General features: G+C 37.8%; 2 long non-coding RNA genes across 2 annotated transcripts; one reads left to right on the top strand and one right to left on the bottom strand.

The window, feature by feature from the left end:
- Positions 1-33,312: 33,312 nt before the first annotated feature.
- LOC131382777 (uncharacterized) lies at positions 33,313-38,238 on the bottom strand. The gene is made up of 3 exons (XR_009212367.1): positions 38,105-38,238; positions 34,456-34,557; positions 33,313-33,862 (listed from the first exon to the last, which is right to left on the bottom strand). It is a non-coding gene; the product is annotated as an uncharacterized LOC131382777 (long non-coding RNA).
- Positions 34,569-52,876, top strand: LOC131382779 (uncharacterized). Its single transcript, XR_009212369.1, has 3 exons — positions 34,569-34,636; positions 51,844-51,904; positions 52,829-52,876. It is a non-coding gene; the product is annotated as an uncharacterized LOC131382779 (long non-coding RNA).
- Positions 52,877-72,089: the final 19,213 nt, after the last annotated feature.

Genomic DNA, 72,089 nt, shown 5'->3' with positions numbered 1-72,089 from the left:
TGCAACCTCCGCCTCCCAGGTTCAAGTGATTCCCCTGCCTCATCCTCCCCAATAGCTGGGACTACAGGCACCTGCCACCACACCTGGCTAATTTTTTGTATTTTAGTAGAGACGGAGTTTCACCATGTTGGCCAGGATGGTCTCTGTCTCCTGACCTCGTGATCCACCCGTCTTGGCCTCCCAAAGTGCTGGGATTACAGGCGTGAGCCACCGTGCCCAGTCAACAATTCTTTATATTAAATTTTACCAGCTCACTAATGGTCTGGTTTCACATTTCATGTGCTGGAAAATGCCTTTTAGGCCAGAAACAATGATTATTTTATTTAATTTTTATTAAAATATACAAATAAAAATTACCAATGAAAAAAAAAAAAAACTCTTAGGTTCTGTGCTTGAAATTCTGCAAAATAGAAAGAGGTAATGAGGCACCCTAGTATTATGTCCTTCTAAAACTTACACTTTTATAATAAAATATGATTTTTATACATCATAATAATTATTTCATTCATCCTACAAATATTTGCCAGAAGTAAAGAAGTATGCTAGTACACACAGATAAAACCAAGGAACTAAATAATTGAGTTGTTGGATGAGTTGACCACAAACAATGTTCAGATTTGGACTGTTTTTTTTTTTTAAATTTTACCAGCTCAAATTACTGGTGTTTTCTGTCTGCAGACCGTACCTTATGCTGATGCAATGTTTGTACCTCAGACTACAGAAGACAAACCCACATTTACATAGATAGTGGTGAGCTGTTGAAGGTTTCTGAAGAAAAAAATGATGCTCTTTCAATTTTTATTTTTAAAATTAGAAATTGACAAATTACAGTTGAATATATTTAAAAAATGATGTTCTTAAAATATTGTATCAGAAAGTTAAATGTGGCTGACTTGTTTAGAAGAGGGAAAGCCAGGAGGGTTCAGACATGCCAGCGAGAGGTAATAAGCGTGACTGAGGGTTGGCAGAGGAGACGGAAAGGAGAGGGTGATCTGAGGAATTCTAAGCGGGAATTAACGGGATTTAGGACTGCTCAGAGACAGAAGCAAAGGAGATGTTGGTCATTTCAAGCCATATAATTTCAACATATCAGGAATGTTGATCATTTTAAGCCAAGGATACTGATAAGGAGAAGGAGCTGGTACTGGGAGCAAGGTGGTGATTCAAGTCTTAGACATTTTGAGTTTTAAATGACAATGACGTATCTGGGTGAAAATTTTCTGGGAGGCAGTTAGTATAAAGGTCTAAAGCTCTAGGAGAGGCCATTCTCCTGGCTATAAATTAAGAATAATTATTCGTTTACTCTTTGAGGCACATTCAGTGAATGTCTCCTATGTTCTGGGTGTCGGGATTTAGAGTTGACTCTAAACATACGTGGTCTCTGCCTTAGGGAGCACATATTTCAGTTGGGAGACTAGGCAAGCACCTCTGGAAGATGCCCTATAAATCACTCTAGTATCCTCCAATACCTGACATTGAGGTCCTGAGGGCCTAATTGGATGTTCAAAGCTTTTCAAATATAGTAACAAAGTGAGAAATTGAATTCAGATATTCTGATACACAGCTAATACCTAATACTTTCTTTTTACCAGACGAAGTTGCCTGTCTAGACACAGAAGGCACGTAATGCATTCCTTCCTACTCCCACTCATTGAAATATGATCTCAGCTCTTTATTGAAGTGACTGCTGCAAGTTGAGTTGCTTCTCTTTCTGTGAGAATTTTACTTTTAACAAACATCGAAACCTTACTCTAAAGGATGAAGTTATGGTGGTGGAAATTCAGACACCGGCCAATCAAGTTTAAGTCTGATGGTAGTGTTCCCTTCCTGATATGCCTGAAGTAGTACCATGTAAGAGTGATTTGCTTCTTCTAAGGGTCAAGCATCCACTTTTGCCTGGTCGTTGAGCATTCTCTTGGGTTCAAACCAAATAAACGCAAATTAATCAAATGGAGACATGCCTAAGTCATGGGGATGAATTTGAATTCCAGCTCTCCTTTACTCATGGAGGGCTAAAATTTTGCTGACAAGTATACGACAGGCACCTAGTGTGTTTGTGGTTATCTGGGCAACTGTTTTCTTATTTTTTTTCAGATATTGAAACTGTAATGAAAGGGAATAGAAAATGTATTTCTTTTTTTTTTTTTTTTTAAAGACGGAGTCTCGCTGTCGCCCAGGCTGGAGTGCAGTGGCGCAATCTCGGCTCACTGCAAGCTCCGCCTCCTGGGTTCACGCCATTCTCCTGCCTCAGCCCCCCGAGTAGCTGGGACTACAGGCGCCCACCACCACGCCCAGCTAATTTTTTGTATTTTTAGTAGAGACAGGGTTTCCCTGTGGTCTCGATCTCCTGACCTCGTGATCCACCCGCCTCGGCCTCCCAAAGTGCTGGGATTACAGGCGTGAGCCACCGTGCCCGGCCTGTATTTCTGTTTTCTATAGAAAATAGAAAATTTGAGGGAGAAAAGATGTTTGAGGGAGAAAAGATGTTTGAGGGAGACAGCCCCAATACTCTTTTTTTGGTTGTTCAAGAAGAATAAATGTTGAAATCAGATAGCCTGGTTCAAGTCTTCACCCCACTATCTACCAGCTTTGTGTCTTTGGGAAAGTCACCTAGCTTTCTGTGACTTTGTTTTCTCATTAGTGAAACACACATATGTAACACTAACTACATTTAACAGTTGTTGTTGATATATCTGAAGTGCTTAGAACAGTGTCTGACCCCCTAGTAAACACTATATATCGTTAATATGATTGATATTGCTTAGTTTATTATATTCCACATACATGACTTATTTAGCTATTCCTGATTTTCTTTTTCTGGGCCCCTAGGCTAGTGGCTGCAGAAGAGACGGTCCTACCCTCAAGGAATCGCCCTTTATTTGGAAAGACAAGATTTAAGGATTTGAGGAGATAGCCAGCAGTAAGCATAAGTAAAGATGCCAACTGCATAACCAAGTCAATCCTTGCTGTGGGAGGGGGTGGGCTTTATTGCTGGACTAGATTACCCAGGACCAGGTTAATTAGAAAACAGGTGTGTAGGTGTGTGAATGTGGAAGGGGCAGGTACAGAAAGTAGAGAGAATGTGGGCAGTGAGGAGGGAGATTTAAGCTAGGCATTTCTGCACCAGCAGCATTTTGATAAAGAAAAGAGGAGGTCAGTGAGGAAGGAAGTGATGAGGTGAACAAGTGAAAGGAATTGAAAAAGCATATGTGGCAGACATTGCGCAAAAGGGTGTCTCTGAATCTCTTTTGATAAGAATAACCACACTCCTAGGGCTACATAGCAGGTATAGTGATGGAACCATGGTACTGAAATAGCAAAACCAGGTGGCAGGGCTGGCTTTGAGAGGACAACGCGTTTGACGCCTTCCAAGATTTGGTTGTTGGGAAGATTGGATGAGACATTACATATAAATCATTTAGCACAGTGCCTGGCACAGAGTCAGTGCTCAATATACACTAGCTACTATTATTTGTGCACTCTAGAAGTTGCATTGCAGTAATTTAAGTGCAATGCTAAGAGATGCCAGCCATGAATGAATATGGAAATGTGCATATTATATTTTCTGACTTTCGTTTGTACACTTGGGTCCTTTTTCCTGAAGCAAACAAAAAATATTTTTATAGCGGTAAGATTTAACTTGAATCGTCACCATGATTTTAGCTGTGATAAGAAAAACTGGGATAATAAAACAGTCAGACCCCAGGCAAGGACTTCCAAGAGGCCTTAGGGAAGCAAATTAGCCAATATTCTGTCACTTTTCTCTCTGATTACAAGTCTCCCTTAGAGTTGGGGTTTTTTTTTTTCCCACCTAGAATAAAGGAAATGGAAATCTTGACAGCCTTTGGTTCAGAAACAGTTGATGGTATTGTTAGAACAAGCACATTCATTATGCGCTATAAAGCTTGCCGAGAGTGCTAATGGCATTTATAGAGCCATGTGGGTGAACCGCCCGAGGGGGCTTGGTTGTATTAGAATCCTGTTTACACAATGCAATGCATTTAATTTGTAAAAAATAGATTTAATAATTTATTGACTTTTGTCTTCTTTCTAGACCCTCTATTCTCGTTTCCATTTTACTTAAAAATGCATTTATTTAAATGCTTCATGAGCATTGAAAGCAAACATTGAAACTGAAATTTTATACCACTGACTCCATAAAATTACAAAGTATAGTGGAGGAGATGAGGTGTAAAGGAGCAGGCAATTAATGCTATTTGTTTTAAGATTTTTCATTGAGAGCTGGTATCTTTTTAAAAAAAGTTGTGTGTTTGTCTTTTTTCACTGTCAAAGTGAGCTAAGAATCTAGGCTCAAAGAAGACTAGAGCTGAGAGATGGCTTGACGATGGACTAGTGCAACCCCACACTTCATAGATGAGGACATTGAGGGATTATGTAATTTGTTCAAGACCCCAGCAGGGACCATGATCAGGACCAGAACCTGAATCCTGCTGCCGGCTTGCCTGTTGCCTCCCTTGTTCCTCATCTCATGCTGATGCCTCTGAATAGTCGTCACTGATAACTGGGTGATATGGTTAGGCTTTAGGTGCCCACCCAAATCTTATCTTGAATTATAATCCCCATATTCCCCATAATCCCCACGTGTCAAGGAAGAGACCAGGTGGAGATGATTGAACCACAGGGGTGGTTTCTCCCATGCTGTTCTCATGATAGTGAGTTCTCACGCCATCTGATGGTTTCACAAGGAGTTTGTCCCCCTTTGCTAGGCACTTCTCCTTCCTGCCGCCTTGTGAAGAAGGTGCCTTGCTTCCCCTTCATCTTCCACCATGATTGTAAGTTTCCTGAGGCCTCCCCAGCCATGCTGAACTGTGAGCCAATTAAATCTCTTTCCTTTATAAATTACCCAGTCTTGGGCAGTTGTTTATAGCAGTATGAAAATAGACTAATACACTAGGCTAAGATCATTTAAAGCACTAAAGGATTTCAGAGTTGGAAGGGGCTTTTGGGAACATCAGCCTCCAGGCTTTGGGTGAAGTTCAGGAGTTTGCCCAAGGTCATGGATGAGGGTAAAAGAGGAGGGCCTAGATCCAGCTCCCATGACCATTGCATTTCTTTAAGCCACTCCCACTCCAAATCCATGGACTAATAATTTGCAGAGTGTTCATCAAATAAAAGGCAATAGGGCCTATCTTCACTAAGATCTGTGTTTCATGCTTCCATTCACCCCCATTTTCTGAGCCTAGAGTTCTCCTCTGCAGGCAGGAGGGACTGGGCAGGTGGTCTGCCCGCTCATTGAGCTCCAACATGCGCCATTTTGGTGATTCTGGATACAGTGCATGGATGAATTCCCTAGATTCCTTCCATAAACTTTTTGCTGCAACCAGACTAGTTATTTCTCTTTCAAACAACCCATGACATTTACTGCCTCTGTGAGTTTGCAAAAACCTTTTTTTAAAACATTTTTTTGCCTCATCTTAATTTATTTAATTATGCTCCCTCTGGAATATAAGTGCCAAGGGAACAGAGAACTGTCTGTCTTTCTCACTACCATAGTCCTTCGCTTATAGGAGTGCCTGGTACATAGTAGATACTCAATAAATGTTTGCTAAAAGAAAATAGAAGTTATTATAGGTGCTGCTTAGTTCCCATCTTCTGAAGGCTTATTAAACCACAACTAGGGATCTTTGATTCTTACGTATAGGTTCAATCAATCTCATCTTGGGCCTTTTGCTCAATTCTGGCCCAGAGAAAAGAGATGTCAAGGCTCTTGCCAGGAAAGATATGACTTGGAATCCAGTCAATTTTGCTGCTACTTGGTCTCTGTCTTTGGACCTTACCACTGGACTTTGGTTTTCCTCTTTCCAGAGTACATCTGACTCTAATGACAAATTCAGCACCCTTTCCTACCAGGTGGCAGGTTGGTGTACCTTGTTTAACTTAATGTTAAAAAGGTCATGCCATAACTTCTGGATGTTAGTTCTTTTTGTGACTAACCTTCCTTCTGGCAGCTGCCACTGACCCACCCCACAGTGCCTGCTGTACTGTGGGGGTAGGTTACCCCAGTGTATATTATACCCCAGTGTATATTAAAATATTTGTCTGCCAGGCCTGTTATCTAGAGTTCTCTCCATAAACTGTGGTGTCCTGGAGGATGTTGTCTGCTCAACTTGTCGGTGTTCCTTTTCTGGTGCTGTGTTTCTTTAGTCATCCTTGCCAACTGGAGTTGAAGTGGCAAAGCCAGCCACCATCCTGGATGGCTTCTGCAGCGTTTCATCATAAATTCCAGTTAGCAGAGTCCATTGGCTACACTGATTTTTCTCTCTGAGCTTTTGCATGGCTCCCTTTCCCAATCATCTTCATGTTCAGGGAAGGGAGGTGGTTTCCTCATCTACAACGTGGTTAAGAGCTAGTATTCCAGTGTCAGACTGCCTGAACACCAGGTGTGTGAACTAGGCAAGTTACTTACCTCCAAGCCTCAATTTTTTCACTTGCAAAATAGAAGAGGAATACAGGCCATAACAGTATGTTGTCTCATATGATAATGTTGAGGACTGAATGAGGAGTAAATGTAGCCAGTAAATTCTGTGTGAGATCCAGATTTAGTGGATTCCCCTGCCTGCTTCAACTCTCCAAACTGTTCCAGCCTATGAGCTCCCATAAGCTGTCACTCCTCATCACTCATCCTGGATTCAAAAGTACAGTTATGCACCACATAATGAGGTTTCCATCAATGATGGACCTCTCATGTGATGGTGTTCCAATAAAATTATAATACTGTATTTTTACATATTTTTTCTATGTTTAGATACACAAATACTTACTATTATGTTACAATTGCCTACAGTATTCAGTACACACAGTCACATGCTGTGCAGGTTTGTAGCCTGCAAGCAATAGACTACCCCACAAAGCCTAGGTGTGGAGCAGGCTATACCATCTAGGTTTGTGTAAGTATGCCATGATGTTCTCACAAGAATGAAATTGCCTAATGAAGCGTTTCTCAATACGTATTCCTATCATTCAGTGACACGTGAATGTACTACATTGCAAAGGCACTTTCAATTTTTAGATCCAAGTCTTGTATCCCCAGCTATCTTGTCAGTTCCTTCAGGTAAAAATATGTGTCTGGTGCCATCTTGTATCATTCAGTCCAAGCCCAGAGCCCTGCATATACTATACAAACAACACACACTTGTTTTTATTGTTGGTATAAATAATGATATCATTTATTCTAAAAATCAGACAGCATGACTCCACAAACCTTGATGAGCCTGCTCATCCTTAAGTACATTTGCTTTGTTGATAGTGTATTGGCAAGGACAAACGCTAAGGCAGACGGGGACACTTATTAACCATCCCGGGGATTATGCGGTGGCAGCTGTCCTGGGACAATGCTCCTTGTTTTTTTTTTTTTTTTTTTTTTTTTTGAGACGGAGTCTCGCTCTGTCCCCCAGGCTGGAGTGCAGTGGCGCAATCTCGGCTCACTGCAAGCTCCGCCTCCCGGGTTCACGCCATTCTCCTGCCTCAGCCTCTCCGAGTAGCTGGGACTACAGGCGCCCGCCACCACGCCCGGCTAATTTTTTTTGTATTTTTAGTAGAGACGGGGTTTCACCGTGGTCTCGATCTCCTGACCTCGTGATCCGCCCGCCTCGGCCTCCCAAAGTGCTGGGATTACAAGCGTGAGCCACCGCGCCCGGCCTGCTCCTTGTTAATGATATTCTTAGACTCACACACAGCAGTGGTGAGAAATAGCAGTGATCATACTGAAAACCTGCTTTTTGATTAGTTTCGGAAAAAAGACGATATCTGGGACTTAGCCAGTTGGAGAGTAAGAGATTTGCTCCGTGGTATTTTACAATACTGCTTTACTTGTAATGTAGCCTGCTCCACACCTAGGCTTTGTGGGGTAGTCTATTGCTTGCAGGCTACAAACCTGCACAGCATGTGACTGTGTGTACTGAATGCTGTAGGCAATTGTAACATAATAGTAAGTATTTGTGTATCTAAACACAGAAAAAACCATCCTCACTGGATGGTTTCGTATTTACCCATTTGATTGATGATTTTCCTGAAACTATATACTTTTGACTTTGCCTACTATCAACCATGATAGAATGAAAGCCGCCACAAGGATCATCACTAAGTTCAACATTCTTGGATAAAGGAATTTAGTACAATTAACTTGACACATGAGAATCGTTTTTTTAAAAAAGGAGCATATTTGGGTTCTGAGTTTAAAAGCAACTGGCATTTGTGCTCTGGTGATATATCTGCAATGAAAGAATTATAGGAGAGGAGAGAATCAAACAAGTGGAGTTATTATGGTATGGTGTTAGTCTGTTTTGAGTTGCTATAAAGGAATACTTGACACGGGGTAATTTATAAAGAAAGAAGACTCTTTTGGCTCATGATTTTGATGGCTGGAGAGATCCTGATTGGGCATCTGTATCTGGTGAGGGCCTCAGGCTGCTTCCACTCATGACAGAAGGCAAAGGAGAACAGGTGCGTGCAGAGATGACATGATGAGAGAGGAAGCAAGAGAGTGGGGAAGGAGGTGCCTGGCTTTTTTTTTTAACCAATGTTTTTCCCAGGAACTAAACGAGTGAGAACTCACTCACTCATGAGAGGGGGCATTGATCTTTTCATGAAGGATCTGCCCCTATGACCCAAATACCTCCCATTAGGTCCCACCTCCAACATTGGGGATTAATTTCATCAGGAAATTTGGTGAGGGGTAAGCAAACCATATCCAGATGATACCAAGGATATGTCAGGATTAAGGCTGGAGGCTGCAGGTAGAGGTTGTGAAGACTTGGAGAAAGGGAAACTGGATTCCAGTTCTTCAGTTTCCTGAAATGCAAAGGTGGTATTATAATAGTCCCATAGTCTCTTTCTATGAACTGGGGGAGAAAATCTATTTCCCCATCAGGTCACCCTCAGATAGTTGTTGTAAAAATCATGTGTAATAAGGTTTGCTAAAGATCCTTATAAGCATAAAAGCACTGAATAAGTGCAAGGTGAACAAGATGGTTTTGTTGACTACAGTCCCCTGGACCTGTTGGTGTTCCCAGTGCTTGACACAGTGACCTGGACAGAACAGGCAATAGGATGCAGAGTGCATGGGTCTGGTGGCTGCCATTATTTAACTAGAGATCAGCTGATCTGAAGGAGGGCAGGACATCCTTACGTGGTAAGCCGCACTTTCCCTTTAGACTGGATTTGCAGATTCTGATATAGGGACATAGAGGCTTTTGTTTCTGATCTTAGGAAAAGGGTCTGGAGGAAACATGATCTCATATCTCAGGGTCTCTCCCTTTCTCTCTAAGAGAAGACATCTTTAGACACATCGAGAAACAGATGATTTTTTTTTATGGGTCAGTCTTATTTTGAAAGGAGAGGATTGAGAAGAATGGACTTAAAATTACAAAAGGGATATTGTTTGGCAAAGAGCATTTGGCAAAGAAAGTGATTTTTCCAGAGGAAAGAAAAATGTGACAGTGAGAGAGCTGAAGGGTTTTATGTCTGCTTGAGAGTTGGCGGTAACCCAGTCCATTACCAGCAGAGGCCTGGGTGGACTTCTGGATATTTTTAAGAAAAAGAGAGGTAATTACCTTTCTGAGGTGACTGAAGGGCATTTCTTTTCAAGGCCTCTTCAATTTCTTTGTTGAGTCTATAAACTTTGTGAGGGAAAATAGAAATGTATACCCACTTCAAGAGTAATGTGGCAAGCTATCTTTTACAGTGAATTCTTGCCATTTAAGACTTTGTATTTTTTAGTACAGAGACTAAGAAAGGAGGAAAAATAATGAAATTTGAAAGCAAGGTGTCATGAAAGCACACATTAGTGACTAATTTGTTAAGCATGTAATACAGTTTCCCATTAGGTTGATTGTCTTAAGGGTTGACTCCCAGAAAAGCAGCGCCCACATGCTGTCTCTAAAGGGAAGAGGAAAGATGAAAAACTGGAAGCCGAAGATAGATGATTTTGACAAGTGATCCATTGTCCAAACTCCCAGAGCCTCAGAAAAAAGTGACCAACATCAGATTGTCCACTTTTCTTCAAGAGAATAACAAACTAGTAAAAGAACAGAAATAATATATAATAGCAACGGACCCAAACATGAAAATTGCCTCAAAGGACTATAGGTAATAAAATTGTACTGTATTTGAGATTCCTGCTAAATGAGTGGATTTTAGCTACTCTTGCCACAAAAACAAAGAAAAAGAAATGAGTAACTCCGTGAGGTAATGGATATATTAATTTGCTTCACTATAATAACTTTTTAACTATATACATGTATCCCATAACATCATGATGTGTATATTAAATATATAATTTATTTTTTAAAAAACAAAACAATAACAATCCCTCCCCCTCCCCAAAAAAGCCTGAGGGAGTCTCCAAAGAAGCTACCTTAGGGAGAGATTCTTATAAAAACATTCTCAGAAAAATTCATCTTTTTAACTGTGTTAATAGCATTAAGGCTTTAAGAAGTACTTTCTGTCTATTTAATTCTGGGGGAAAACACTTATCCAGAGGCAAGAAACAGCTCATGCTAGATGATCCATTAATCCCTGAACTAGGCCTATAAATGAAGTGGTTTATAGAGAAAAGAATTAAAGAATTTATGATCTTTGCCAAAACTCAAAATAACCCCTGTTATTTCTCTGTTTCAAATAAAGATTCATAGGCAGATCCAAAGAGTAATGATTTTTAAATTAAAAAGCTTTATGAGCTTTTCAAGAGAGGAATAAAGCTAGAGGGTCAGGCTCTTTCTATGAGGGGGAAAAATGGATAGTGTGGGAAGGACTGTAAAAGCAAAGCAGTGGAGAAGAAAAGCCTTTTGAGGCATGCCCATGAAAATGCCTTTACAGAGCACAGTAAAACTACTTAATCCCCAATTTTTATTACTGAGAGAATGGTTCCCTAAGCAAATTAATAGTAGAAAGAAGATTTCAGGGAGGATCTAGAACTCAATTATGAGAATAAGTCATACTTGTCATTAGTACAATTTACAAACCAAAAATGTCTCATTTGATGCTTATGTGTTTACAATAGAAGGGCTGCGAACAACTCGACTTGACAATGCTTTGGTAAATCACTGGTTTCGGTGAAATGTTTATAACAATTATCACAGATGTTTCGAGTGTGAGGGATATTAGAGAAAATCTAAATCGATTCAGCCCCTCAATGTATACATGAGAAAAGTGGTCCCTCAAGGACTGGGCGTTTGGTGAAAGGTCACAGCTAGTTGGTGAAAAACTGGGTCTAGAATCATGCTTTAAAATTTCCTGTCCAGATTTCTTTTTTCTACTATAATCCTTTACTTAAAACAGTAATAGAATCATAAATTAATTCAAGTTGGAAAGAGGCCTTACAACTCATCTAAATTTGGAAGTAACCTTTTTGTTGAAGTACAACATACATACTGAAAAGTGCACAAGTCATAAGTGTATCACTTGATGAATTCTCTCAAATTGAACACATCCACATATCAAGAAAGAGAGTGTTACCAAAATTCCAGAAGATCCCTTGTGCCCCCTTCCAGTCACTGCCCGTTCCATGCCCCAGGATCAGATATTTTTATGCCCAGTTCAGGAATGAATAAACAGAGATCCATGCTGGATAAATGATTTTTAAAAGTAAATTATTAGTGAGAACACAAAACACAGTCTTGCGAAGCGTACTTTACTATTTTTCCACTACTTAAATTAATCTATTAAATTAACTAATTAACTATTTGGAATTACTTAAATTCCATCTAATTCAACAACATGAAGCCCAGCGCAATCTAAAACAGCAGTGAGTTCCCAAAATGTTTTGTAGAATGAATTAATGAAATTTTTCCTGCCAAGCGGTTGTCTCACTTGTTGTATATTTATGCTTCAAATATTTATGCATTGACTGGATGCAGTATCTTTCTTGTTCTTTATTAGATATTAATAATAAGTCATGAGGTTTCCTGCTGTTCCATACATGATCTCTGTGTTCTTTGTATGTTTTTCTTGTTCTCATTACATCATGTTGTCGATTCCAGGCTGTCTATGAGTGGTTGTGAGTGAGGCACGATGAAGCTGTATGCACGGGTGGTGTTTCCCTTTGCAGGAATTTTTTTTCAAAGGGAATTAGATGTGAGCCACCTACTCACTGGGTGACCTCCACTGTTCGTATTTGAAGGACTCTTCTCTGGGGTTAATTTATTTTGCTAGAAAATAACCCTTCAAATTCCTGGGGGAACACGGAGACTACAAGTATTTTGGAAGCAGTGTGGGAGGAGTTGTGGGGCCGTCATCATGCAGACTAAATCTTGTTTTAATTTCCATACCTCATTCCCATTCTTCTTTAAGGATGACTAAAAGTCAAAGTCGTTTTTCTGTCATCACCACCCAATGTTATACAATGGTATACACCACGCAATTCTATACAATGCTAATGATAAAATATTGTTCTCCCATCAAACCTTGTTAGTCTGGTTTTCAACAATTGTTGTGGTTACTGCTAATTTTTTGGCTTTATTATAACATAAAAGTCACCTAGTTAAAGTGTATATTTGATGAATGTTGGTAATTGTACACAATTTGATGAATTCTGGTAATTGGATTCAAGATATAAAACGGTTCCTTCACCCTAAAAAGTTTTCTTGTGCCTCTTTGCAGTCGATCTTCTGCCCCAACTTCTAGACCCAGGCAACCACCAATCTGCTTTCCCTCACTATGCTTTTACCTTTTCTAGAATTTCATGTGACGAAATCAAATGGTATGTAGTTTTTTTGTGTTTGTTTTCTTTCACTTAACATAATGCTTTTGAGATCCACCCAGGTTGTTGTGTATATTGAGTTCCTTTTTATAACTGAGTAATATTCCATCATCTGGATATATCACAATTTACCTGCTCACATGTTGGTGAACATTTGGCTTGTTTTCAGATTGTGACAATAGTGGATAATGCTTCATGTATGAGTTTTCATGTAGACACAGATTTTCGTTTCTCCTGGATAAATGCCTAAAAGTAGGATTGGTGGATATGTTTATATGACACTGCCATAGTAACTTCCAAAGTGGCTGTGCCATTTTGCATTCCTATCAGCAATGTATGACTGTCGTCATTGCACCACATCATCATGAATGCTTGACATTGTCAGTATTTTAATTTGTAGCCATGCTGGTGGGTATGTAGTGTTATCATATTTTGATTTTTATTTCATTTCCTTGATGACTTGTGATGTTGGGAGTCTTTTCATGTGTGCATTCTCCATTTGTTTATCTTCTTTTGTGAAGTTTCCATTCAAATCTTTTTTTGTCTTCTCATTAATAGGTTGTTTGTCTTCTTCTTGAGTTCTAAGAGTTCGTTTCATATTTTGGACACGTGCTTTTTGTCAAATATGTATTTTGCAAATATTTTCTCCCAGTTTATGACTTGCTTTTTTGCTTCCCTCACCCATGGCTAAAAATAAAAAGTTTTCAATTTTGATTAAACCTATTTGGTCAGTTTCTTTTCTCTTAGAGATCTTATTTATTGTGTCTTTAAGAAAGATTTGCCTGACCCAGGTCACAAAGATTTTCTTCCATGTTTTTTTAGAAGTTTTATAATTTTAGTTTTTAAGTTTATGACTGTAATCAATTTCAAGTTAATTTTTATTTATAAATGTGATACATGGATCAAAGTTAATTTTTAAGTAAAAATATCCAGTTGTTCTAGCACAATTCAGAGATTATCTTTTCTTTGTTGAATTTCCTTGGTTGGATAAAGAACTTGGCATATTTCAGCAGTAGAAAAGAGGTCAGTGTGGCCTGAATCCAGAGAGACAGGAGGGAGTGTTGTATAATGATGTTAGAGAGAAAGGGGCCAAATCTAGTAAGGTCTTATGGGCCTTGATAAGAAATTTGGATTTTATTCTGAGAGCAATATAATTGCTTCAAGGTTTTAAGCAGGGCCACTGCATGATATGATTTACATTTTAAAAAGATGACTCTTCATCTGTATGCACCAATCCAGTTAAACCTACACTGATGAAGGTCACTACTGACCATACAATATTAAGCTGAGTTTGAGGGAATTTTATTGTTTATTCAGTGGAGCAAAATTTGACCCATAGCTCAGCAATTCTTAAGTTGCCAACTGCACATTTACCTCTTTTCCCCCTTCTTGTAAGAGACTGTATAAAGCCAGAGCTAATGCACTTTTTTGGATGCTGCTTCTGCCAGAAATCTTTGCCAGGGATATTAGAAATGCTACCTGGTGCTTTATGTCCTTTGGCTTCTCTTCCATTGCCAAGGTAAACACTATGCTAATGCCAATAGGAAAAAGCTTGAGAAGATTTTACAGTTATTAGAGATTGCACACCCCTTGGTGATTATTACCAGCTTAATTTGAACTGTATGAAATTAGCAAAACATGAGAAATCTAGAACAGCATTTTTATACTAAAGAGAAATACCACACATTGTGATCATCCATTGAACATGAAAATTCATTAAATTAGCCTAAGTAAGAAGATAGATTTTGAGACAAAATACTATTCTTCTGTGTTAGGTTAGGTTATAAGAGAAATTGTAGAAATCTCTAACAATAGAATGAATTTGGTTTTACTAATTTTACTGAAGGTCAGTTAACAGATTAAGTTTTGTCTAAATTACCTTCCCAGCTTAATTCCAAAAGGCTCTTTGTGTAAATATATATTTGCACTTAAACTGTAGAGTTTTTACTAGATGCTTTAACTTTCAGACGACTAAATATATTGAAGTTAAGAGATGAAGAAATTAAAGTTACATCGTGTAGTTAAAATGTTATTTTTTAAATTTCACTGAATGAATTCTGTTTGATCAATGTCAAATGTTTGACTGATGCATCTCCAGATAAGTTTCAAAATTTGCATCATACCTGTAATTCGTCTACCATTGGGACAATAAGGGCTAGGAGGATAGACAGCTTATTAAGTAAAATGTTGGTACTAGTTTTAATAATCTTGGCATTCCTTCTTTTTACTTTCTTGATATTACCTCCACGTTAATCCAGATTTCACTTTAAAGGTTATTTTTATGCTTTTAAATATATAATTTAGATTTAGTCTTTGAACATTTTAACGTTGATTGAAATAGCTTTGCTAGAATGGAGGTGGTAAATTTTTTATTTAAAGAGATATAGAGAAATATCCACTTCTATTGGACTAGACATTGTAAAAATTCTCCCACCAAAAGCATCTAGAAATGATGAGAGGAATATCTTCGAAACAGAAGGAAAAATGAAACTGAGTGATAAGCTAGCACTAAAGCCCTGACTTCCCTGGAGGTGTCTGACAATACTGGAAACAGAGGCCAGGCTTTTGACAGCCTCATAAAGGAATAGGAGATAAGCCCTTTTATCTAGTAAGATGGGCAAATAACTAAAACTCATGCATAAGACTAGTATACTTATGGGGCTAGACTCATGGTGATAAGTCGAACTAGAAGAAAACCAAAAGCAGACTTTTAAAATCTTAGTCCTTGGCTTCAGGTGGGGGAAAGTATCCCTTGAGAATTCTGAATTACAAGGTTATTGGAACCTGAGTTCAGTATGTGAACTTAAAACACCTGCAGAGTTCCGGCAAGGATATGCTGACAATTTAATTTTAAGTGCTTCCGGGTGGGTGGTGCGCCAGGTTGGTAGAGCACCTACCAGAGAAAACTCGTATCCGTGGGGAGAAAAGCATTCTTATGTTTTCTTCAAATTAAGTTCAGCAAAATAAAAGCTCACACATACAAGGAAACAGACCACAGTGAGCAGAGTCAACAAAAACAATAAACCATGAATTAGAGGAACCACATAGGACCTGAAACGTTGATATTATCTATGAGGAGTATAAAATAAATGTGCTTAGTATGTTCCTCTCAATTAAAAAAATATATTTTCAACATGACAAAAGACTAAGAGTACCTTTTTAAATTATATAGGCTTGGAAAAGAACTACATAGAGTTTATAGAAATAAAAATTATATTTATTTAAATTAAAGATCGGGGTAGGTTAAAATCATACCAAACACAACAGAAGAGAAATTAATAAACTAAATCTGAAGAATTTAGCATGGAGAGATTAAGAAAATATAAAGGACAGGTTAAGAGATAGGGAAGACACAATGAAAAGGTCTGCCATAAATGTAATTGGAGTTCCAGAATAAAAAAATAGAAAAAGGAAAGAAAATATTTTTAAAATATCAGATGATAATTTTTCACAACTGAGGAAAGACAAAAATTCTTAGATTTAGGAAACACAAAAATCCTAAACAGAATAAATAAAATCCAACCTTAACTCAGTCACATCGTAATTAAAGTGAAAATCACAGTGACAAGAGAAGATTAAAAGTATCTGGTTAAAACAGATGATGTACTTTCAAAGGAATACAACTTAGAGTGATGTCACAGCAGCAAAAATGAAAACCAGGAAAACATCTTTAGTGTGCTGGGAGAAAATAAAAGTTAATCTAAAACTGTAAACCTACTTAAACTCTCTCTCAATTATGAAAATACAGATTTTCAGGCAAACACAAATTGGGGGAGTTAATCTCTCACCGACTTCACTAAAGGAATTTCAAAAGGATATAGTACTTAAGGCACAAGTAGAATGATCCAAGACAGAAGGTTTAAAATAAAATAAAAAAAAATTGCATGTGAAAAAATGGGTAAATATGAGGGTAAATATGAATCAATCATAAAAAAGTAATATGTATTCTGTTGTAAAATGTAGAAAAATTATTGTATAATGATAACTTTTAAAATGGAAGAGTAGTTGTTACGGGTTGAATTGTGGCCCTCTCCAAAAATTGGAGTCCTAACCCCTGTTGTACCTCAGAATAACACTTTATTTGGAGATAGAGTCTTTACAGAGGTAATCAATTTAAAATGAAGATCATTAGGGTGGATACTAATTTAATATCATGGATGCTCTTATAAAATAGGGGGAATTGTTTTTTGTTGTTGTTGTTTCGAGTCAAGGTCTCCCTGTGTCCCCCAGCTGGAGTGCAGTGGCGTGATCTCTGCTCACTGCAACCTCTGCTTTCTTGGCTCAAGGGATTCGCTCACCTCAGCCTCCTGAGTAGCTTGGACTACAGGTGTGAGCCACCATGCCTGGCTATTTTTTGCATTTTTTTTGTAGAGCCAGGGTTTCTCTGTATGTTGCCCAGGCTGGTCTTGAACTCCTGGGCTCAAATGATTTGCCCTCCTCGGCCTTCCAAAGTGCTTATAGGGATTATAGCTGTGAGCCACCACACCTTCCAAATGGGGGGAATTTGGACCCAGGGAGAAGATACACACATGTAGGGAGGACATCTTGTGACAATGAAGGCAGAGACACAGAGACACAGGTGATGATTCTACAAGCCAAAGAATGCCAAAGACTGCCAGCAAACCAGAAACTAGGGGAGAGGCCTGGATCAGACACTTTCTTACAACTCTCAGAATAAACCAACCCTGCTGACCTTGATTTTGGACTTCTAACCTTCAGAACTGTGAATCAACCTATTTCTATTGTTTGGGCCACCCTGCTTATATTACTTTGTTATGGCAGCCCTAGCAAGCTAATAGAGGATTGTTCACAGCTAAACTTTTAATATCTTTCTATTATTTACAAAGATAAGACTATATGTTTTGGGTAAACCAAATATGTTAAAATTTCCTGGGAAGTCAGTTAAAAAATGGAAATAAAACATATATATTCCACCAAAGTAGAGAATAAATGAAATAAAAAGATGAACCCCCATCAGAAACATGGCAGATTACACCTCTGGGGCAGGAACAGTACAGGATAATCCAGGAACATCATACCAGAAAGTAAGGAAGCTCTCAGAAATTCTACTCAGGGGCTCATAAAGTCATTTGATTAAGCTGCTCTGGCCAAAGATGGGAAACTTCATGCCTCAATAAGGATAACAACTGCAATGGATTAAAACATATCAGATAAATATAAATCCAGAAGTTTGGTTTGATACTAATTATTTATGATTTATAGAAATAAATAAACTCACTGGCTACAGCCTTTGCAGGGTCTAGAAACTATCTCAATATTTTGAAAATAAATTTAAAAAGAAAGAAGAATAAGTTCTTTATTTCCTAAAAGTGTTCCTGAGGCTTCAGACTATACAAATAATTATTGTGAGAGTTTCTCTTTGTAGATCTATTCCAGGAAATAAAGGTACAAGAAGTTGTCCAAATTGACCTATCATCACTTTTAAAAACTCCTGATGAATGCATGGGTCTAGGTAATGATCATCAATGGCCCAGCTTCAGCAATTACCAATATATGGCCAACTATTCTTTATCTAGATCTTTACTTATTTCCTCCTAAACAATCCCATCTCTACCACCACCAGGTCACAGATTATTTTGAAATGCTCTTCTTTTAGGACAACCTCAATGCCATCATTACATTTTTAAAAATTAAAAGTGAATCTTCAATAAAAGATAGTCAATAAATGTTCCCATTTCCTTGACAACTTAATTTCTTTAACTTAAAAAAAATTCAAATAAGGGTTCTACATTTCAAAATGGCTAAAGGAGAAGAATTTGAATGTTCCTAGTATAAAGAAAAGATAAATATTTAAGGTGACAGATATCCTGATTGCCCTGATTTGATTATATGAATATGTCAAATTATGACATGTAAGCAGAAAATTGTATAATTATTATGTATAAATAAAAAAAACAAAAATAGATAGAAGAATAGTCAAACAGGCCCCATGTAATTCAAGCCCAATTATTTTGTTTTTTAAAAGACTCAATCAATCATAAATAGTCTGAAAAGATGAAAGAAGGTAAAATTTCAGGGAAATGAAAAATAAGATAGAAATATTCAGATTTATCAATAGTAAAAACCCAGTTTTAAAATTTATGTGGAAGAAAAATAAGCCCAAGATTATAAAGGCAATTTGAAAACAAAGGGAGGAGAAAGAAAAAGGAAGTAATCTACCAATATGGAAACCATAAAAAAGAAATTAGATGTTATATATGTCCTGGTAGAAGTGCAAAATACCACATACAAGATAGTCTTGCCAAAAAAAAAAAAATTGAGCCTTAATTTGATCGAGATTATTTTAGTTTATAAAACAAAAATAATTAAGGAAGTATGGAATTGGTATAGGGACAGACAAAACAGTGGAACAGGATAAATGAAGAAAGGCACTCATATATGTTAATATATGATGAAGATGCCATTGTAGATAAAGTAATGATGAATTATTCCAAAAAAATGAGCTAATTAGGAAATTATCAACTTCTGAAAAATAAAATCAGATTTCAGATCCCTAGTCCATATATATACAAAAATAAACTTCAAATGGATTAAAAATATATAATCTAACGTATGTGGTATTATGTTATAATGTAGTTAACATAATATAACATAACATAATACCTATATATCTATATATCTATTTATATATATAATGAATTCTGGGTAGAAAAGGATTTCTTTCTTTTTTTTTTTTTGAGATGGAGTTTCACTCTTGTTGCCCAGGCTGGAGTACAATGGCACCATCTCGGCTCACTGCAACCTCCACCTCCTGAGTTCAAGTGATTCTCCTGCCTTAGCCTCCCGAGTAGCTGGGATTACAGGCACCCACCACCATGTCCAGCTAGTTTTTTGTATTTTTAGTAGAGACGGGGTTTCACTATGTTGGCCAGTCTGTGAACTCCTGACCTCAGGTGATCCGCCCACCTCGGCCTCCCAAAGGCCTGGGATTATAGGTGTGAGGCACCGTGCCCTGCCCAGAAAAGGATTTCTTAGATAAGACTTAAAAGACACAAACCCAAAAGGAGAAAGATTAATTAGATTTGACATTAGTATCTTTTATCAAAGTAAAAAGAGATTATATTTACAACACATATTAATGATAACTGAATCAATAAAGTTGATCTCAATCAATTTAAAAAGGCGAATTGCATATAAGTAAAATTGTCAAAGGAGATGAACCAGAAACTCACAGAAGGAAAATCTAAATGGCCAGTAAACATAAAATGAAAACTTCAAAAATAATTAGGGAAATTCAAAATAAAATAATAAGATACCATTCACATATATCCACTCAGGGAAAATAGAAGAGGGCTGCAATTCCAAGTACTGGTGAGAAAGCTGAGCAATACTAATCAACAAATCTGCTTCCAAGTGTATACCTAGAACAGAAGCTCTATCACATATACAAGAGACATATACAATAATATGTATAGCATCATTGTTTGTAAGAACAAACTATTGGAAATAAACGCCCATCATAAGCAAAACTGATAAAGAAAAATTGTGTATAATCACAACAGACTACTATGTAGCAATGAAAATTAATACAAGGGTCAACATGGATGAATCTCATAAACATAATGTTAAGGAAAGAAACAAAATCATGGCAAAAATATACATCATGATAATAGTTATATCAAGTTTAAATATTTCCACAAATATATTAACTAAATTGCTAAATACAAAATTTAGCCAAAAATTATTAAATATAAAATTCACAGTAATAGTTATTGGTTGGGGAGAAGTTGGCATGTTCGTAACAGGCCATAAGTAGATTGGTAATATTTTGTTTTTCTTAATCTGGGTGGTGGGTATATGGGTATCTATTATACTATAAACTTTTATATGTATTAAGTATTCTATGATTAATAAAAATATTAAGAAGCATGGGTAGAAAAACATGAATATAGTCACTGAGTTTCTTTAAAGTGCTGGGCGCTGTGCCAGACACTGGAAAGGAATATAATGCTGAACGAGAAAGACGTAGTTCTTAGCTTTACAGACCTTGGAATCTATCTGGGAAAACAGACATTGAACAAAGAGTTGCCACTATTCCAGATGTCTTGCTATTTCCCAAACATATTATTTTTTAACGAATTATTCTTTTTTCTATACCCTGCCTGTACTTCTCTTGACCCTTCTTCTACCGTGTAGGTCTCTGTGACTGTGCAATTTTCCCTGATGTCCCCTGCAGGATTGATCTTGCCTTTCTTTCTGATACTGCTGTGCCTTTCCTTTTAATCTCTACATGCAATAATCAGTTTTCCTTTCTGTCTCTGCCAACTCTCTGTGAGCTCCTTGAAAATAAGGACCACTTACTGTCTATCCACCATCATGGCACATGGTAGGTAACATATATATGTTGAATAGCTGTGTTGACATGTAAAAAGTGAAGTACTAAGGCAATTACATGGATAACACAAGTTTCAAATAAAAGCACAATACAAAAGTCCTTTGCCTCAAAAAGTAAGATATTGTTGGACAAATCTTATTTTAACATAGCAAATATAAATACAATTGTAGTCACCATTAAAGGTGATTTTTTTACTTGCAACAAGAAATAACTTACTTTAGCCCATTCTCTTTTTGGAGTTTTCTTTGTCAAAATATTGACTTTCCCTTGTGTATAGAACTCCATTTATATGCCATCAAAATAAGTAGGTTAATGGGGAATTCAGGAAATTTTGATTAAAACATTATCATTCAAGGACTTTTTTTTCTACCTTTGATTTATGCAGAATTTTGTTTATTATTGGCCACTTTGCTTGGAAAAAATACTTTTTTTATGTAAGTATGTCTATAAGAGAAACACTAATTTTTTTTAGTTAGCATTTTTCTCCTCACATTGATATACTGTGAGGCTTCTCTGACTTGCTTTATATGTATAAGGATTGATATCTTCTTATAGCAATAATTTTTTTTACTGTAAATTTGATTATTACTTCAGATAATCTGCTACTTTAGTGTAGCATAACTTTTTTCCCAAACTACTTCCAAGGATTAAGTCTTACTAAATACAATTTTCAGAAAAATCTTTTAATAATTATCCTGGGGCATCTGCGATTAAAAAGACCCCCATATGTTATTATTAAATTCACTTGTATGCAGAAGCAACTTGAAATTGAGATGACAGTTTTGCTATTATATGCATTTGGCCAGAACATACTATAATAACTATATTCTCTGCTGCCCTGTCACTAAAAATTTTTTCAAGATTTTCTACACCAAAGAATCTCTGATCACATACACATTTAAGAAAGTACTACAGTAGAACAAATACCTAATGCATGTTTTTTACAATCATAAAAACACAGATGAATTTCGTTTTCCATTATCTTGCCAGTGACTGGAATCTGGCTTTTGCCCTAAGACTTGATCTCACAAAGACATATCCCCTTCCTATTTCCAGGACTTCTGTGGCTTTTATTAGACCACCCCATCAACACAGAGAGAAGACAGCAATTTGATACATATAGTTCAAAAGAATTTCTTCAAGACTTTTTTGAGGTAATATCAGAAAGTTTCCTTGATTTCTGCATTAAAAGAAAATTGGATCTTAAAGTTAACTCTACAGAAACGCATCCTTTGGAGTATCACAAATAAAACAGGTTTTCTGCCTGGGGACAATTGTCTATTGCTCTAGCAGACTGCACTTACTATACTAAGGAAAATGAAACACTACTACATTTATCTGTCTGAAAAATTGCCCCAAGAAGGATGTCTACTATCTCCACTACTATTTCATGTTGAATTGGGAATGTTGGACATTGTATTCAGATAAGAGAAAAGAAATAGGGGCACAAGAATGAGGAAAAATAAAGGAATAAAACTATATCTATTTGCTACTGATGAGATAATATTCTTGGGAAACCTGAGACAGTCGGCAATAAAATGAACATATACATAAATTTGGTGAGGATACAATTTTATTATATGAAAATCAATAATCTCATATATACAAACAATAACCAGTTAGAAGACATAATGGAAGAAAAACCCCATTTACAACAACAAAAATATAAAACAGGAATAAACTTAAAAAGAAATGTGAAAAATCTATAAGAGAAACTTTAAATACACCTGAAAAGGGACAAAAGCAGATTTTAATTAAAAGAAATTCGTGTGTGTGTGTGTGTGTGTGTGTGTGTGTGTGTGTGTGTGTGTGTTTTGAGATGATTTCTCACTCTGTCACCCAGGATGGAGGGCAGTGGCAAGATCATGGCTCACTGCAGCCTCAACCTCCTGGGCTCAAACAGTCCTCTTGCCTGAGCCTCCAGTGTAGTTGGGACTACAGGCGTGTGTGACCACAGGCACGTGCAACCCCGCCTGGCTAATTTTTTGAATTTTTTTTTGAGAGACGGGGTCTCATTTTGTTGCCCAGGCTGGTCTTGAACTCCTGTGCTCAGGCAATCCTCCTACCTTCTCCTCAAGTCCTGGAGATTACAGGCGTGGGCCAGTGTTTCTGGCTGAAACTCTATTCTTACATAGAATGACTCAACATAAAAAATTAATTCTCCCCAAGTGAATATATAAATTAAATGTGATCTAACAAAAATCCAACAAGTTTTATTTCTAGAGCTATATAAGTTGATTCTAAGGTTCATATTGTAAAATAAACAAAAAAGTAGCTAGGAAAATTTATTCCGAATAACGTTTTACCAATTACCAAAGTTATACAAACTTCTGTACTTAAAATAGAGGGTACAGGTACATACAGAGACACATTAGTAAAAAAAAAAAAAAAGTATCATAGCAATTTCAGAAAGAAACAAGCACATATAAAAATGTAATATATGATAAAGATGGTGTCTCAAATCACTGAGCAAACACAGGCTTTTTTTTTGTTTTTATTTTACTTTAAGTTCTGGGATACATGTGCAGAACATGCAGGTTTGTTACATAGGTATACATGTGCCATAGTGGTTCACTGCACCTATCAACCCATCATCCAGGTTTTAAGCCCTGCATGCCCTGCATGCATTAGGTATTTGTTCTAATGCTCTCCCTCCCCTTGCCCTCGACCCCCCGACCCCCGACAGGCCCTGGCGTGTGATGTTCCCCTCCCTGTGTCCATGTGTTCTCATTGTTCAAAAACACAGGCTTTTTAATAAATTATGTTAGAACAACTGGAAACTCACCCTTACTTTACATCATACACCAGAACAAACTCTAAATGGGGCAGACATCTAATGTCAAATATGAAACTATATGCTATGGTTTGAATATGTCACTTCCAAAACTCAGGTGTTGCCAATATGATAGTATTAAGTGAGGCCTGTAAGAGAATATTAGACCATGAGGGTATTTCTTTTAACAATGGGATGAAGGCTTTAAAAAAGAGGCTTCACACAGCATTCGGCTTACTTGCCCTTTCATTTCTTCCACCATGTGAGGATACAGCTCATCTCCCCTTTGGAGGATGCACCAACACAGTGCCATCATGGAAAGAGAGACAGAGCCCCTTATCAGACACCAAGCCTGCTGGGACCTTGATCTTGGACTCTCAGCCTCCAGAACTGTAAGAAATAAATTTTGTATTCTTTATAAATTACCCAGTCTCAGGTATTTTGTTCTAGCAGCACACACTGACTAAGATACCACACAAGGACTGGAAGAGAACTGGTGAAGTTTTTCAGTAAGCTGTGGATAAGTTATGACTCAAGTTCCAGATACAATAAAAGACTGATACAGTCAAGTACATTTAAAAAAAAAAAACAACTTCTGAATGACTTAAAACACCATAAACAAAGTCAAATGACAAATGGTAGATGGGGACAAAATATTGGCTATGTTTATCTGTCTCAAAAACTTCCAGAAAAAGGATGTGCACCATCTCCACTATCATTCCATGTTGCATTTATCATAAATAAGCACAGGACTTGTAGCTCTAATATATAAAAATTTCTTAAATAGATTTTGAAAAATCTATTTAAGAAATGAGCAAAGGACACAATCAGTTTCCAGAAAAAAGGCCCTCAAATATATAACAAGTTTTATAACTTCTTTCAGAATAAGATAAATACAAATGGAAACTTCAATGAGATACCATTTCTTGCCTATTAGAATTAAAAAATTCAAAAGCTTCATAACATATTTTGTATACAGGGCTATGAAAAACAGGTTCCCAAATATTGTGGATGAGAATGCAAAATGCTACAATCTCTATGGAGGGAACTTGGCTTTATCTAACAAAATTACACATGTGTTTATCCTTGGCACAGCAGCAATTCCCACTTGTGGGAATTAACCTGAAGATACACTTGCTCAAATGTGAGGGAAAAAACTAACAATATATGCACAAGGTTATTCACTGAAACATTATTTGTAAAAGCAAAGTATTGGCGACAACCCAAATGTTCAATCACAGGAAACTGGTAGAATAAATTACGATGAATTCACACATGGAATACTAGTCACTGTAAAAATAAAAAAGATTGAGAAAGAGCTCGATTGACATGAAGTGATTTCCAGGATACACAATAATTTGGAAAAAAATCACCTAAGTATATGTAGTATACTACCTTTTGTGTAAGAAAGGGAAATGGGATGATATATATGCATTAGATAGGTAGAAAGATATATAAATAACAGACAGGCACATGCGCTCACGTGTGTGTGTGGGTTTGTGTGGGGGTGTGTGTGTGTATTATAAAATAGCAATACAGGAAGGATAAACCAAAAATGAATAAGTTTTTACCATAGAAAGAAAGTGGGAAGTGATAGCATTGGCAGTGAGACTCCTTGGTATGTACTTTTTATATCGTTTTTACTTTTGAATACTGTAAATGCTTGCACATTCAGAAACAAAATTAAATTAAAAATAATGCAAAAAGTTAATCCTGTAACTGGATATAAATGCAAACAAAAGAGCCTACTTGTATAGAAAATTAATAACAATCACACAGAAAAATAAGTTTAAGTATAATTTGAACGTCATACCCTGACTGTATATCATTAATGTTTTTTTCTAAGTATGAGAAAAACTGCAAAGAAATCTTGAATTTTATTGCGAGGTTCCCCCCGCACCCTTCCCCCTGAGACAGAGTCTTGCTCTGTCATCCAGGCCGTAGTGCTGTGCTGCGATCTCGGCTCACTGCAACCTCCGCCTCCCGAGTTCGAGCAATTCTGCTGCCTCAGCCTCCAGAGTAGCTGGGATTACAGACGCCCGCCACCACGTCCAGTTAATTTTTGTATTTTTAGTAGAAACAGCGTTTCACCATGTTAGCCAGGCTGGTCTCGAACTCCTGACCTCGTGATCCGCCCACCTTGGCCTTCTAAAGTGCTGGGATTACAGGCGTGAACCACTGCTCCCGGCCAAGTTTTGCTGTTGATAAGGCTATTGATATAGTCATACTGGACCTATTTTGTATGTACTGTAGAAAAGAGAAATTAGGAAATATATTTACGTTGTTGTGAACCAATGTTTTCACTGCAAGACACAGGAGTTACTAATTTGAAATGGAAGAAGGTATTGGATTTGAATTGTAGCTATCAGTGTGAACTTCAGACATAGATGTATTTCTAAATATGTTCCCCACTAAAAAAGAAAAAAAAAATCAGAGTTCTTTCAGAAATGGCTGGTTCCAGGAAGGGATCAGGAAGGTACAAGGTAAGCCTTGGACATCTTTTGCCAGAAGCATGGGGACATGTCAAAAAGACTCAAGAGCTGTCTGAGTGGAATCCCACTTGCCATGTTTGGGATAATTTGAACATCAAAAAGAATAATGTAGGTAATGGATTACAACCTAGTAAATAAAAGAACCCACAAGTCCAAAAATGATACTCACTAAAAAGGCAGATGGATATGAAAAGCACTTCTTCACAAAAGAATGCCCGTTAATGAATATAGAAATAATAGAATTAGAAATTCCCCTTTTCCAAACACTCACTATAATCATTTATTCAGGCAAAAATTCTCAATGGATGGTAAAACCATTGAGTGAGAAATTGTTGGGGCATCAGATATTCACATGGTCCCCTCAAAGTATTATCCCACAAATGACATTAATTTCAAAGTGTAAAAGATTCCTTTACAATGTTGAGATCTTGGAGACACCACCATAAATTAGTGATCAGTGTTAGCATTATCAATAATGGGACAAACTGACATCCTATACCTCTGAATGAGAAGCAGTGGGAAGTATACTTATGTAGGATTGCCAAAAATGGTGAACATGAATGTAGTCATGATAAAACAGTCCAGTTGAAATTTGGGGCACTAAATAAGACAACTGGCCTGAATTGGTTAAAAAGAAAAGTCAATGTCAAGAAAGGCAAACAAATACCTAGAGGGATATCTTTTAAGAGACGAAGGAAACGTGAACATTGCTGCAAGGAGTGACTCTTGATTAGATCCTGGAAAAATAAAACAGGAATAAGAGACATTAGAATAACTGAAGACACTTGAATATAGATTTTAATTTTGATGGCATTAGGGCATCAATGTGAACTTCCTTGTGTGTAATAATCTCACGGTATTGTGGTTAGAGAGATATTGTGGTTAGGAAGAAAAATGTATTTGTTTTTAGGTGACACACACTAAAGTACCCAGTGCAGAAGTATTATGATGTCTGCAACTTATTTTCAAATGGTTCTGTAGGAAAAAAAACAAAATAAAACATAGAAAGTAAAAGGGAAATGACAAACAGGCAAAATGCTAAGAACTGGTGAAACTAGGCAAAGAGTATATAGATATTAACTGTACTATGCTTTAGACATTTTTTGTTGTTGGTTTGACTTCTTAAAAATAAAAAGTTGAGGAAAAAAAAACCATACTGCAAAAAATATATTTTTTTTCTTGAGGCGGTTTCTACTCTATTGAGCGTCTTAAGACAATTGCACATCATTTACATTCAAGTAGTTTATAGCAATTTTCCTTTACAGATTGCAATCAGATTGATCAAATAACAGGAGTAGAAATGTTTATAACCACAGAAATACCCTCTTCAAGTTTAAACATGTGATTCTAACTAAGGAGGGAAAACGGTGTGGTAGAATTTCCCTAAAATCACAGAGGCTTTGTGTCATGCTTCCTAAATAAAAGGAATAAAATAACATTGTCAAGAAGACTGTGGAAAAGATAATTTTTAAAAAGAGATGACTCTTAGTTTGGAAAAATGTTTTGAGTGGATCAAGCTCTTTTCAGTGTGCCTTAAAACAAAATACCTGTATTTTGAGACTCTTTTCTTGTAAGGCAGCCATTGATTTCAGAATCCTCGTCTCGTTGACTCACATTATTTCTTATCCATCAGGTGAATTAAAGATGACCAGGTTAGTAGTTCGCACTTCAGAAAATCATGAGCTGCTCCATGGCAATTTATGGTCTCTGGATAGCTTGTGTTGCTTCCTTCCCTTTCCCTTTCCCTTCCTTCCCTCCTTCCTTCTTCTTTCTTTCTTTTTTTTTTTGAAGGAGTCTTGCTCAGTCGCCCAGGCTGAAGTGCAGTGGTGCGACCTCGGCTCACCGAAACCTCCGCTTCCCGGGTTCAAGTGATTCTCCTGCCTCAGCCTCCAAGTAGCTGGGACTGCAGGCATGCACCACCAAGCCTGGCTAATTGTTGTATTTTTAATAGAGACAGGGCTTCACCGTGTTGGCCAGGCTGGTCTCAAACTCCTGACCTCAAGTGATCTGCCTGCCTGAGCCTCCCAAAGTGTTGAGATTACAGGTGTGAGCCACCACGCCCAGCCATCTAGCCTTATTTCTTTAGAGGTTTTCCTTAAATGTGCTCATTACTTCTCCAAATGGCAAACATATGACTTGGAGTATCAAAACCTATCTAAGTCCATGCAATTTGTGACCAGAGACAAATTTATGTGTGGGGAAAAGAAATGAGCCATCCTTTTTTAATTAGTGACCACCAGCCTGGCCACTAAAACTACCAGGACACAGACCTACACTTCAAAACTTTTTCCTATGTTGATCTTCTGAGAATCAATTTTTATTACCTTCCTTATGAGAAATTAGACAAAATGCAAAGCATCATTATCTTAGAGCAATTATTTTTACTCTGTTAAAGCTAAGAGCTTCCATTTTCATGAATAACATACAGTCCCAAAGCATGGAGGGTGATGAGAAGGAAGTCTTCAATTCTCCCATTTAATTTTGTCCAGTATTTTGCCTACCTCCAAATTAGAATGTCTGTGCAGGCTAGCAGAGCTGTACGGTCACCAAGGGGACTCAGGTTTTTGGGAGTCTGACATTTATTTATTTGTTTGTTTTCATAACCAACTTCAAGAAAAATAATTCAAAAGTTATAAAAAGAAAGTCAGGTACAAATATAAATGTTTATTTAGAATGAGAAAGAAATAACATCTAAGTATAACTTTTAAAAGCTAACAAATACCACAAATAGAAGAATCCTGAAAAATTATATATATTTATATATAATGTTTATAATATGTGTATATATAGTACATATGTATATCTACATACATCTATACATATATTTGTATATATACACATACATAATATGTAATACACATTATATATATGTGTATATATATATATGTGTGTATATATATAAAATTACTTAACTCCCTAATACATCTTTTCATTTTTTGGCTGTAATCTATCAATCAACTTTTCATGAGACATCAATTTTTTAATATTTTTAATAAAGACAGTAGTGAGGTAATTTAGTCTTTCCTCAAGCATGTCTGATTGAAATTTATAGAATGCAATTACTTAGAAACTTTCTGCCTTTATAACTTGGTTTGGGTAATGTCCTGAAATTTTAAGAATTGTTGCCAAATTTGGAAAAATTTCTAATAAGTTTCTTTCATATACAAATTATGAGATTTTAGGCCATTGTTGAGTACATTTTTTTGGTGGGAGAGAACTTTTGTTTTGATTGAGAATCAGTAAAAGCCTAACTCTCACAATTTTAGACATCTGATTATTGGAAGATGAAATTATGTTTCCAGATATTTCAAGCCTCATTCCTCATTTATCTTTCACTGCTCACATGTTCTGAAAATAGGAATTGTAGGCACCTTTGTGTAATATGCAAGATGAACAGTCACAGGAGATGGCAGAAGTTTTTCTGGAAGCAAACTATGCAGTGGCTAGCAATCTAACTATACATAGAGTTGGCCGTGAACCATGTAAGTATATTATGCTGGACCCAGCACTTCTCCATGGCTGCTCTGGGACCTTCTGCCAAGAGGAGGAGTATGATGCAGGAGAAGTCGTGGTAGAAGATGACAACAGCGTTACCCAATTGCAATAAGAATATCTTACTTTAGCAAATTTTACAAAAGCATATGAACATGTGAACACTTTACTAGGAATTAATCTTCTTCATTAGTTTCAGAGTAAACCCATTTCTGGCCATGATTACGATAGGAGAGCTGTCCTTGTCCAAGTCTTTGGTATTTGCAGAGAAGCCAAAAAATACAGGGACCACGCTTTGTGGCCCTCTCCATTCATCCATGCCATGAACATCTGTGTAGGAGTAAGAGGAAGCTATATATTTTACTCCTCTGTTGGTGCATCTTCGTTTGAGTTTGCCCACATGGATACATAGGAATGAATGAAATTAGCGAGCTTTTTTGGGGTGCAGTGGTAGTCGGTATATAGCCTAATGGAACATTGTGAAATTTTTAATTATATGATCATTGGGATGCCTCATAAATGTACAGAAAAATATTTCAAATAACATTTTCAAATGTAATAAGTTTAATATTCAACCAAATAATGAATGTTAGGTGAAAATGATGAATTATGACCTGAAAGGAAAATGGGAAGGATACATAAATATCCACAAAGGCAAAAAGATATTAGCGTAACATTACAAAATCCAACCAGAATATTTGAAAAAAAAATAAGGGTAAATACCATTCTGCATTTTCCCTTCTCCTAGGGAAGAAGTTATTTATGTAGAGTAGAAAATATGATAGGATATTTCCTTTTTGAAGGTGGTGGCAGGTGGCTGCCTGTTGGAGTGTGAAAAACAAGTAGAATCATTTGGATGCAATTCTGAAAATATTAATCAAATGACAAAAATACAAGCAGGGAATAATTTTCCCTACCTCTTGGGATTTTTTTGTGGAGAAACTTAGGAAGCTATTGGAATAATGGAAGGTGATAAACTATGTCTCTAAGAAATAATAACTACCAAATAAAATGAGATGAATTATTTGATAATAGAGACTGTGAAAAGATGCCTATCTTTCAAAACATATTCAATATAGATTTCTTCTTTAGCAGTTAGTTACTGTGTATTTAAAATTTTTACACGTCTTCAGAAGCTCACTGTGTGCAATATTGCAATATATATTTGTATTATTGCCCAAAGAAACTGACAAGGACTAATTTTTTAGTTGACATTAGTTGAGTCTAGTAATCCTTTTTGATTTTCTGTGCAGAGGAATGTGTCTGTGTGTCTGTGTAACCGTGTATCTGAGCTTTCATACCAATAGATTGAGAATCTAAAAGCTTATGTTTTATTTCTACCTGTCACCAACTAATTCTTTAATTTTAGAAAAATTCCTTAAATTAAGCCTTAGTTTTATAATCTGTATAGTGAAGACTGGGGCATACAATATCTAAGATTTCTTTACATTCGAACATTCTATGATTCTATGTATGTCTGATTGAATACTAGTATTCCTTTATTCAGGAAATTGATTAAACAAAACCTAGGCTATTGAAAATGAAAATATGATTAAGATTACTGATTCCATAACTAAAGTAACTAGGTAATGAGTATTAATGGCCCTAAGATCACTTGAGGGTTCCACCTAATGCTGTCATCTCTCCACCAGCCGTAATTTTCTGCCTTTTTTCTCTCCTCAGTCTCAGCAGATGATCTTATCTCCTGCTACATCTAGAAAATAGAAGCCATCAGACTCCATCTTCTCGCCACTGAGGCTACAAAAGATATCTACACCTGCAACCCTTTCCCTTTTTTTCTTCTTCCCTTTTGTTATGACGTATAAAGTGTCCCTTATCCAATAAAGAGCTAAACATTCTGCTTGGGGTTGTAGCCCCTTCCCTCTTACTTCAAGGACTTCAATGCTCCCTCCTCCTGGAAAGAGCCTCCTCCCTCGGCTTCCCTGAAGCCACACTCTGCTGAATTACCTACCAAATTATCCCTGCTCTCTCTTCTTAGCTTGTTTCCAGGATTCCCTCTCTGTCTCAGATCTATCATTGTTGGAGGCCATCTGTGCTTGGTCCAAGGTTCTCTTCTGCCTTTTCTCAGTCCTCACTTCTAGGTGCTCTCATACATTCTCACAGCTTTATATCCTTTCTATTTGCTGACAAATGTCAAATGTATACGTTCAGCATGACAGCATATGCAAATAACTGCATATATGCAAATGACTACATGACTATTACTTGTATGTTTCTCAAATATTCAAATTTAGGCTGTATAAAGCCAAATTCTCAATCCTGTCTTTAACTACTTTCAACTTGGAAATAAAACTTCAATTCTCTCTCTGTCTATGGCCTCCATGCTCATGATAGCTCAGGTGAGCAACTATGGTCTTGATTCCTCTTGTTCCTACCATCAACATTCAAGCCTAGAGTACTGTTGTTTCTCCCTCCGAATTATGTCATGAACCTGGCTGCTTCTCTTCATTTCAAATGTAAGCTTCTTAGTCCACACAACTATGTTTTCTCACATGGGCTTTTGTAATAGTTTCATGGCCTCCTCCCTGCTTCCACTTTTGTTTATTTAGATCCCCTGCCCTCCCAGCATTGAGAGTATACAATAAAGATGCTATTATTAGAAAAGTGATATAAAGACAATAATTATTCAGGGAATACAGAAAAGTAAGAATAACAACGTCAAAATCTCCTGAAACCCTACCACTTGGAAATGTGAGCTAAATATTGTTGTAAAAATCTGTTTATACATTTCTTAGGTGGATAGATGGCAGACATTGTTTTATAAGAAGAGATACTATTTACTATGATTATATTTTATTAATAGCCACTCCTTTAAAATGTGTGTGTATATATGTGTGTGTGTATACATGCATATATAGTTATAACATTTACAATTTTGTCAAAATAAGGAAAATTTTATAAAGAATAAACAGCATTAAGGGGCTTGCTATAAAAAGCAACAATCGGTTACCACATCCCATCCCTTCCTGAGTATGTCATCTTAAACCCTTGATAACTTTTATTTTACATTTTTAAAATTCTAAGTTGATTAGTCATGATGATTTGGATCATCTACTTTAAACATTATCTACCAACTTCCTGCCATGGTAAATGAAGTTTTAGCTCACTTATACTTCCTCTGACTCCCCTCTCTTCCTCTTCCCACAGCAAGTTTTACTACTTTTAATTCCTCTTTTGGTTACTTTCATACCTCCAAGACTATATGTTTTCCCCTGATTTCTTGTTCTGTTAGTTAGACACAACCTATCTTGACCCCATACCTTGTAAGGTGAAGAAGGCCCTCAATCTCTCCCCACTTTCTCTTCCTTACGTTTGCAAGATTTGTTTTCACTTTTGTATTAGTGAGCCTGAAAAAAATTACCTTTTATCATATAACTACAGTTTGATTGTCCATGTTTTGACTCTGTTTAGACGTTAGAAGTTGAAAAATCAGCAGGCATTGCTTACATTATCACAACTATGTGAATGTGGTTCATTGCTGAGCCAAGCAGTGATTACATAACACAGTTTTTGTGTACAGTGCCCCTTTCCCTCAAATTTCTACTTGTCTTTTTTTTTCTTTAGCCAATCTTTAGGTTTATGATAGTCATTTTAAGGATACTATCAAGTTTATGAAATACCACTCTGCCCCGGCATACACCTTTTTAAAAATGTACACTTATTTTCGGACCCTACTTTAGGACTGATTTTGCTGCACAGCAGTCAGCTTGGATCTTCCCTTTCTTCTTGTCCCAGGTTAGACTTGCTGTTTCCTACATCCCATGCCTTCCCCATTTTTAATTACTTTTTTCAATGTTTCTTTCTGACCCATAAGTAACCTCATAATAAACGATGCAGGGGAGATACATTTTCTGAGTCTTTAGAGATTGGAAAATACTTTTATTCTCTCATCATACTTGATGAATGATTTGGCTGGGTAAAGATGTTTAAGTTCGAAGTCAGTTTTCATCAGACTTTTGAAGTTGATGCACCTTGCATGACTTCAGTGTTGCTGTCTTTTCTCTCTGAAACTTTTAGAATATTCCCTTTAACCTTGATATTTGCAAATCTCTCAATATTATGTTTAGGATTTTTTTTTTTTTTTTTTTTTTTTTTGAGACGGAGTCTCGCTCTTTCACCCAGGCCAGAGTGCAGTGGCACGATCTCGGCTCACTGCAAGCTCCGCCTCCCGGGTTCATGCCATTCTCCTGCCTCAGCCTCCAGAGTAGCTGGGACTACAGGCGCCCTCCACCGCGCCCTGCTAATTTTTTGTATTCTTAGTAGAGATGGGGTTTCACTGTGTTAGCCAGGATGGTCTCGATCTCCTGACCTCATGATCCGCCCGCCTCGGCCTCCCAAAGTGCTGGGATTACAGGCGTGAGCCACTGCGCCTGGCCTATGTTTAGGATTTTTAAAAAAATTTCACTTACCGTGCTGGACAGTTCCTGGAGCCGCAAGAAAGCTAATGCGTGCTATCATCTTTTCACAGCCATGTGCCACGTAATAATCAGTCAACAGTGGACTGCACATATGACAGTGGTGCTTTAAGATTATAATGAAGCTGAGAATTCCTATGGTCTAGTGACTTCATGGCCATCATAATGTAGTGCAACGCATTACTCACATGTTTGTGATGATGCAGTTATAAATAGATCCCAACACCGAAAGATTTTCATCAATAGAGAAGATGCTCATGATGCATTATCTACTTACAAGCAAATCTATGCTGAAAAAGGAAACAAACCAAACAAATAACTATGGACATATTTCTGGAAAGAGTGACACCTGCTCAAGAGGAACCTTAGGTAAGTTTCCAGGAGATGTTCCAGAAGAAGACACTGTTATCACAGGAAATAACACCTCCATGTGTTTTTGTTTTGGTTTGAGACAAGGTCTTGCTCTGTCACCCAGGTGTGCAGAGGCAGAATGAGGTCTCACTGCAGCCTTGACTTCCCAGGCTCAAACGAGCCTCCCGCTTTAGCCCCCTAAGTAGCTGGGACTACAGTTAAACACGCCCAGTTAACTCTTTTGTGTGTGTGGTTTTTTTTTTTGAAATTTTTAGCAGAGACGAGGTCTCACTGTATTGCCCGGGCTGGTCTCCAGCCCCTGATACCAAGTGATCCTTCCCCCTCAGCTTCCCAAAGTGCTGAGATTACAGGCATGAGCCACTGTACCTGATATAGCTCCATGCATTTTGTTGCCCCTGAAGACCTTCCAGTGGGACAAAATGTGAAGATAGAAGACAGTGAAACTGATGATCCTGACCCTGTGTAGGCCTAGGCTAATGGGTATGTGTATGCCTTCGTTTTTAACAAAAACACTTAAAAAAATTAAAAAGCTTATAGCATGAAGATATAAAGAAAGAAAGGTTTTTGTACTACTGTACTATATTATACTAACTATACTATTTGTTCTATTTTGTACTAATATTTTTGTACAATGCGTTTGTGTTTTAAGCTAGATGTTATTTCAAAAGACTCCACAGGCTGGGCGCGGTGGCTCACACCTGTAATCCCAGCACTTTGGGAGGCCAAGGCGGGCGGATCACGAGGTCAGGAGATAGAGACCACCCTGGTTAACACGGCGAAACTCCGTCTCTACTAAAAAAAATTTAGCCGGGCCTGGTGGCGGGAGCCTGTAGTCCTAACTACTCAGCGGGGCTGAGGCAGGAGAATGGCGAGAACCCAGGAGGTGGAGCTTGCGGTGAGCCCAGATGGCGCCACTGCATTCCAGCCTGGGCCACAGAGCAAGACTCTGTCTCAAAAAAAAAAAAAAAAAAAAAAAAAGACTCAACAACTTAAAAGTTTATAAAGTAAAAAAAATTATTAGTTTATGAAGTAAAAAAGTTACACTAAACTAAGATTAATTTATTACTGAAGAAAAAAATTTAAAATATATTTACTGGAGCCTAATTCTATGGTGTTTATGAAGTCTATGGTAGTGTGCAGTAATATCCTAGGCCTTCACATTGACTCACCACTCACTCATTGGCTCACCTGGAGCAACTTTCAGTCCTGCAAGCTCCATTCATACTAAGTGTCCTATACAAGAGTACCATTAAAAAACAAACAGACAAACAAAAAAAAACTTTTATACTGTATTTTTACTATCCCTTTTCTATGTTTAGATAGGTTTAGATATGCAAATACTTACCATTATGTTACAATTGCCTACAGTATTTGGTACATTAGCATGCTGTACAGGTTTGTAGCTTAGGATCTAGGCTATATGATATGGCCTAGGTGTGTATTAGGTTATAGCATCAGGTTTGTGTAAGTACACTATTCCCACAGTAACGAGATCAATCTAAGGATGCATTTCTCAGAATGTATCCCTGTCATTAAGCAATACATGACTATATTCTCTCGCATTTAAGAATATCTATTTATGGTATTTATACTTGAGTGGAATCTTAGTGGAATACAATATTTTTGGATCACATTTCTTTTCCTTTAGAATTTGGTAGACATTGCTTTATCATCCTGTAACCTAGAATGTTACTCCAGAGAAGACTGAGTCCAGTCTGCTTTGCTCCCAAATATAAGAGGCTTATTATTTGTCTCTGGATGGTTAAATAATTTTTTCTTATTCTTAAATTCAGTAACAAAAGAATATGACTTAAGAAAAATAGTGTTGAATATGTTTGTCTTGGAATATGATATGCACTTTTGAGTTGCGGAGTGTCTTATTCTTGCATTTCAGGATTATTTTTCTATTTTCTATTGGAATACTTTTTCTGACTCATTTACTGGTTTTTCAATTCAGAGATACCTATTATCTTTATATAATGGCATATTTGTCACTACTCCTTAGCTATTATCTTCTCTCTATTTCTACTAATCTGTTAATCTTTTTCCGTTGATTTTACCGTGCTTATCTCAAGCCTTTTCTTTGTAGAGCAATTTATTTTTCAGCCATGTCCATTCAATTTCTTTCTGCATGTAATTTGTTTATAAGTTCTGTAATGGTGTTATTTTAGTTTCAATTTGTTTCCTTATATTTTCAGTTTCCATTTCTACATCATTCTGTATTGTTATCATCTTACATTTGAGCTGGTATTTTATTCATTTCATGTACTTAATAAGATTTTCTATAGCATGAATATTTCTCTGTGTTCTTTGTTGCTAGAGTTTCTTTCATTCTTATTTTTTGTTCTGCTTACCTAGTTCTCATGTGATTCTTTTTTCATCTTGTTCATATTTTCAGTGAGCTCTGCATCTAAACTCTGTTTTTTGTTCTGGTATAGATTGAGTGAACTCCCCTTAGGTCCCTTCCCTTATTAACTGAATGTGAGGGTATTTCTCTACAAGATGTAGCTTGAGAGCTTGTAATTGATTTCTACTCACTTCTGAGTAGCCTGAGGATTTAGGTGTGTATGTTTTGGAAGATAGGCAGGAGTAGGGAGAGAGCTAAGCCGGGGCTAGGTACAACCAAGTATTTCAAATATTCTATATTCTTCTAGCTTTTTTCTATTTGACCTGTTTTTTCTTCTTTTTCTTTTTTATTTTTGACCTTTTTTCTTACTGAAGTGTTTAACATATCCCACTATAGTTCTGGATTTGTCAGTTTTTATAATCCTGTCAGTTTTCTCTGCCTAGTGCGATGTTATGTTTAAGTGCATACAAGTTAAAGATTATTTTATTGGCTTGGGGATTGTTCTCCATTATTTTATAATGCCCCTGATATGGTTTGGCTGTGTCCTCATCCATATCTCACCTTGGATTGTGGTTCCCATAATCCCCACGTGTGGTGGGAGGGACCTGGTGGGAGGTAATTGAATCATGGGGCGGTTTCCCCCATGCTGCTGTTCTCGTGATAGTGAGTGAGTTCTCAAGAGATCTGATTGTTTTATAAGGGGTTTTCCCTCTTTGCTGGGCACTTCCTTCTGCTGCCGCCATGTGAAGAAGGATGTTTTTGCTTCCCCTTCCACCATAATCGTAAGTTTCCTGAGGCTTCCCCAGCCATGCAAAACTGAGTCAATTACACTTCTTTTCTTTACAAATTACTCAGTCTTGGGTATGTCTTTATTAGCAGCATGAGAATGGACTAACACATCATCTTACTCTAAAAACCCCTTACTTTTTCAAAACTTTATGTTCAAAATTTTCTTTTGGTTTGGTGTTAGGTGTGCCTTTTATAACCAGGATACAGCAGAATTTATGTTATTATTATCCCATCTCTGCCTTTTAATAGGTGAATTTTATCCACAGTGACTCTGATACATTACACTTTGGGGCTTATTTGTACCATTTCCTTTTGTGCTATCTACTTACCTTTCACTTTCTTTGCTTTTTTGCTGTGTTCTGTTGGATTGACAAAGGATTCTGCATTTTTCTTTTTCTTCCTTTTTTCCAACTCCTCTACTTTCTCCTTCTGTTCCTCCAAATCATTCTATTCTTCCTCCTTCTTTTGATTCCTCTGGAGGTTTGAAAAATATCAAGATTATTTCTATTTCTATATTAGTAACCCTAAGATTATGCCTTATTTTTCTATTTCATGTATAGCAAATATATACAGATGAGCATACTTATACGCAGAAATGTTGATTTTAATAAATTTTCGCAAAGTAAATACATCCGTGTGATTATAACCCAGATTAAGACGTAGAACATTGCCAATATACCCTGAATTGCCCTCAGTATCTCCCTTCTCTTCTTAAGGTTAACCATATCTGTCTTCTTTACCATAGATTAGCTTTGCCTGTTTTGAACTTTTTATAAATGGGATAATTTTACATGAACTCTGCATCTGGCTGCTATCGCTCATTCTTATGTTATTAGACTCATCTATGTTATTGATTATATTGATGATTAATTTACTTTTATTATTATGAAGTATCCCATTAAACGAATGCACCACAATTTATTTATCCATTCTACGCTTGCTGGACATTTGGATTGTTTCTAGTGTTTGGGGATTACAAATAATGCTGTTTTAAACATTCTCTCATTTCATTTCATTCTTTGTACCTGCCTTTCATTGACATTTCATTTACAACTCTGTTGGGTATATACCTAGGAGTGAAGTACTGGCATTACTGGGTTGTAGGCTATGCGTGTGTTTAGCTTTAGTAGTTACTGCCAAATAGTTTTCTGAAGAGGTTGTACCAATTTATATTCCCATGTGTAGTGCATAAAAGCTCCAATTGCTGCATATCCTCAATATATGGTAATACTTGTTTCTCTAGATTTTACCTATTCTGATGAGTGTAGTTGCATGCACACAATTTTTAATTCATTGATTACTAATGATTTTGAGCACTTTATATGGCTATCACCCATTTATGTATTATATTTCATGTATTACCTGTTCAATATCCAAGTTTGTTCCAATTTTTTAATGGATTGTCTGTCTTTTATATTGCTTCACAGAAACATTTAATATGTTTTGGATAATAATTTTTTGTCAGGTAAAAATATTGAAAGTATCTTCTCCAGTTGGTGGTCTTCTCTTCCACTATTTGTGTTAGTCTGTTCTCATGCTGCTATGAAGAAATACACAAGACTGGGCAATTTATCAAGAAAAGAGGTTTAATTGACTCACAGTTCGTCATGGCTGGGGAGGACTCAGGAAACTTACACATGGCAGAAGGCATCTCTTCACAGGGTGGCAGGAGAGAGAATGAGTGCAAGCAGGGGAAATGCCAGACACTTATAAAACCATCAGATCTCACGAGAACTCTCACTATCACAAGAACAGCATGGAGGAAACCACCCCCATGATCCAATGACTCCCCACCGGGTCCCTCCCATGATACATGGAGATTATGGGATCTACAATTCAAGATGAGATTTGGGTGGGGAGGCAGCCAAACCATATGACTATTTTACTGGGGTTTTTGATGAACAGAGATTCTTAATTTTAATTATGTCCCATTAATCACTATTTTTCTTAAAAAAAAATTTGCCCATCTTAAGGTCGTAAAGATATTCTTTCTTACCCTCCTGATGTTTAATTGTTACTTTTCAGGTAGGCATATACCCCCAACCCTGAACTGATTTTTGTGTGTCATGTGAGGTAGGATGTCAAAATGTGTTTTTTCCTCATATAGATAACCAGTTGACCCAAAATCATTTTTTTTTTTTTTTTTTTTTTTTTTTGAGACGGAGTCTCACTCTGTCACCCAGGCTGGAGTGCAGTGGCACAATCTCGGCTCACTGCAAGCTCTGCCTCCCGGGTTCACGCCATTCTCCTGCCTCAGCCTCTCCGAGTAGCTGGGACTACAGGCGCCCGCCACCACGCCCGGCTAATTTTTTTTGTATTTTTAGTAGAGACGGGGTTTCACTGTGGTCTCGATCTCCTGACCTTGTGATCCGCCCGCCTCGGCCTCCCAAAGTGCTGGGATTACAAGCGTGAGCCACCGCGCCCGGCCCCAAAATCATTATTAAAAATACCATTCTTTTTTCATTTACATTATGCTTTATCATGAAACAAATGGTCACAAATGTTTCTATTCTTTTCCATATTTCTATTTGTCTATTTTTATGCTAATGCAAAACTGTCTTAAATATCATCACTTTGCAATACATCTTGATAACCCTTAGAGGGATTTTGTCCTTCTTCAAAATTGTCTTCTCTGGTCTTGGTCCTTTACATTTCCATATATAGATATATTCAATTTGTTAATTCCCAATAAGAATATTTTTAAGCTTTTAACATACAAAGCTGCGAATTATATATTAATTATAACTATAATTTAAAAAATATCTGAAATTATCTAGTATTTTTATCCTATATCCTACTCAGAAACCCAAGAACCTAAACAGGAATATATTATAGGTTGAGAATCTATTTTCCAGCACCTTGTTTGTGTTACTAAGTTATTTGGATATAATATTCTAAATTTCCAGTTTCCCCTCATTACATTGAATTTATTTCTCTATTGTTTCATGGCATCTATGGTTGCTAATGAGAAACCCACTTGATTTATTGTTTAATTACCATTTCTTGTTGGTAACCTGTTTTTCTCCTTGTAACTGGTGAAAACATCTCCTAATTCTTGATGTATTCCAGTTTTATAAGTCTGGGTATGAATATATTTTTGTAGATCCTTCTTGGTTTTTATAGTTCATTTTCAATTTGAGGACATATTTTTATTCAATTTTGGAAAACTCACAGCTCTTTTCTCTCCAAATATTACTTTCTTGTGACTCTCTCTACTTTTTCCTTCCTTAAAGAAAAATAGGCAGTCCTATTTGTCTTCAGACTATCCTATATAGTTTTAGGTGACCATATAACTTATTGCCTAATAAATTATATTTATATAATTATATTTATTATATAACCAGAGCCCCACCTAGCCTCTGTTTTCAAACCTGGCTCCAGTCTGCTAATTTCCATGGAGCACCTTCACTTCTCCTTCCCTGATTCTCAGAATTCTCAGATTCTCCTTCCCTGAGAATCAGGGAAGATGCATTTGGGAGTTAAAAGAAGTGCCACTAATAATTATATCAGGACAACAGATGTAAATTGGGACTCTCCCAGGCATACTACACTGTGTGATCTCTCTGCTTAGCATTCTTCCATATTTTATTCTCTATGCTGTCTTCTGGGTAAATCCCTCAGTAATATTTTTCAATTTATTATTTTTCTTTTGTTGCCTCTGTTCCAAAGTTTACCATATCTTTGAATTTTTATTGCAATGAATAGATTTTTAACTTCCAAGATGTCTAATCATCCTGCTTTTTAATTTACTTGGCTTGTTTCATATCTGTCTGCTTTTCACATTTTATGTTTTTTAAAAAAATTGCATAGTTTTTTCCATTTTTCCCCTTAAGCACTCAAAGCATATTTATTCTTAAGTTTTGGCTAGATCAGTTTAATAAAATTTCACCTGGAATGAAATTATGTTCCAATTGTCGATTTTTGGCAGGATTACTTTCACAGCATTAGAATTCTCCCGCTTTGAAATTCTGTTTTGCAGCATCATGTTGAATGAAATTGCTCCCCTTCTTTCTCTTTCTTCCCATTTCTCTATCTAGCAGTTTTGCATTTCCTTCTCCCAAGTTCCTGAACCCTACTTCCAAACCTAGTGCTGTATGACATTGCAGAACACCTGCCCTTGGTCTCAGCAGGCATACGACATCAGGCCCCAGGCCAGGTGCATTTAGCACCCTTCCTCAAGTGCAATGTGTGTTAGTTCTCTTGTTTCTGAAGTTCTCTGCAAAGCCATAGCCCCAGGGAATGGTTGGCTGCAGATTTTTAACCTCCTTTTAACAGAAGGAGCCTCATCTAGCCTCTGTTTTCAAATCTGGCTCCAGTATGCTAATTTCCATGGAACACCTTCAATTATCCTTCCCTGGTTCTCAGCTGTCACTGCCTACTTCAGGACAAGAGCCCAGCATGGCTGCGGCCTCAGCTCTGCTCAGTTCTGCATTTCTTTTCTATTTCTGGTGCACAGGAATGCTTAACAGGCTTTGAACTCAGACATGTGGTTCGGGGGTTTTCTTTTATATTTTTATATGCTTTTTGCTGTGTTGTGTTAATGCATTAAAGCATGAACTAACTGCTCTAATTTGACCAGAGTGCATAAAATGAAGAAGTAAATTGTATTTATCATAAACTAAAACAGGTGATTGTAAAATATCCCAATTTACTAAATTTGGAAGCCTTTTAGAGACAGATTTTCCTTGTACATGTCTCTAAATGTACATAATGTGTACATTTCATAAATGTGCAATAGTGGTAGCACTAATGGAAAGAACAGAACCTTTTGTCCATAGGATCATTTAAAATTTGTTTGTGTGCTACTTGGGAGGCTGAGGCAGGAGAATTGCTTGAACCTGGGAGGCGGAGGTTGCGGTGAGCTGAGAACGTGCCACTGCATTCCAGCCTGGGTGACAGAGAGAGACTCCATCTCAAAAAAATAAATAAATAAGAGGCGGCGGGCGCCTGTAGTCCCAGCTACTCGGAGAGGCTGAGGCAGGAGAATGGCGTGAACCTGGGAGGCGGAGCTTGCAGTGAGCTGAGATTGCGCCACTGCACTCCAGCCTGGGCAACAGAGCGAGACTCCATCTCAAAAAAAAAAAAAAAAAAAAGAATAAAAAAATAAATAAAAATTTTTGTGTGTGAATCTGCAATTATTTCTATTTTCTAAATTACATTATTTGGAAATCTATGAGCTGAAACACTTTTTGGTGCTATAGGACATTATGACTTGGCTACTTTGAAATTAGACATATTTGACCCAGCTAAAAGAGATAAAATGTTAAATTTTCCAAGTAAAAATAATTACGTAATCTGAAAGGAAAATAATTGAAGAGAGAGAGAGAAAGGAAGAAAACAAAAGGAAGGAAGGAAAGAAAGAAGACGGAAGGAAGGAAGGGAAAGAAAGAAAAAGAAAAGAAAGAAGGAAAAAAAGAAGGAAAGACAAGCATATTCATTCCAGTGCTTTGAATAGTGTATGGCCCTTAAAAAATATTTGTGGAGAAAAATGAATGGATAAATACTTGAGCCTCACTCCATTTCTGATTAGCACCCTTGTTGTAGAGGGAATGGGGTAGGGAGCATAATATGGACGTATCGGGGTGAGGAAAGCATCAGGACTCACAGGTAGGGTAATGGATCAGGCAAGTGTGAAAGTGAAGGATAGAGTTAGCATAATTGTCAGGGTGTTTGTTATTTTATAACCTGATTGTAAAAACAGTGAGTTTTAAATTTTGACATTTTATGTGGTTGTAAGTTTTCTGAGCTCAGCCATGGATAAATGTCACCCTTCCCATTTGGAACCTATTACTGAGCTATACTGACCACTCAGAGATGGGAAGAGACAGGCCAGCAGTGTGAGGTTGTACATGAACATCCTGCACACTGTGAAGCTGACTTGTATGGAGTAAAGAAATGCACGGGTCACCCTCCTTGTGCAGTCCTGGATTGTGGAGACTGAAGAGAAGGTTCATTCAAGGCTGTCTTGGAATAGGTGGTTCAGTGTTCCCAGAACACATAGCTTTAGCAATCCTTATTCCATCCACATTTCTAGAGAAAGAGAATAAGGTTGGGCATTAAGGAATCAGCCAAGCAAAATGACCCTGGTTGCAAACAATACTGTGCAAAGAAGCTAGGCCAAAAGCAAACCCATCAGCATTAAAGACTTTGTATGAGAAAGACAGGGAGGGGAGTTCCATCACAGCTCCTAATATCTGTTGGCTTTATTGCTTTCATTTTAACATTAAAATGGGTCAAATTTGCTTCTTTAATTTTCTAGCTACTGAAAAAAATTTGCCAGGGAAATAGATTATTTTTCTTTGTGATTTATGTTTCTCAATAGGAAAAAAGCAAATTTACATTTGTTTAACCCCTCTTGCATGAAATTTTCTTGACATTGTCTCATTTTATCCTCATATTAATATTTTGAGATACATTTTATCACCTTTTAAATATAAAGAAACTATAGAGCTGAGGTAAACAATTTGGCCAGGCTGTCAGCTTTAAGTGAGAGAGTTGGGACTGAAATTCAGGGAGGCTGTATAGCATAAGGGGTAAGAGGGTAGACTGTTGACCCCAGCTCCCAGTTTATTCAGTTAATTCTGTGTGACTTTTGTCAAGTTGCTTAACCTACTTCAGTTAAGCAGTGCCTCAGTTAACTCAGTTTTAAATTAGGAATAATAATCATACCTTCTCTAAAGATTATTATAAGTAAAACAGTTACCATGTTGTTTGACGCATGGACATTTGCTTTTCGTTTGTTATTAATGGGAATATAAATTCGTGTTCCCTCTTTAGAATGGAATTTGGTAATTGTTACAAAACCTAAAATGTGCATCTCCTTTGACTTAGCAATTCCAATTTAGAAATTTTTCCTCAGGGGGATTAAGATGACGGATAGGAAGCAAGACTAGCTTGCAGCTCCCACTCAGATGGACAGAGCAGTATGGAGACTCACATCGTGAACTTTTGCTTCAAGAACTACCACAGAAACATACCAGGAAAGCCAAGAGAATCCACAGACCCTTTGAAGAACCGCATCACCCCTGCAGGCCCCCTGAGATGCCAAAAAACTGTGAGTCTGCTTGCTTTCTCAATGGGGAGGCTCATGGTCTAGGGCAAGTTCTCGGCCCTGGTCACCAGCTGCCTGGAAGTAGCCTCGATGCTGTAGTTGGGAGGCACAGTGGGAGTGAGACCAGCCGTTAGGACTGTGGATTGCTTGGGAACGGGTTGAGGCTTTTGAGTACTGGCTTTTCCCCACTTCCCTGGTGACCTGTATGACTCAGCAGAGGCAGCCATAATACCCCTGGGAGTATAACTCCGCTGGACAGGGAACCACACCCATCCCCCACCACAGCCACAGCAAGCCCCACCCAAGGAGAGGCTGAGCTCAGACAGGCATATCCCTGCCCCCACCTGGTGATTTTTCTCTACTTGCACTGGTAGCCAAAGACAAAGGCTATAACTTCTTGGGAGCCCTATGCCTCTGCCCACTACCTGAGAAACCTGAATACTTAACCAGGTGTCTATAGGGCAAGTTTTCATCCTCTTTATAGGACCTGAGCTGATGCACTCTTGAAAGCTCCACCTCCTGGCTGGAGGCCAACAAACGCAAAACCAGGGCACTAAACAAAATCACAACCAAGAACTCTCACAGGGTCCACTTCACTCCCCTGCTACCTCCACCAGAGCAGGTGCTGGTATCCATGGCTACAAGACCTGAAGATGTCGGGCCTCTGAGCCCAAGCCAAGCCATCGCATCCCCTGTGACTTGCACGTATACACCCAGATGGCCTGAAGTAACTGAAGAATCACAAAAGAAGTGAAAAGGCCCTGCCCCGCCTTAACTGATGACATTCCACCATTGTGATTTGTTCCTGCCCCACCTTAACTGAGTGATTAACCCTGTGAATTTCCTTCTCCTGGCTCAGAAGCTCCCCCACTGAGCACCTTGTGACCCCCACCCCTGCCCACCAGAGAACAACCCCCTTTGACTGTAATTTTCCATTACCTTCCCAAATCCTATAAAATGGCCCCACCCCTATCTCCCTTCCCTGACTGTCTTTTCAGACTCAGCCCGCCTGCACCCAGGTGAAATAAACAGCCATGTTGCTCACACAAAGCCTGTTTGGTGGTCTCTTCACATGGACGCGCATGAAAGAAGACAGATCACATCACAGGACTCTGTGCAGGCACTCACCACTACCAGCCCAGAATCTGGTAGCTCTGCTGGGTGGCTAGACCCAGAAGAGCAAAAACAATCCTACAGTTCAATTCTCAGGAAGCCCCTTTCCTAGAGGAAGGGAGAGAACACCACATCAAGAGAGGACACAAGAAAGATAGACAATATGATAGACTACAAAAAAGTCTCAGTAAATTTAAGAAAATCAAAATTATGTCAAGTACTTTCTCAGACCACAGTGGAATAAAACTGGAAATCAACTCCAGAAGAACCCCTCACAACCAAGCAGTTACATGGAAATTAAATAACCTGCTCCTGAATGATTGTTGGGTTAACAATGAAATCAAGATGGAAATTTAAAAATTCTTTGAACTGAACAATCATAGTGACACAACCCATGAAAACCTCTGAGATAACAGCAAAAGCAGTGCTAAGAGGAAAGTTCATAGCATTAAATGCCTGTATCAAAACGTCTGAAAGAGCACAAATAGACAATCTAAGGTCACACCTCACAAAACTAGAGAAACAAGAACAATCCAAACCCAAACCCAGCAGAAGAAAAGAAATAAAGAAGACCAGAGGAGAACTAAATAAAATTGAAACAAAAAATAATATAACAGATAAATGAAACAAAAGCTGTTTCTTTGAAAGGATAAGTAAAATTGGTAGAACATTAGCAGGATTTACCAAGAAAAGGAGAGAGAAGATCCAAATAAGCTCAATTAGAAATGAAACAGGAGATATTACAATTGATACCACAGACATACAAAAAATTATTAAAGGATATTGTGAACACCTTTATGTGCATAAACTAAGAACCTAGAGGAGATGGATACATTTCTAGAACTATATGACCCTCCTAGATTAAACCAGGAAGAGATCAAATCTCTGAAGAGACCAATAACAAGCAGTGAGATTGAAATGGTAATTAAAAAATTGTCACAAAAGTCCAAAACTAGACAGATTCACAGCTGAATTCTATCAGATACTCAAAGAAGAATTGGTACCAATCCTATTGACCCTATCCCAAAAGATAGAGAAAGAGGGAATTGTCCCTAAATCGTTCTGTGAATCCAGTATTCCCCCAATACCAAAACCAGGAAAGGACGTAACAAAAACAGAAAACCACAGACCAGTATCCCTGATTAACATAGGTGAAAAAATCCTCAACAAAATTCTAGCTAAGCAAATCCAACAGCATATCAAAAAGATAATCCACCATGATCAGTTGGATTTCGTACCAGGGATGCAGGGATGATTTAACATACATAAGCGATAAATGTGATACATCACATGAGCAGAATTAAAAACAAAAATCACATGATCATCTCAATAGATATAGAAAAGGCATTTGATGAAATCCAGCATTCCTTTATGATAAAGCCCTCAGCAAAATCAGCATAGAAGAGACATACCTTAATGTAATAAAAGCCAGCTATGACAAGCCCACAGCCATAATTATACTGATCAGGGAAAAGTTAAAAGCATTCCCCCTGAGAACTGGAACAAGACAAGGATGCCCACTTTCACCACTGCTATTTGCCATAGTATGGGACATCCTAGCCAGAGTAGTCAGACAAGAGAAAGAAATGAAAGGGGTCCAAATCAGTAAAGAGAAAGTCAAACTATTGCTGTTTGCTGATGATAGGGTCATATATCTAGAAAACCCTAAAGACTCATCCAAAAAGCTCCTACAGTTGGTTAATGAATTCAGCAAAGTTTCAGGATACAAAATTAATGTACACAAATCAGTAGCTATACACCAGTCCTATACACCAACAGCGACCAAACTGAGAATCAAATCAAGATTTCACAATAGCTACAAAAAAAACAAAGAAACAAACAAACAAAAAACACTTAAGAATATACTTAACCAAGGACGTGAAGACCTCTACGAGCAAAACTACAATACACTGCTGAAGGAAATCATGGATGACACAAACAGATGGAAACACATCCCATGCTCATGGGTGGGTAGAATCAATATTGTGAAAATGACCATACTACCAAAAGCAATCTACAAATTCAATGCAATTCTCATCAAATTACCACCATCATTCTTCACAAAACTAGAAAAAAAAAAAAAAAACCTAAAATTTATATGGAACCAAAAAAGTGCCCCTCATTGCCAAAGCAAGACTAAGCAAAAAAAAAAAAAAAAAATCTGGAGGCACCACATTATCCAACTTCAGACTATACTATCAGGTCATGGTAAACAAAACAGCATGGTATTGGTATAAAAATAGGTGCATAAACCAATGAAACAGAATAGAGAATCCAGAAGTAAAGCCAGATACTTAAACAGTGAACTGATTTTTGGCAAAGCAAACAGAAATATACAGTGGGAAGGGACACCCTATTCAACAAATGGTCCTGGGATAATTGGCAAGCCACATGTAGAAGAACAAAACTGGATCCTCATCTGTCACCCTATACAAAAATCAATTCAAGATGGATCAAAGGCTTAAATCTAAGACCTGAAACCATAAAGATTCTAGAAGATAACATTGAAAAAATCCTTTCAGACATTGGCTTAGAGAAAGATCAAGAACCCTAAAGCAAATGTAGCAAAAACAAACATAAATAGATAGGCCTTCATTAAACTAAAAAGCTTCTGCACAGCAAAAGCAATAATCAGCAGAGTAAACAGACAACCCACAGAGTAGGAGAAAATTTTTGCAATCTATACATCTGACAAAGGACTAATATCCAGAATCTACAATGAACTGAAACAAATCAGCAAGAAAAAAACAAACAACCCCATCAAAAAGTGGGCTAAAGACATGAATAGACAATTCTCAAAAGAAGATATACAAATGGCCAACAAGTATATTAAAAATTGCTCAGCATTACTAATTACCTGGGAAATGCAAATCAAAACCACAATGAGATACCACCTTACTCTTGCAAGAATGGCTATAATCAAAAAATAAAAAAAAAAATAGATGTTGGCCGGGATATGGTGAAAAGGGAACACTTTTACACTGTTGGTGGGAATGTAAACTAGTACAACCACTATGGAAAACAGGATGGATATTCCTTAAAGAACTAAAAGCAGAAGTACCATTTGATCCAGCAATCCTATTCCTGGGTATCTACCCAGAGGAAAAGAAGTCATTGTACAAAGAAGATACTTGCACACACAAGTTTATAGCAGCACAATTTGCAACTGCAAAAATATGGAACCAGCCCAAATACCCATCAATCAAGTGGATAAAGAAAATGTGGTGTATATATATATATATATCATGGAATACTACTCAGCCATTAAAAGGAACAACCTGGATGGAATTGGAAACTATTATTCTAAGGGAAGTAACTCAAGAATGGAAAACCAAAACATTGTATGTTCTCCCTGATATGTGGCAGCTAAGCTATGATGACGCAAAGGCGTAAGAACGATACGTTGGACTTTGGGGACTCCGGGCAAAGGATGGGGTATGGTGAGGGATAAAAGACTGCATATCGGGTACAGCGTGCACTGCTTGTGATGGGTGCGCCAAAATCTGAGAAACCTCCGATAAAGAACTTATTTATGTAACCAAACACCACCTGTCCCCCCAAAACCTATTGAAATTAAAAAATAATAATAAAAAAAGGAATTTTTCCTCCAGATATGCTCACACATGGGCACAAAAACACTTATATAGAATGTTTATTTTAGCACTGTTAATAACAGCGAAGAGTGGGAACAGAAACAGAAGCATCAACTGGAAGATATTAATCAAACTAAGATCTATAAAATGTGGTGTATGACTTCCAAGATATTTTGCTAAATGAGAGGAAAGGTGACGTGGGATATATATGTACTATTCTGCTATTAGGGTTTAAATTGTGTTGGGGGGCAGTGGCAGGGTGCATGTGTGTAATACAAGTATCATTGCTTGTATGTACATTAAGTATATCTTGAATTATACACAAGGAACTGTTTACCATTGGCAACTTTTTGGAGAAGGAGGTTAGAGATTTTGAGACTGAAGTCAGGAGGAGAATTATTTTTCATTGTATATTTGCTTTCACTTAATTTTTTATGCAAACAGAATTTTTCATCCAAAAGAAACTAATTTTTAAACATAGTACAATGTTGGATTATTAAACTAAAGAGACTTGTTAGCTGCTCATATGAGAAGGATTGAGATATCCCTCAATCTTGCCTGGCAGGCAGGACCCTTTTAGTGTAGTCTAGGGGCTTGTGAGAGTGGAGCTGCCCAGGGCATGGTGGCTTGCAGTCACTTCGGAGATCCAGAGGACTCTCTGAGTATGGAAGGAAGACTTGGACTCACTAAACTTGTTGTTAACACAATTCGAATTTAAAACAACACCTGAAACCCATGTCTGTATTTCTTTCATACTTCATGACTGTCTTCTCTAAACCCCACTGTTTATTCAGTACCATCTCTAGCTTGCATTTGAGCTGAAATGTTGCTTAGACTTGTTAAATTTAAAACCAGCTTCTTGGTTTCTAAAATTCATGACATTTTCTTAATTCTCGTACAGAATACCTGCACTCCAGGTAATTTGCCTAGAGTGCACAGTCTTACAGACACTGTTTAAATGGTGCATGTTGAAAGCCTGGCAGAGAGGTTAATTGGGAAAGGTTATCTTGTGTCATGGGTCTATTCAGTACTCCAGATACTCCTAATGTCATCTCAAAGAGGCCTTTCCTGATACCAAATCTATACAAGGAAACCACCCTCCAGCCCCTTTAACTCTTGGTAGCAGTGTTAATATTCTTCATAGCTCTTATCATAATTTGTGGTAATTTTATTTCTATATCTTTTTTACTTTATGTTCTGACTCCTTTACCAGAATGTAAGCTCCATGATGGCCAGGGATCATGGATATTTTGTTCACAAACATGTCCCAGTACCCAGCATAAGTGCTTATTAAATATTGAAATGGGAGGAGTGTTCCTTTATCCCCCTCGCCGGGTGTGCGACAGGGGTGTGGCTCGCTTCTTTGGTGCTCCCCTGCTCAAACCACTAGGGGAAGCATGCAGACGGGCAGGTCATGGGGAGCGTTTTTGGGCTTCGACCCCATGGCATCATCTAGGGTGAGTGTTTCCAGCTCGCGAAGCCCCAGTGGGCGTGTGTTACAGTGCGCTCTTTCCGTTTTGCCGTCTACAGTTGGCTTGTGTTAATCAGCGCAACTAGACCTTCTGCCTTATCGAAAGGACAGAGGGCCTTCTGTATCCCCGGTTCTTCCCCTAGTGTACCGGAAAAATCGGATCACATGTGGGCTTGGAGGATGGGTGCAAAGTTTTACTGAGTGGTGGAGGTTGCTCTCAGTGAGGTGGATGAGGAGCCAGAAGGAGGATGGTTTGGGAAGGTGGTCTTCCCCTGGAGTGGGGCCACCCAGCAGCCGGGCCACCCAGCAGCGAGACTCTCCTCTAATCACCCCGACTGAATTCTGCGTTGTCCCGCCACCGATGGCCTGCCGATGTCTGCTGGTGTCTGAGTGTTTGCTTTTCTGCTCCTCTTGACCTCCAGCCATTTGTGTCTGCGCCCGCTACGGTCTCTCGGATTTTTATGGGCACAGGATTGGGGGTGTGGCAGGCCAAAAGGCAACTTTATGGGCACGGAAACAGAAATGCTTGTCCTCACTTGGGTCCATGGGCACAGGACCTACCCTAAGCAGAGAAAGGCGGGGTCCCTGGTGAGGGGTCCTTCGGGCTCTACCCGCCTCCTGTATCAATGTGAATCAATGTCCTTGGATCAAGTCAGACTACGCATTTAGACAATGACTTTTTTGTCATTGCTTTTGTAGATATGTTTTTTTCAACTGTTAGCCATGAGTTTTCATCTTAGGTTGCTTTCAAAATTAGCTACGCAAATCTAATTTCTCTATTTACTGTGAAACAAATATTGAGGTTATTATTGGTTAAATCTTACTCCTATTGTCACACAGGAGCTGTTTCTCACCAGGAAGATTTATTCTGACAAATATTTTGTGGGTACCCTAATTTCAGGTAATGCTATTTAATGAATGGTTTATGATTTATAAAGTTTCCGTCTTCATCAGGGCTAGGAGGAAGCTCTGGGGTATCTGCTCACACACAGCCTCTCTGCTGATGTTTATGGTTGCCATATGCTGCCCCTTCCTCTTTTGGTTCTATTTTATTAATCTTATAATAAACATCTTCTCTTTCTTTCAATAATTCACCTCAAATACTTTTTGATAAGATATGATACAAGTACATTAAATTATGAAAATAAATTATATTTTTTCTATTTTTGTTAATCTTCCATTTCATTGGGTCTCTACCGCTAAGGTTTGAGTCTGTGACATTTTTGGGTTTTGGCTCATTATGATCACCATCTGGTCTCTCTCTGCCCTTAATCTTTTCCCTATTTTCTCCTTTTCCCTCCCACCAAAATGCTGCCACCAAACACATCTTTCTTTCCCACTGAACTACTGTCACTGCCACCTCCTGTATCATGCACTGTCCCAGAAGATAATGCACTAAGCCATAAGCAGTTTCTTCTTCAGCTTGTGCTTCCTTTGCTGTTTCTTCTTTGTCCTGCTTATAGCACCTTCCTGGATTCATCTTCTCTTTCTTACTTTACAATACCTCTAATGCTCCTGTAACACAAACTACCACCAATATAAAATCTCATGTCATCTGTTTGCCCTTTAATAATCCTTGAATTCAGTTATAAAAATCCTTTTAAGCCTCAGCAATTATATTCATCTATCACTACCCAGAGCTCCTGAATATCTAAATTATATTGTAATTACAGTGCATTATTTTATTAATTGTATTAGTGAATAGTTCTATAGAACTGTAAGTAAATCATTAGGCGTAGTCCCTTAACCCCTTCTTCCTCAACCAAAAATAAAATATGGTTAAATAATTTTATATATATGTGTACTTTCTCTAAATTCCTTTCAGAATGACATAATGTAATAAATTTAACAGGAGACGAAATCAGGATGGCAGAGGCAGTTAGAAAACTGGAAAAACGGCATCAATTTGGCAACTGATTACCTACTTTGTTGCTGAATAGAGGATGATAAGTAAAGAATCCAGTCTGAGAAGAACTAAGTTTGAATCTTTGGCATTATGTTCCCTCAAATGTGCAGGTATCAAAATGAATTATAATTGGGAATAGCTTCCAAATTTTTTACTTAGTACAGAACACAGCAGGTATCAAATTGAAGAATAAAACTAAAAGAGATATCATAGGAAAATAAAGTGGCATATTGTAAAATTAAAAGACCCTGTTTTTCATATAAATTATTTAGCTGAAGCTGTATGACTAACAGTGTGAAAGAAAATTGAAAAGTCTCTTTACCTTAGAAATGTTTGTATTCACTGACATGTTTCAACCTGGTAATAAATCAGCTTGGGAACCTTTTACATAAAGAGATGTCACTATAAATTAGCTTTTACATTTTTATCTTAAGTAGTATCATAATAAAATATTCAATCAAGACACGAAAACTGTCAAAGTAGGTGGGTAATTTGAGACCTGGTGTTAAAAAATATCTAATTCTTTCATGTTGGGATTTTTTTTCTTGTATATAAACTTTGATCTGCGAAAATACCAGAACTGTCATGGTAACAATAGATAATTTGCTCATCAATTATAATTATCACAAATGTTAGCAATCATGAATGCTAAGTAAGTACTTTGATTAGAAACTAACAAGAACAGACTAAATTGACAGAAAACAGCACACCAAAATGTTTGGCCCTATTTTGTTCTGCCACAAAAGGAAAATATTCTTATGCAGCTGGTTTTTTTTTTTTGTTTTTCTGTTTTTGCTTTTTCTTTTAGTTTTTCTTAGGTTATCTATCTTTTCATCTATTTCTTAATTGTAAAACAAATTTTAACAATTACAATGATGATGATATATTTGACTTCACATATAAGATTGAATGTGATCTTTTCCTTACCCATATTGGGCAAGGAGACCAGGAAACACACAAAGAAACTAAAGCCTACACAGGCCACTGGGTGTCACTTTTGTCATGGCTTCTCACACTTCAGCAGACAGCAAGAGCTCATCTTCTTGGCTATTTCCCAAGAATACCATCTTGCTTACTTCTCCTTGCAGAAGGACCATGTTCTCATTTTCATTGGCCCTTTGACTCACAGGCTGCACCAGTTAACTGTTGCCTGCCTCAGGATGTTTCTGCCCTGGTGACTGGTTTAGCTATGCATTTCTGACTTTGACCTCTGACTTCACTGTTTGCTGTCTGCCTCCATCCAACCATTAAGGTCCTGAGAGCTACTTCCTGCCACCTCCCCCAACCCCTTAAGCCCATTTGAGCAAGGCTAGCTCTGTCTAGCCTCCCGCCAAGAGAGGGAGAGCCCAGCCCAGGAGCAATAAAGCCCAGATGATAATTCAAATGAAAGCACTTTTGGAAAATGCCATTCCAATGTTTTTGAGAATGACAACCATCACAAATTCTTGACTATTATCAGTCATTAATAGCCTGGTGACCTTGATCAAAAAAACACAATTATTTTGAAGGCAGATCTGTGAATTTCTCTTACTTTTTAAAACTGCAGTAATAAATTCCCCAGGTATAGACTTCAAACAACATCTGTTGACTTAATTAGAGGGGAAATGCTTCAAGGATGAATTCTTTTCCTACTCTGTTATCTTTTCAACAGATGATACATCTGAAACAATAGGCTGGGAGCAGGTGCGTGATGGCCTGAGTCTTAGCTTGCATTTGGCAAAACTCTGACTGCCGAGTGAAGCCATTAGAGATGTTGTCAGTGAGATTGATGATGTTACGCATTTTGAAATTGTCCTTGACAAATTATATAAAATGTACAATTCTTCTCCAAAGATATATCATGAATTGTAGCAAAATGTAACACATAATACACCATTTCTCAGGGGTGAGGATTTTATTAGCTCAATGAGGCACACCCAGATTGAGTTGAAACAGGTCTCTGAAATAATTCTACCATGTGTCATTGTAAGCAGTTCAGAGTCGACTGAGAAGAGATGCTTGAATGAGCTGAGAGGGGGCTATTTAAACAACACCATGAACCTCTCCTATCGTTAGATTCCTCCTTCCATATTAGATGGGGACCTGGTATGATGGAGGGGGTGGGTCTTGCAAAGACAGACCCCAAAGATGTGAGAAGACCATGGATGATAAACCTGAATCCAGTGTGCCAGTCAAACGTGTTGCCCTGAGCTTCTTGAACTAAATGCATTTGCCCTGTGCTTAGGAAGAAACATCTGCATAGATGGATTGGGGCAAGTTCATCACCTCCAATAATTGATAATTTAAAATATCATCTTTTATTAGAACAGATGTATTATGAGATACAATTTAAAAGTCATAAGATTTTTAAAAAGAAGAATAAGAATGTAAAGAAATCTATGTTTGCATTGGTTAGCCACCCTCCAGTTATGGGTACACATCTACCTGCCTCTGGCTTAAACATATTCATATGGACATGCTTATTTTGGATCAGAAAGTGGGTATCTAAGGATGCAGTCAGAATGGACACGCAGAAGTACCACTTTAGGAAGCTTGAAGCAACTCCAGAGACCAAGGCTGAAATCTGCACAAAGCTGAATAGATATGCTAGATCCCTTCATCATTCCCTCCCTGCTTCTCTCCTTTTCATAGAACTAAAGCACAGAATCATTGAGTTTCAAGATTCAGAGAGATTTTTTTTTAGAACCATCAAGTCTAATCTTATTATATAAAAATTGCACAAGAGTCTTAAGAAGTGGTTTTCAAGTGTCCTTTGGCATACTTTCAATGACAGGAAACACACCATTTCGTAAGACAGCTCTTTCTACCTTTCAAGAATGTGAATTGTTTAGGAAATGTGAGCTTGGTATGAGCACTCGTTTCTGAAGTCAAATTGTAAGAAGGATAATTGGCCTTAGAAATCCACTTATCCTGACTTCTTATTCAGTGCTCTTTTCATGAATCTGTAGTAGATATTCTTGCTTCTAAAGTGGTCTAAAGAAAACTGGGTTGGCAAAACTCTGGAAGGGAAGTCCTAACTCAAGGCAGGGGAAAAATAGCAAATGACATCACAGGAAGTTATGAAATCTAATTCAGTGGAGAAATATGCAGAGCTGTTGACCACCTCCTAAGACTGGGACGGGAAATTCTTACTCCACTTTTGGGTTGCAGGGCTTGTTTACTGAAGAATATTTCCTCCTTTGTTATTTCCCTTTGGACCAGCTTGCAGATTACTCAAAGATACTCCATTGCCTCGGCCTGGGGGAAATAAAAATCTATTGTCCTATTAAATAAAATTAAAGGATGCACAAAAAATATCATAATGATTCTAGAATTACTCTCAATTCTAGAGAGTCAACTACATATCACTTTCAAAATCATCCTAGGGCATTATTTCAAAGTGATGAAAACATTTCACTTTTAATTAAGCAATTGATTCTTCTCCCTTGTCAAGTGCAGAACTTACGTAAAGATTTTATTGGTACTCTACACATTCTTTTCACAATATCTACCACTTTAGTATATCATCACTACTCCCATTTAATGCCCTATTAACTGAAATCTTGAAAGGGATATAGTGCATATGAAAGCCAACCTTATTTAGGGATCCATAGCTTGACATTCAGTTCCTCCTCATCAGCCCCTAAAGTGAAGTTTTATAGTGGATGTGCTCCATTTCAACAGAGTGCATGAAGTTCTCAGTCAAACCCTTATTGGAGAGACCTAGAAGGAAAATAATCCTACTCATGCAACAGCAGAGGAAAGAAACCCTAGTGCTCTACACCTTCTTTTTAAACCCTGGCTGGACAACCAAGGATAAAGAGAAATGTGAGAACTGTCAGCAGCATTCAAAAGAATAAGCAAGGTCAAAATACAGAAAATCTGATCTGAGAAACTAGAAATAATAATCTGAGCCACAAACTGTTCAAAGTTTACATATAATAAGTTCAATCATTAGAACACCCTCACAAGGTAGGTACTGTGATACTTCATTTTACAGATGAAGAAACTAAGGCACAGCCTCTCCTGCCCCCAGGCTTAGCCTCATGGTACAGGAAACCATCTGTAGGGTCTGTAGTTTCCCCATCTCCTCCCAGCCAAACCCCCGGTCATCTTGGCTTGAGTGGTTCCAGAGGCTCCACCAGGAAACATGGTTGCCCTCCTGACTGTCTTGGCACAGACTGTTGGTTGTTTTCATCCTTCAGGTAGAATTTAACCTTTTTAGCTTCAAACTGGAACCAGAGAGCTATTCAAACTAAGAAAACAAAGTTCATATATACAGCAGTAAAAATTAAAAATCAAGCTGTTAACATAGAGTCATCTCTACAACAACAACAACAAAACTTCAGAATTTGGCCGTGTGCTGAAAGAATTGGAAAATAAATTGATTATCAGCAGGAAAATAGAGCAAAAACCCAATAACAGTTGGTCAAAATATATAACAATGTAAAGTGACTTTAGCATCAGTTGTAAAGTGTGACACCTACACCTGATTTTGTTGCAAAGCTCAGAGAAATGAACGTAAGCAATTAAAAATACAGTAAACATTTTTAAGAAAGAACAGAGGTTGATTACATGAAAAGCTTAATAAAGACAAGAAAATAGCTAATAATTAGTTGAATACTGTATCAAGGAAAATTGACATATGGGCTTTGGGTCACTAGAAACATGGAGAACTTTCAGAGGAATGTTAAGCAAAGTTCCTGTAGACAGAATACAACAAAGTAGTCTTCTAGGAGAAATGGTAGATTTTGCAAAATTCCTTCAGTAAACAGGAGGATGTCAAGGGTGCTGGATGATTGTGATCACCAGAACTTTGTAAAACTGAGAAACAAACATAAAAAGAAGACAAGATATATAGGGGAAGTTTTGCAACACCATCCTGGAAGAGCACAGGATAAAGTGCAATAGTATGAAAAATACATTAAAAATTTCTGACTCTAGAAGAAAGGAAAAAAATCTATTCAAAATTGGAAAACTAAAAAACAGCAAACAGGGAGAACACTTTTAAGTTAAAGGGAAAGATGAAGGATAAGCCAGTCTTTCTTCATAGTAAACAAGAATGTAATCACAAGCAAAAAGAGGAGCAAAAAAACCAAACTGGTGATTGAAGCTTAGAAAAAATAGAAAAATATTTAAGTGTCAATTAAATATGCTTATATTTTAAGGAAGCTAAAAGAGGAAGAAGAGAAAGAGACAAAGTGGCAAAAAAAACCATCAATGTCAATGTAAACTAAAATTACTACCAGAAAGTAATACCCAGCAGAAGTAAAAACAGGAAGAATTTTTGAGGCTTGAAAAGGAGATAAAGGAAAAGGCAAAAAAATAAAAATAAAAATAAAAAAATAAAGGAAATCTGTGGCTGATGAAATTTCCAGGTTTCAAGAAAGAGACTGATATAAACTTGAATTGAAAATTATAGATGGACAGGCAAAGGAAGGCGAAAAGACAGAATAATAAAAAGACTGTCACAATTAAAAGATTGAAAATCTTCAATATGAGATCCCTGCAGGCTTTCTAAGTTTACCAAAGGTTGGAAAGAATTAGACCGAAAATATTAGACCGACAAGTCTGGGTCACTTCTACATGACCCACACAGGGAGGGCTATTGCTATCTGGAGACGAGTAAAGAGAAAGATATGAGATAATGAAATTGGTATTTACGTGATGAGAATATTAACATATTCAATTATTCTGGCAGATATAGTGACTAATTGTGTTCTTTGCATATGACTAACCTAATCAGATTGATTATTAATTGTGCTGTAATGTGAATTGACAGTTCCATGCTGGCATCGTCATCAGTATTTCCTGTTTATACTGAAGAGGTATTTAATGCATGTGTTGGTTTATTACCAACATAAAAGTTATTTAAATAAGTTTATGTACATACACTAGTTCATTTAAATGCTCAGAACATTTTGAAAGTGTTTTGTTTTTGTCATGGCATAGAAAAACAAATTGGGACAATCATAGAGTGACAATTTTTAAACCAAAAATTTTACAACTTTCAGAAAGTAGAGGTAAGCTAGCTTGAGAATAAAAATGTAAAGCTTTTTTTTTTTAGTTACAAATCAGTATCTTTTCTAAGTTTAACAAATTGGTACCTTTAAATTTTTGTGTAATAGGTATTTTATACCTGTTTGAAACACACAAACAAACAAAAAAAACATAAAAGAAAAGAAACTGTAGGGGAGAAAAATATCTTTTCCTTCTACCCATCTTAGATTTATTGGTTGGGCCTCTGCAACAAAAGACAGATTAACAAGAGAAGAGCATATATATTTATTTCATATAAGTTTTATGTAACACAGGAGCCTTCATTAGGAAATGAAGACCTGAAGAAAGGGTTCAAATGTGAAATGGGAGTGGTTTTTACAGCAGGTTTGAAGAAGCGTGGACAGTTGTGCAGAAATACTATAAGGCAGAGTATGAGGTCAGTGTAGTAAACTGGTGGAAACTTGGCAAGGCCTGTTTGTTCAGATGCCACTGTGCTCATCTTTGAAGACAGGATGTTCCTTCCCCCCAGGTACAGGGAGGGTACCTCTCACACAAGAGCTTTAGGACCTGCTTCAGAAGGTCAGAAAATTCCTTCCAGGTCAGAGATACCTTTCTGCTGCTCCTGCCATTTTCTTAATCATTATGCCAAGATGTCATCTTTTGGAGTACCGTGTCCTGAACTCCATCAAAACTAAGGCACAGACAGGTTCCCCAAGGTCATAAAGTCACAGCAGAGCTGAGAATCAAATCCAGGCTGTCTGGCTTTAGAGCCCATCCTCTTAATCACTATGCAGGCTGCCTCCTAATAGAAGAAAATGTTTAAAATCTAACTAATGTTCTCATGGATATTTGAGAAAGTATCATGACCTTAAATCAAGAATAGGATACTCAAGAAAGGAATAAATAGAGATCAAGAAAGAGCTCTTGGAGCTTAAAAATGGGAATGAGCAAAATAAAACAATTGAAGTCCCAGAAGACAATTTCCCAGATCTGCCAAAATAGTTGCATGGGATTCAGTTTATGAACCACCCCAGATCTGCAGTGCCTGAATCTAGCAGTGACAGCTGCTGTTCCCATGGTGATGAAGTCAGGTCACTGCTTCTGCCGCTGCTGCCGAAAGGGGCCTGCTGTGGCAGCTGCCTTTGGTCCCTCGTGTCACCTAAGGACATGACCTGACAGCATCTTGCCTCCTGCTCCTGCAGGATCTTTTGCTTTCTACCCTGGGGACTCATTGTTGCTGAGGACTCTCTTGACACCAATAACTATGCAACCTGCAAGTGTATAGGAATTATTCCATGGTGCAATCTTTGCCCAGAAGGAGGAGACTGGGCAAATCACACTTTCTTCTTTTTAGAAGGACTGTGTGGAGAAGCGTATCTTTAAACTTCCTTTCTGAAGCTGTCCTGTCCACCCAGCAGTCGTCAGCTTTTCACAAAGCTGTGGCCTCAGTATTTTTCTCCCTCTTTCAGTACCTCACTCTGATTTTCTCTCATTCCTGCTTCCTGGTTATTAAACTTCTCAATAATAAATTTTTACCTCAGGTGCTGCTTGCTAGGACACCTAGCCTAAGACAACAGTCTTCAGATGAGAAGGGTCCACCAGGTATCTGGAAAATGAATGAAAAGACCATTCCCTAGACAAAGCAGCATGAAGTTTCAAAGCACCAATAAAGAAAAGATGATAAGAGCTTCAACATTGAAAAATAATATATTAATGGCAAAGGAACAAGAATCAGTCTGGTATCAGCAACCGTGAAGGCTAGAAGACAGGGGAGCAAGACCTTCAAAGTTTATAATCAGCAAAACTCACAGCCAAGGGTGAAAGCAAAACAAAACAAAACAAATTCAAACATGCTGAGAATCAGATCATTTGTCCCACACATATCCTTTTTTAAGAAATTACCTGAGTGTACTCCAGGAAAACAAGGGCATATCCAAGAGAAACAAAGACAGATTCAGGAACTAGGGATTTCAACCTGAAAGGGAACTTCCTGGATAACAGACATGCAGAAGACTAAAGACAAAGCTGTCAGATTGGCCCAGAGAATAGAGGGCTGTGGAGAAATGGAACTTCATGGAATACTATGACATAGAGTCTGAAAATACGAAGATTATCAGGGCAAATCATGCAAGAACTAGAGAAAGGTGATTAGAGGTTTCAGGCAAAAGTATATAAGAAAGTCATTATTTAAAAATGATGAAATGATAATGGTGCATAACTTTAAATAATTGGGGAGTATAAAAGAAGGTAATCCATTTGATCCTGATGCTTGGAATTGTCCAACAGTTGCCTAGGGGTCATAAAATTAGATAAGGAAGTGTAGTTCCAGCCCATTATTTGGCTCAACAATAAACAGCGCTTACAATGTAATAGCAATATAAATACTGCTTATATTTAATAGTAATAGTGATGCTGTTTGTTGGTTTCTGTCTTTTAGCATGAATTTCCACATTAAGCAAAAGAGCTTTGGTTATAGTAGAAGGGTAAAAGTAACTGCAAAGCCCAAGTTTCAGTGTCAGGTTCGAATCAGCCTAGTTGTGCTGACTCTGATTGGGGTGGGGGTCGGGGGGCTCTTCACAATGACTCAGTGGCCAATTAAATGCTTTTGGATTATGGCAAGACTTTCACACACCAACAACCATGCAAATATGTTCAACACACACAGGCAGTCATAAGAGAGACAGGAATGAACCATGGTGAGTAGCTGACTGATGAACCAGGCAGGTCCAGATTTCCCTGGACATGCAACCAACAGGGATAGGGGTGGGGCGGGGGGTGGGGTGGTTGTCTCCTTTCTGGCAGAGCTTCCTGAGGCCACTGCAGATGGGAAGAAGCCCTCAGAGTTCTTGTGGGCGGAGTTTCTGCAGATGTCTCAGCCGTAGTCAGTTTCTTTGCTGTTTTTATGACCCTCCGCCAGAGTGTGGTGGTCATTACCTCAGCCACCTCTTGGCTTCACTTTCTTGTAGGGTCTCTGGGTGCCTGGCCACAGCAGGTGCTATATTGTCACCTCAGTCCACCATACCCATGCTTATCACTTTGAGGGGCCAGCAGTTTCACAAGTGAGCTGAGTTACTTGTCATAAGTGACTCCATTTTGGACACTTAGGATCACAAAATATTACGTATCACAAGTGTAGCTGACATAAGATAGGAGGTGGAAGGGCAAGGAAGACAAGATTGTTCACTGTTTGCTTTCTGCCAGTCAAGACACAGGATGAGGAGTTAAATACTTTTGAAAGTTGATGGGGAAAAAACCCAGAGATTTAATTTTTATTAAAGTTACAAGGATAACTGACATAAAAATGATACAAATTATAAATACTAGAAGGGGAAGAGGGAAAGAAGAGGATGAGTGGTGTTTCGTGAGCTACACTCCCACCTTTCAAAGTCAGCAGACATTGTCTAAATGTGAAACATCTTGAAATGGAAGCATAAGCATACTACTTAGAGTTCTGGAGATAACAGAATTAAGGACAGCAATGGCCAAAAGAGGGCACTTCTGGTGTGTAGGGCTATGTATGAGTAAAGAAGAGGGTACAGAATTTTTCTCATAAACTTTCTGAATATTTTGATTTGTTACTTGACCATGTTTCATTTTTATAGACATAAATACTAAATGATTTAAAAAGCTATCAGCATATATTGATAGATGGCAAATTAAGCCACAAGGATGGACTGAAATCTTTTGAGACAGAGTGCAGTGAAGAGTGAAGAGGGATACCTAGGATAGTCTCCCAAGGCGTTTCAAAATTGAAAGAAAAATGAGGCAGTAAAATCACAGAAAAGGCACAAAAAGGAAGGTTAGAGTAAAACGGGAAAGTGTGACAAGGAAACCAGAAGAGGATGTCCTCAGCTATCTCCCAAGGCTGCAGGAGGGAGGGAGAGATTGAAGACCAGAGGAGGTGTGCGGGCTGGCTCCAGACACCATCAGAGGTAGGTGTTCCCCGCAGAGGACGCAGCCGCATCTGCCGCAGCCAGAAGGAGAGGCAGTGCTGTAGTTACAGTTAGGTGTGCGGCTACCAGGAATTTAGAAGTTCCTGCCCGAAAGCTCTTCGTTTCTATTAAGGAAGAAGCCTGTGTCTGCAGAAAGAGAACAAATAAGTGGACTAGGACTTTGTTTGTTGTGTAATATTTTTGCAGCAGTCAGCAGGGCAGAGAGGCAAGGCAGGCAGAGAGCTGGAGTCATCCAAGATTGGGTTTTTGCCAGGTGGGTGCAAAAGGTGAATAGGTATTTCTAGGAGTACAAGAAGGCGACGGCAGAGGTAGGCCAATTAGCAAAAGGCTAATTCGTCAAGGGCTACTTCTGTATATAGTGAAAATAATTTCCATTATATAATAAACAAAGTTTTTAAAAAAATGCAAAGCAGCCAAGACAATTGTGCGGTAGAGTTCAAACAACAAGAACCACACAGATGGTGTTTATATTCGAGATTTATGAACCTAAGGCAGGCTAGAGAAGAATCCCGAATGCCCCCTGCTAAAGCTGAGGCAACTGAGAGTTCCAGGATGTAGGGGTGATTTCCCACCCAGACTCAGTCACAGTGGACAGTAGAGAAGCATCCTAGAGAAATCAGCCCAGACATCAAACACTTGGTGAAAGCACCTCATGTTTAGATGCCACTGAGGACTGAGAAACATGTGATTACAAACTGCTATGACATGATTCCATAGTGATGGGAAGGGTGCATGAGCATGTGGATTATTCTGGAAAAGAGCTTGAGATCCCTGGAGTCAGCCAACTGGAAAACGTGCCTCCCTAGCCTCAGCTCTGCTTGGTGGCTCAGGTTTCTCCTAGAGGCACAGTGGAACCTTGATGCTGGCGCTGGCTCGGGAAGAGAGCCCAGCCAGGTGATGGCCAAATGTGGCCCAAAGTCACTACCATTTTGCAATGACTCCAAGAGCTGCTTCTGACTCAGGTCCCTTAAGAAGGTCTGGCAGTCAGTAAGTAGTCTGTGGCACGAAAAGAAAAAGCTACCCATACTGGGTATATCGGGGAATACAGGGCACTTCTGAAGGAGATTGTGATGTGTAGTGGCCATACACCACCCTACTGCCAAACACCCCAGAAATAAGACTTGACTGAGATCTATTTACTGTTAGAGACTAGGTCTGTCCTCTTCTCTTTGCTGTTGTTACCTGCAAGCTCAGGAACAGCATTTAATGATACGCTGACACATGCTTTTTGTGCTAGAAGCTGAGAGAGGGAAAGTGGGGACTCGGAGTGACTTGGGTTGACAGAATCCCAGTGGACAGCATGTGACAGCTTCAACTTTGCTTCTCAGCTACTAGGATAATTGCTTCGTTATGTACTCTGTCCTTGCTCTTTTGCAATCCCAACAACAAACGGTTCCTTTGTGTTTTTTTTGTTGTTGTTGATTTGAACATTTGTTTAGGATTTGTATGTGCCATGCACTGTGCTAGATACCAGAGAGGAAAATTTTAATAAAGACAAGGACCTTAGTCACGAAGGCTTAGGGTCTACTCGCTTTTTTTCTAAACTGGTGAAGCACTTTATCTGCATCTCCCTTGAGATTTTTATCTCCCTTCGCGCTGACCTATAGTTATTTATTTACATATCATCTTTTGTCTGAGGCTTTTGGCCAGAATTTGCAAAATGGCTGTGGTGAATGCATTTGATATGTAGATGTATTTTTTTCTTCTCCCTCAAAACTTAAAAAAACTAGAATTAGTTACTGCTTATAAAATTTAGAAGTCTATAATAAAAATGATTCTGGCTTCTCTTAAAATATTAGAAGATCTGCAAAACTGGGTGCAGATTCCCACATTTGGAGCTAAGTAGAGGTTGGCCCTTTCAAACTGAGCATGAACTTTCTGGTATACTCCAGTTCCCACCTAATGGCTTTGCCCATCTATGATGGCTTTTTTTTTTTTTTTGAAACGGAGTCTCGCTCCGTCGCCCAGGCTGGAGGGCAGTGGCGCAATCTCGGCTCACTGCAAGCTCCGCCTCCCGGGTTCACGCCATTCTCCTGCCTCAGCCTCCCCAGCAGCTGGGACTACAGGCACACGCCGCCATGCCCAGCTGATTTTTGTATTTTTAGTAGAGACGGTGTTTCTCTGTGTTAGCCAGGATGGTATCGATCTCCTGACCTCATGATCCTCCCGCCTCGGCCTCCCAAAGTGCTGGGATTACAGGCATGAGCCACCGCGCCCAGCCACCTCTGGAAATATTGAGACTGGTTAATTGAATATGATTGTAGATTAAGTGTGAATTAATAAGGAATTAGACTACTCCAAGTGGTGACTGGGAATACATGAGAAGGGAGGGACACACACAGATTATAAAGCAAGAATTTTCAAGATTAGTGACAAATCTCAGGCATGGCTCAACCGGAATAGTAGTTATGACCCTAAGTGGTCAGGGAAGTGATGGTGTTGATAGCAGGCATGATTGGCAGCGAGTCAGATGTCCTTTACCAGATGGTGCATACATCCCCAGCTGCCTTGAGAGTTAACTGCTAATGGCTCATAGTTGCCCCCTTCATGGTATCCTCTAGGGAGATAGCCATCCACAATCAATAATTAAGGGACATGGATAGAAGAGGCAATCCTTCTTGCGTCAAGGTGGGATCAATTCAGTGGTACGATTTATGCTCCAGAGCTGCCCATGGGACCAGGCTGAGGCTGGACTCCAGCTGGGACTACAGCCTAATTTAGCTCCTTCCCCTGCCCTATCCTGCTTACCCTTCCTCCTTTCACCTGAGAGCCCTCTCACAATAAATCATGCACACCAGAGTCTCAATAAATTGAGCACTTCTTGGGAATGCAGACTTAGTGTTTATAACAGAATGAGGTGGTTTAAAACTTGGGAAATAGCTAATGTTAGGAAGAGGAGATCTGGGAACTTCTCCCTGTAGGATTTCTTTTATAATCATGATTTTATCTCTAGCTTGACAGCACAGGGCCTGGCACTCACAAAATGTGCAGCAAATTTTATTTCATTTGTCAAACAAATTTGATGTGGAGTCCATTGAGTTTGAGGAAACAGGACATCCAGTATGAGACATGGAACATGGGCACAGGAAAGTGGTTGTGGCTAGAAATTTAGATCTTTTAAAGGAAGGAAGCAATTGAAGAAAGAGGTAGTAATTAGTGTCAAGTGCAAATAAAATCTTGATTCTTTTCAATGTAAAAGCAGCCGACATTTGTCTTTACCTCAATTAGGTACATAACTCCAATTACTCTATATCAATGAGTTACGATCCTTTAGTAATGTTTAGGCAGAATTCCAATTAATGAGTTTTGCTCACTGCTAGTAAGTAGGTCTAGTGGAAATAAGATTAACATTAGATTGGGAAAGTATTTATGGATTTTGTTTGTCTTCTGTATTTCTATTGCCAAAAGATTGAGTGAGCCACTTGAGAATCTCTTAAAACAAAGAAATGTGCAGGATATATAAAATAATCAAGTATTTATTGTACTTAAAAGATTTATGTCTGTCTCTTTTCACTGAATTAATTATATTTTCTGAAAAAATCAAAATTGAAAAAAAAAAGTCACAAGCATTCAGGTGTCCCAAAGATAACATTATTTATGTTTTCAAATACAAGGCTTCCATTATCCCCAGAAAAGTGATTTTGAATGAACCTTAGTTGTCTAATTTCATCCCATAAACTGTAATTATAGCTCTTTATAACATGCTAAATAATTCCTCCTACTACTGGATGTTTATACCTTTCAAATATTTATAGGCTGTCATTATTCCTTGCTCATCTCTTCACAAAGTTGCACATATTTTATTCCTATAATGTTTTTTCATAAATCAATTTCCTCAATACTAAACTGCTTTTCTTATTTCTCCATTCAATTTGTCTCCATCTTTTGATGTAGTGCTAATCAAAGCAAATGAGATATTTCAGGCACAATTTATCCTAAGGTTGTTTGAGAGCATTAAAACTTTCTCATCGGGGTTAAAACTCCTCATTTATATGTAGCTCAGAACAGTGCTGACTTTATTGGTATTTTTGTCACTTTGAAAATTCATAACTAATTTTCCATGTAATGGTATTCAAAAATATCTATGCCATTACTGTTTCTTCACTGATCAAGGATTATGTAGGAATTAAATGAGTTCAGAATATATTTCTGTAATTTGTTTCTTATATGCAATATTGAATCACATTTCCAACTTCTTTAGGTCTATAAACAAAATTCTTATTTCCCAGTGTCCATCCAAATCAGTAATATCTGGAAACTTAAAAAATATTCTTTTCACTCTAGATTGCTCAAAGAGATATTAAATTCTTTCTTGCACCTTCATTTTTAGTGTTTCAACATAACTATTTTTTTCCCACAACTTTTCAGTTGACTGGACTATGTTATTATTATGACAATTTATTAGGACAATTCCTTTTGCTTATTATGTCTTGAGCATCCCACTGATATCATTCATATATATATTCATATATATAAATACCCTAAGTATAAAAATAATATAAAATGCTCAATGTTTTCTTCTTCAACCTTATTCCTCAACAACTGTATCCTGTATTTATATATTGCAAGTTTTAAAATATCTTCACATCTCTTCTTAATTTAAAAGTCTACTAGGGGCCTTTAATGACCTCAAGAATAGTAACAGGTCTGGGCTCTGACGGTCCCACTGAATCTGATTCCGCTATATCTTTCTGGTCTCTACTATTTTCACTCCTCCCCATGAGCTCTCTAGCCAACTACATGCACCAACTGGGAAGCCTTTTGAAGAATCCCACAGAATTAATTGTTCCCTCCTCCCAGTTCTTGTTGCCTTGATTTGCACCTCTATGATAGCTCTTGTTTCCCTGAAAGATTTACTGCTCTTTGTACATATTGCTTGTCTCACACACATCATTATGTGAGCTTATTTTTCCTCTGCCCAGTGCCTCCCAAGAGTAATATTTAATAAATAACTGTTGAATAGTGGCAACTCCAGATTTTACTTAGAATTTGGGGTGACAGTCCAGCTGGAAACTGGGAGACTTGTCCTGAAGCTGCATGGGCAGAGCAAACACACTGCCTTTACTCAGGGTGCTTATTTGAGGGTAGTTTTAGGTGGACTGAGAGAGGTCATCGGTGGAACTGCCCTTTGGTGTTGGAAACAATCAAGTGAGGAAAGAAGTGGAAGACAGTCAGGTTTAAAATAGTGAAATTATGCGCAAAAGTCACCCCGTGAATGATGGAAATTAGAATCTCGGGCTCTTATTTTCTTCATGGTACTGTTCCCATTATTTTTTATTTCATTTTGCTCTAGGTCTTTCTCTTGCTCTTGACTCCTATTGACATTAGACAGAGGAGAGGACATTTTTCTACTCTCATGCAATCTGAGAGACAGTGTCATCTTTTCCTATCTTGGCCCCATAATCAACCAATGTCCAGTCAGAAAAAAACAGACGCCACTCTAGGTATTTCGAACAGAAGGGATTTCATACAAGGAACTGGTTTCAAAAGTGTTGGAAGGCCTGAAGGAGCAAAAGGCCAAAGGTGTGCAACACAGAGCCAGTGACTACAGAAGTCACTACCTGGCTTGGCTGGAGGAACCCAGGGGCAGGGAAGACCCGGCGGGGGTGGGGGTTGGGAGGCGGCTCCCAGCAGACGTGGCTGGAGGCCTGAAACCAGGTTTCTACCAACCTGATTGTCACTGTGCTGCAGCTGCCAAAAGCCACAGAGGGCGCAGCCTGCCGGCTTTACTGCTCCTTTTCTGCTGCTGGAACTGTGTTCAATCCTGGAACCACAGAAGGCTACTATTGCTTTCAGAAGCATTTAGAATTACAAATAAATAAACAAAATAAATATTTTCTTTTCCTTCATCTTTCCAATCTCCTGCCAGTGCTTCTTTTTAGAATAACCTATCCAAAAATTATTTGGCTGAGAAATTTGGGGAATTTAATTTTCTGTAATGAAAGGGAAGAAAGGAAACTGAAAGAAAAACTGGCAAATAAGCATCACACACACTTATCCCACAAAATATTTGGCATAATGCCAGTCCTCTATTTTCTTCTCCAGTAACAAAATAATCATAGCAGGTTAAGTTTTCATATCAGTATACCTTAACATTTATAACTTGGTAAAAATAGTTTTAACATATTCGAACTTCCCAGGTGTTTCTTTAGATAAGCGTTATCTACAATGCATTCTATAGAATATATCCTAATGAAATGGTTCAAGGCCAGATGAGTTTGGGAAACTCTGTACTTTATACCTATCTCTTGGAATTTCACACTTCATATTAGCACAGCAAAGGCTCTGAGAAATCCATTAGTCTCAAATCATGTTTGACATTGTTTGGCTTTGTAATCTATATACCTTGTGAACAAAACAGTCATAGTCCCTGACACCTGGAATTTCTGGGGGAGAGGCAGAGAATAAAGTAAGCAGAGAAATGTGTGTATGTGTGTTATGTGTATAATTTACATATGTGTTATGGATGAAACAAATAGGTTGCAGTGATGGAAAATACAGTATCATAAAGGGGAATGAGCTCATCAGACAGCATGGTGAGGACAGACTCTTGGAGAAAGTGACAGGCTGAGATCTTAAGAATCAGATGGCATCAGTCACACAGAGTATTCTAACATTGTTACTCACTAGAAAACTGTTCCTGGACCCTAATGAAATCTGTACAGAAACTGAGAAGAAGCATTTGTAACATTTATAGCAATTTGATAAGACTAACTTTATGTCCGTTAAATCTAAAAATAAAACATTCTTTAAAATTTTTTTCTAATGGTTGATTTTTTTACGTATAATTCTCTGATAGATTGGGGGGAAAAAGATTTGATCCTTCCCTACAGAGAGTTTGAGAAACTCTGTTCTAGTAGAAGTAAAATGCGTTTGCAAAAGCCCTAAAAGAAGGAAAGAGACTGCTGAGTTTAGGAACTGACTGTAGGCTCATGACTGGGAGCACAGTTGTGTGCAGAGTTTTGAGGACAAAAACATAAAGGGACTGGATTTTATTCTGTACAATGGAGAGTCACTGAAGAATTTTCAAAAATTTAAACTGATACGTGATACAGATGTTAAAAACAATCATTCTAACTGCTTTATGAAGAATGAGTTGAAATAAAGTGTGTAAAACAATTGATCAGTTCAGAAGCCTTCAAAAGTTTGGTGGGAGATGATGCTGGCTTAGACTGTGACAGTGATGGGTTAACTGGAGGAGAATTGGGAGAGAGCTGGCACATACCTCCCTTGTGGTTTGGGGGCAAATGAGGAGAGGGAAATGGCAAGGGGATCAGGAAGATGCTCAAGTTTCCCAGAGGAGAACTTAAGGCTGGATATATACCTTCAAGGATGATCAGCATTTAGTTTTCATAGCCATGGGGATTAGATAATATTGAAGATACAGCAAAAGGGAAAATGTTGAGAGCCCCGGACTGAACCCTGAAGAGTATCTTTGGGTCTTCTACGGCCCTAAGGAGGAGTCTAGCTTGAAGATAACCAATTACCTCAAGGACACATAATAATTCCTACATGTTCAGATTTGTGTCTAGATATCTCTAATATTAAATCTCATTCAGTACATTTACTGAGTGTCTATACAATTTAAGAGACCATGGAAGGTGTTGTAAAAGATAAAATCCAAACAAGCAAACCTTAAGAGTTTGATATCTGGAAATATGTACAAAAATCTAAGATATGTACAAAAGTGCAAGTCAAATCTGACAGATGCTATAAGAGAATTATAAAGCAAAATGGGAATCTACAGAAGTCAAAATGGAAGATTTCATGGATAAGGTTAGCATTGAGCTGGTCTTGAAAGAGGTGCATGAATTTTAATAAAAAAGAGATCACATGCATGTATACATATGTGAGTGTGTGTGTGTATAAATATATATATTTGCCCCATGCAGCACATACATACATTTATGTCTATATCTACATTAGTCTGTGTATATATATTTATGAGTTCAGAGTTCCAATCCAATTCTAGTTCAGCAACACAGTGTTATTCTTTCTCTAACGTACAACTGGCTCTCACAGTTTAAAATAAAATTGCTTTTTTATTCAATGTTAGTATACACAAGTAGTTTCAGAATTGCTAACTCATACCCCTGTGAGAAACACATTTATTAAATAGCATATCGCAACTAGGTACAATAGTTTTTTCTTCAGTTTTAGTAGAATCCAATCAAAATACTGACTTCTAAAAGTTACTTAGGTTAGTTCCATTCTCCACCTGTGTCAATGTGGTAATGTCACTCATAGGTTAGACTAGTTAACATTTGATAGTTTGTATTCCATTTTGGGATACCTCCACATCTTAGTATATTTTTATTTAGTTTACATAGAGTAAAATCCACTCATTGAGTTGTATAATTCCTCAGATTTTGACAAATGCTTAGGGCCATGTATCCACTTCCACAGTCATGACACGAATCAATTCTCTCACCCCAAAATTCCCCAGTGCTGCTCCTTTGTAGACAACCACCACCCGCACCTGCAATCTTTGGCAACCACTCATCCGTATTCTGTTGCAATTTTGGTCTTTTCCAGGAAGGTACATACATGGAATAATATGGGTCTGTCTACTTTCACTTGGCAAAATATACTTGAGATTAATTGACATGCTTGCAAGCATCAATAGTTCATTCCTTTTTACTGCAGACTAGCATTCCATTGTGTGGCTGTATCATGACTTGTTTATCTGTTCACTGGTTGAAATACATCTGGGCCACACAGTTTGGGGTGATTATGAATAAGGTATGATAAACACTCATGTACAGGTTTTAGTGTGAACGTAAGTTTTCAATTCTCTTGGGTGAATACATAGGAAGCTTCGAATTTTTTTCTCTCTTTGTGTTTCAGTTTTGGTGATTGCTATAAACTGATATTCAAGTTCACTGATTCTTTGTTACATCTTCTGATGTGCCCATTGAAGGCATTCTTCACTTCTGTTGCTGTGATTTTCACTTTTCGCATTTCAGTATGATTGATCTTTATAGTTTCCATTTCTCCTGAAATCTCCCATCTGATCTGGCATGTTGTTCTCCTTTTCCACTAGAGCTATATCATATTACTCATAGTTATTTTCAATTTCCTGTCAGATAGTTCCAACATCTCTGTCGTATCTGGGGTCTGGTTCTGTTGACTGCTTTATTTTTGACAGTGTGTTGTTGTTTTCTTTATCACCTTTTTGTATGACTTGTAATTTTTTGTTGAAAGCCAGACACCTTGTTAAGGACAGCAGAGATGAGGAAAATAGATTT

This window comes from Hylobates moloch, unplaced genomic scaffold (assembly GCF_009828535.3).
Source record: "Hylobates moloch isolate HMO894 unplaced genomic scaffold, HMol_V3 SCAFFOLD_2, whole genome shotgun sequence".
Taxonomy (NCBI): domain Eukaryota; kingdom Metazoa; phylum Chordata; class Mammalia; order Primates; family Hylobatidae; genus Hylobates; species Hylobates moloch.
This window is presented reverse-complemented; position numbering and strand designations above follow the sequence as displayed.